The sequence below is a fragment of the Pteronotus mesoamericanus genome, unplaced genomic scaffold (genome assembly GCF_021234165.1).
Source record: "Pteronotus mesoamericanus isolate MK-2021 breed Mesoamerican mustached bat unplaced genomic scaffold, CSHL_Meso_final contig_66, whole genome shotgun sequence".
In the NCBI taxonomy this organism is placed as follows: Eukaryota; Metazoa; Chordata; class Mammalia; order Chiroptera; family Mormoopidae; genus Pteronotus; species Pteronotus mesoamericanus.
Window position 1 is genome coordinate 188,092 of NW_026555230.1, and position 71,617 is coordinate 259,708.

At 44.3% G+C, this 71,617-nt stretch overlaps 2 protein-coding genes and 1 non-coding gene across 5 annotated transcripts; 1 reads left to right on the forward strand and 2 right to left on the reverse strand.

Annotated features, from left to right (window-relative positions):
- Nucleotides 1-364: 364 nt before the first annotated feature.
- On the reverse strand, nt 365-491 carry LOC129077437 (small nucleolar RNA SNORA27). Its single transcript, XR_008529861.1, has one exon. It is a non-coding gene; the product is annotated as a small nucleolar RNA SNORA27 (small nucleolar RNA).
- Nucleotides 492-14,424: 13,933 nt separating this feature from the next.
- NSDHL (NAD(P) dependent steroid dehydrogenase-like) lies at nt 14,425-41,427 on the reverse strand. 3 transcript variants are annotated; one of them, XM_054581794.1, is made up of 9 exons: nt 41,282-41,427; nt 39,795-39,905; nt 32,986-33,099; nt 29,348-29,506; nt 26,500-26,646; nt 23,067-23,195; nt 20,215-20,357; nt 16,878-16,980; nt 14,425-15,705 (listed from the first exon to the last, which is right to left on the reverse strand). In XM_054581794.1, exons 3-9 carry the CDS (start codon nt 33,055-33,057, stop codon nt 15,373-15,375), a joined length of 1,086 nt encoding a protein of 361 aa, XP_054437769.1. In that variant the 5' UTR covers nt 33,058-33,099; nt 39,795-39,905; nt 41,282-41,427; the 3' UTR covers nt 14,425-15,372. The 3 variants fall into 3 exon arrangements, with proteins under 3 accessions (XP_054437769.1, XP_054437770.1, XP_054437768.1); XM_054581795.1 differs by having other exon boundaries at nt 32,986-33,094; nt 39,795-39,908; XM_054581793.1 differs by having other exon boundaries at nt 39,795-39,908.
- Nucleotides 39,854-45,496, forward strand: CETN2 (centrin 2). The gene is made up of 6 exons (XM_054581796.1): nt 39,854-39,965; nt 41,555-41,701; nt 42,621-42,779; nt 43,103-43,231; nt 44,355-44,492; nt 44,927-45,496. Exons 1-6 carry the CDS (start codon nt 39,963-39,965, stop codon nt 45,014-45,016), a joined length of 666 nt encoding a protein of 221 aa, XP_054437771.1. The 5' UTR covers nt 39,854-39,962; the 3' UTR covers nt 45,017-45,496.
- The last annotated feature ends 26,121 nt before the right edge of the window (nt 45,497-71,617 follow it).

A 71,617-nucleotide genomic window follows, 5' to 3' on the forward strand; every position in this document is an offset into this window, starting at 1 on the left:
GGGCTCATACTGCTTGCTGGGTTTTAGTCCAAGACAGCATCTATGGACAAGTGGGTCCCTCCCCAAAGAGTAACTTGGAGGTGACAATCTCTTGAATACACACACACACACACACACACACACACACACACATATATACTTCCTTTTAATAAAACAACCACACAAAACAAAAACTGAAACCTGGTGGTGGGACTTCATAGCACAACCCCTGCCCCCCATCATACCGTGGATGGCAGGGGAGCCAGCCTTTATCTGTCCTTGCACGATTACTGCATTTGGCCGCTCAACGTTCATGTGAAAATAATACTTATTCACAAGCAGAAGCCCAGTAAATACATGGTGTTTTCTTTCTTTTTTTTTTTCAATTTATTTTCTCTGGCAGGATACAAGACAAACACCCAGTTTCCTTGAGTTTTAAAAAGATATTTCCTTTGCCCCACTTGAATGACCAATTAAGACATAAGTCCAATTGGCAAAGTGAAAAGGGGGTGAAGAGCTGTGTTTTAAAAACAGGTTAAATGGTGCTTTTTAAATTTACATTTTAAAAGTCAAAATTATCACAATACCAAAATTATACAAAATTTCATGAAGTCACAACAGAAGGTATTCCCTGAACCTCAGACCCTTCCCTTCTTCTTGTGATATAGGACACAAGGAAATGACACTTGGAGGCCGGCTTGGGGGAGCTCCTGTACATGGCCCAGGTGCCTGTCTTGTGCCAGGCCCAGGTCCCAGGGGGCTCTGTCTGGTAGGGGAGACAAAAGTGCCCAAGAGACTTAATAGGTCACTGAGTCCTGAGGGAAGAACCAGTGTCAGAGGGAGGAGGAGCCACTGGGCTGGGGTGGGAGCCAATGGGGATAGGGCAGAGGGAAATTGGGGGAAGATTGAAAGAGATGGTCTGGGAAGAATAGACTAGGGGGGAGCCTGGATATGGCAGAGACTGTATCCATTTAGAGGGGATTTCCATTCTTCCTTGAGCTTCAGGTCTGAAGGAAGGAGGAGGCAGAAGTGGAAGGCAAATTGCGTTGTCCTGGGGTAGCTGAGAGCTCCTTCAGGTCACAGGTCTTGGCCCTTGGTTGTGGCCACAGGGGACATGAACTGCTCTGTCAATGACTGCAAAAAGGAGGGAGAGAAGAAGAGAGGGGAGGAAGGAGGAAATCTGCTGTCATTGAAAAACCACCATCAGAGCAAGGTTTTTTGTAGCTTATCCCTACATATAAAAGTTGGTCTCACAGTTTTTTTCCCAAGATGAATGTGTTTATTCCTTTATTGTATTTCCCAGAGGGAAAGGTGGGTGTAGAGGAGGGGAGAGGGTCAGCATGTGCTTTAAAGTATGCTTTAAAATAGAGATAAGAATCTCAAATGCCATAAACCAACTGTAAAAGAGGGGGCCTCCTGCTCCATGGGCTTGGGAAGGAGGGGAAGAGGTCAGGAAAACGGCATGGGCGGGGCCCCTCCCTGTGAAGTCAACACTCCACATCAAGCTAAGTAAACATGGAGTCACATTCGTCCGTCTTCTATTAGCTCATTTTGTGGCCACTTTGATGCAGGTTGGGCTATACTTTCATCTCCCTTTTCCCTGGCCTCCATTCCCAGCTTCGACAAGGGAGGCCCCCACCAGCCCTCTTCTTCCTCAGTTTGAACGGGTTAAAATACTTGGCCCATCCATAGAGAGAAGGTGGCAATACAGCCTCAAAGCAACCCTGTGAGGTAAATACTATGATGATTCCCATTTTACAGATTAGGAGACTGAAGTCCACCATAACACAGCCAGCAAGTGGTACATGTGACTCTGGTTGTCTCACTCTAGAATCTGGACTCCTAATTTCCATGTCTATTACCTCCCTGGCTTCAGAATACTCAATTAGCCATTTACAAATAGAATCAGGAACCAGGGGGCATTTATGGGAGTCATCCTAATAGTAAGGCTAATATTTATTGAAGGGGTACTATGTGCCAGGCACAATGCTAAGTGCCTCAGTTAGTGGATATCTTAGGAAACCCTCTTGGGTGCTTGGTCCCTTTTTTCTTCTCTCACTTTGTAAGGAGGCTTTCTTCTTTTGGTCAAAGTTAAATTATTGGAATCCCACAGGCTTTAAATATAAGAGAGACCGATGTAACCTGTCATTTACACCAGAGTTTAAACATCTGTGCAAGATGCCACCTTTGAAAAAGGCACATGCGGTTGGCTTTTATCAGCATATTTCTAAACAGATCAGGGGACAACTTACATTTGGGCAGCCTGACCTTGAATACCTGACTAATTACAAAGAGAGTGAAGACTACACCTCACCAGACCCTCCAGGAAATTTCCCACGGCTGTCTGTTTTTGGTGAGGGGGCAGGGGGAAATGGTGGTTCAGCTCTTGCTGAGCCCCTGTGGCAGAAGTGTCGCTTCTTCCGGGAACGTGCAAGGCACAGCTGGTCCCCTGGACCCCAGACTGCCCAAAGAAATCCACCCTTGTTTCCCACAGGTCACCAACACATTTGGGGTCCTACCTGGAAGGCATAAAAGCAGTGACCCTCTCTTCCCCTGTAGGCCAGAATGCTACAGTGGTCAAGATGATGACATTGAATCTCAAAGTCATGAGGTCACTTGCCCAAGGCAATGCAGCTGAGGAGTGGCTGAGCTGGGACAGTCATCCAAGGCAGCCAGAGCCTTTCAGGAAAGTAGCTAACTTGTACCCAGGAGACACAGCTACTTGGCTCTCAAAGCCCTAGAAGGTATGAGAGACTGGGATAACCTTTGAAACATACATGTGCTCAGGCTCCTCCTGCAGAACTCCTAATTCCTAGCTTAGCAGTGAGATCTAACAATTCACATCTTTAACAAATGTCCCCAGAGACTGAGGTATGCTGCAGACTGAGGACTGTGGTTCCTGAGTGAGGTGGCGATATTCAGGGGAGTGATGCAGGGGTGGAGTTGAAGCAGTTGTGAGGCCAAAAATCTTCCTCAACTCAGATTCTCAGCCTTGGGTCCTGTTGCATGAAAGTATCAAAGATGCCAAGGATATGAAGGTAACTGAAGGATGTGCACACTGATTTAAAATGCATTTCAGTCTTAAAGACCTGCTTTATAGTCGCGAATGTCCCTTCACAGCTACAGGTAATTCATACAAACCTTTCAACACTCATCTTTCCCATCCTTCCCTGTAACTCAGGCTGGGTGAACGGCACCTTCTAGGGCCCCATGGCCCATGTTCCCACCATTTTGAGGTGTTCAAGGCGCCTATTATACAGCATTGCCATTAAAAAAAGAGAAAAGAAAAACATAGGAGGATATCTTTGTAAACTTGGAGTAGTCGAAGATTTCTTAAACATGACATAAGAAGTGATAAGTATAAAATAAGAATATGATATATTGAACTATGTGAAAATAAAGAGCTGTGTTCATCCAAACACAATGCTAAGAAAATGAAAGACTACCCCAAATGTGGGAGGCAATCTTCACAATACAGAATTTCAACAAAACGCCCATCCAGAATATAGCAAACAAGCAAAGAAAGAAACAGCTACTATAAATCAATAAGAAAGATAGATAATGGACAACCCAACAGGAGAGTGGATAAAAGGTATGAACAGGTACTTCACCAGAGAGTATAACTAAATGGTCCAACATATGAAAAGTTGCTCAGTCTCATTAATTCTCAGAAAAATGAAAATTAAAACCATGAGCTCTAAAATTAAAAAGACAGAGAATACCAACTGCTGGCAAGGATGTGGGGGCAACTACAACCCTCATATATTGCTGGAAGGAGAGTGAATTGGTATAACCACTTTGGAAAACACTTGGACCTTCTCTATTGAAATGGAATATTACGTGTTTTGTCACCCAGCAATCCCACTTTCATGTACTGTTAAGAGTTGAATTGTGTCCCCTCCAAAACTCATATACTGAAGTATTCAGCCATCCGGTACCTCAGAACCTGTACCTTGGGCTATGGTTCTGTTTTGTGGAATGGTTGTGAAAGGCACAACATGTTACTACAAGATGAGGGAGTATTCAGCCATCCTGTACCTCAGTACATGTACCTTGGAGATAGTGTCTTTACAGAGGTAATTAAGATAAAGTGAAGTCACAGGAGTGGGCCCTAATTCAACATGCTTTTTTACAAGAAGAGAGCAGGACACAGACACACAAAGAGGGAAGACCATGTGAGAACACGGGGAAGAGATGACTATCAACAATGCAAGCAGAGAGGCCTTGGAGGAAATCGAACCTGCCAACACCTTGATCTCGGACTTCCAGCCTCTTGGACTAGGAGATGATACACTTTTGTTGTATAAGCCACCCAAACTGTGGTAGTTTGTCATGGCAGCCCCAGCAAACTCAAGGCAATTGCATATACATGTTCAACAAAGGCATATACAGAAACAGCCAGGGCAGCACTATTTATAATAGTCCAAAGTAGCCCCAATGCCTGTCAGAATAGAAAGAACAAGTAAGTTGTGGTGTCTCCATGTACTGTAATGCTCCACAGCAGGGAGAATGAACTATAACTACAAGAATTTCAATGAGGCCTCAACATTAATGTTGACAGAGAGAAGCCAGATGTGTAAGAACACAGACTGCACGGTTCCATTTATGTAAAATATAAAGATGGGCAAACCTAATCTCCACTGCTAGATATCAGGATAGTGTTTACTCTTGGGGAGGTAGTGACTGGGAGGGGACCTGGCCAGAAGGTTTCTGGGGTGCTTTTACACAGATATGTTCTCTTTGTGAGCTGTCATCAAGCTGCATACTTATATATGAGATGGATATTCTTTTGAGTGTCTATTTTGCTTCAATACAAAGTTAAACACACACAAGAGCACCAAATTCAGTTTTGTTTTTTATAATATGAAAGATTGGAAGAGAATTAAGCAGGGATGGCTTTCCTTTCTTTGCTATTGGACAACCATGGCCTTTGCGCCACTGATGGTGTTCCAGCCCACCTACTGGGGCACACAGGTGAAGGCAAAAGTAGGCCTGCCTGGTGCTCAGAGCCTTGGCTGTTGGGTAAAGGATGAAGAGGAGCTTGAATGGAGTCAGGGAGATCTGGGACAGGGCTGTTGCTGTCATCCAGGTTCATCTATGGCAGAGTCAAAGGCAGGACTGCAACCCCAGTCCCCTGACTTCATGCACCACAGCCTGTACACTATCTACTGGGCACCCCAGTGCAGTCAGGATAGCCCCAGCCTTGCCCTTCCCTGCCCTGACCTGCAATCCTCGGTCCGAATTTCTCCCCACTCTGACTTGGGACAGACTCCTGCCTCCAGGCCTGTAAGCAGCTACTTTTCCACTTTAAGTCCTGCTCACCTGCTGGGGTCCTGAACATGAAGGGTAGAGGAATTCTTCTTATGGGTTTTACAAAACAGGAGGTGCATAGGCCCTGACGGTCACAGAACCCCAGAGGGGCAGTGTGTGGAATATTTGAAGGCATATCTCAGTTTCTGTAGGCTTTTTGTTTAGAGCTGCCTGTAAGACCATTTCGGTGATGTAGGACAGTGCAGAGGTATGTGGTGCGCGCACACACACACGCTTAGTCACAGAAACCATTTGGGTCATGTGTGCTTGATTAGCTAGGAGTCCCCCACAGCTGACCATTCTGAAGCCTGTGGAGCTGAGAGGGGCAGGGGTCCCTCCCTGACCAGTGTTTTGTGGAATGGTTGTGAAAGGCACAACATGTTACCACAAGATGAGGCTCATAGCCCAGCAGTCACCAGACTTCGCTTGTGGCTAGATCTGGGCACAGAATGGAGATGATGTCACTAGAGTTTCATGTTATTTCATCCAATTAACCAAGAGTTAATTAGTATGTCCAACGTGCTTTGAAGCCAAGGAGTTCTGTTTATTCATGACTGGGTGGAAGCAGAAGGTCAGGAATGGCAACACAGGGGCACTGACATTGGAATGGGAAGCTGGCCAGGCCTCTGCCTCTTACTTGCTGTGAGCCTACTAGGAGATGCTTGTGAAAACGTCTGTCAGAGTGTCCTAGGGCTGCCACAATAAAGCACCATACACTGAGGGGATTAAAACAACAAACATTTCCCAGTTCTGGAGGACAGAAGTCTGAAATCAAGGTGTCAGCAGGACCATTCCTTCACAAGCCTCTAAGTGAAACTCCTTCCTGCCTCTTCCAGCTTCTGGTGGCCACAGACATTCCTTGGTTCGTGACCACATCACTCCAATCTGTGCCTCCATGTCCACATGGCTTTCTCATGTATCTGTGTCTCTGTTTTCTGTCCTCACAAGGGCACCATCATATTGAATTAGGGTCTACCTGAATTACCTAATCTTAACTTGATTACATCTATGAAGACCCCATTTCCAAACTGGATTACATTCACAAGTACTCCAGGTTAGGATATGAATATATCTTTTTTGGGGACAGAATGCAACCCAACCCATAACAGTGCACATTTCGTCTCCAGTGACTGCTTCATTCCTGTCAGTGTCCTTTCCTCACTCCTTTCCTCAACACAGGAACCTGGAAGTGGCTGAGAGGGCCAAAGTCTTCTAGAAGGAGATGGACAGAAAACTACAGGGGGGGGATTGTCATTGTAATAGCTCTTCTTTCATGAAAGGGCTTTTCTTTTTGAATGAATATCAGTCCTTTCTGAGCCTTGGCCCCCTTATCTGAACTATGAGAGGGCTGGCCTGTGTGCCTTCACTCAGTTCAAATACTAGAGGAGGAAGATTAGGATAAGAGGGTGCTACAGTTTGGCCCCACAAAGCTGCTGGGTGGGGCCTGACTATTCCCAGACCATGAACTTGGATCCTGGAGGATTCCTTCAGCCCTGGGTCATTACAATTGTCTCATTGCTGGGTTCTCATGCCAGTGGCCTACCACAGTGGAGGACTCCTCTGGTTAACCCCCAAGGCAGCTTCTGCCTTCCCTTCAATTCCCTTCAGCTCAGCTCTGTGAAGCACTCCTGCTGAATGGGGACAGGTAGGATCCAGAGGGCCTGTGCTGGCACTGCAGGGGTCACAGGGAGGTTCTGAGCAGGCTCTACCTTGGAGGACTCCTCAGTCTCAAGGGAGGCAGATACAAAAGCCAGGCATCTTGGGCTAGTGTCACCAGTGGAGGAATCCCTGAGCAGGTACAGTGAGAGCCTGGGGGAGGGCACAGTGGGAGCTTCACCTGGCCGGGCTGCCAGTCCAGTAGAACTTGTCAGAGTCAGACAGGCAGAGGACAGGAGGCATTCCAGGGAGAGCCCCCAACACACTGCCACTAGCAATAGGCCTCCCAGTGTAGTAGGTGTCCCTCTAAAGGTTCTGAGCAGACTGTCCATGGATCCCCCAGTCCAGAGAGGCTATATATAGATGGCAAAGTTTATCTTGGCCCTTCCACACTTAAAGCAGCCTCTCAGTACCCAGAGGGCTGAGCCAGAGCTGGCTTTGGAAACCCCTGAAGCCCTTAGTTCTGCAGTGGCATGGGGTGCTCTCTGCTGAACTGCCAGCAGGGACTTGGAGCCTTGGGTCTTGTCCCTGCCTCTCTTGCAGGGGCCAGTTTCTTCAGGCTTGGTCTTGGTTGCACCTGGGCCCATATTGGGAGCCCCTCTGGTTGGCTATGAGTAGATGGCCTTCAGCTGGGCAGCCTTCACTCAGCCTCTGAGCTTCACTCTCCCAAATGCTAATTCCAGCCCCAAACAAGGCACAAAGAGGCATGTCCAAATCCCAGCGTCTCCTCTACCAGGACCAAAGGCCCATTTCCAGGATCACAAGTCCCAGTCCTGGGCCTATTGAAAATGCTGGGACAGACATTGGCTTACTTGGTTAGCCCACAGGCTTCTCAGGCCTTTCTGAACCCACCCTGCAGACTTACCTACATTTCTCAGCACCTTCTAAGCCAGCACCATTCTATTAGTGACCTCTGTACAAGTTTTACAATCATCAGTTGGTGCAAAACTAGCCCAGAGAATGATTAGAACAGTATTTGGCAGACAGCTGCAGGGATCCAGCACAGTTTGCTCGAAGCACTTGGCCTTCCAGGGGTGGGTGGAGCACTGGCTCAGCAGCCCTTTGCCACTCTACCCAGGCACTTGCCTCCCCCAGCCAGCTTGGCAGGGGCTACCACATCCTGGACTCATGGCTGTGGGGCCTGTTGGGACTTGCCTGGTGTTTGGTCTCTCTTTCAGCTGGAGGTCTGCCTCGTACCTGAGCCCTGGTACCTTCCTTCCATGCCTCAGCAGCTTGCTCAGCACCCTCTTATGGTGCATCTGCCTGTATTGACCAGGCTTCAGATGTGACTCTACCTGGCTACCTCCTAAGCCAGTTGCCTCACTGCCTTGTACTCAGGTTCAGATAGAACTTCATGTTTGACTGGTTTTGCCAGGATACTCATGTCCTGCTGACTACTGGCCAGAGGGGTCCCTTATCATGCACGTCATTAGCCATTGTGGTAAGTTGAATAATGGCCCCTAGAGATGTCCACATCTTGAGGAAAAGGAGATGTGACAATGAAAGCAGAGATTGGACTGATGCACTGTGAAGATGGAGGAAGGGGCCACAAGTCAAGGCTCACAGGCAGCCACTTGAAGCTGAAAAAGGCAAGAAAATGGGTTTTCCCATCAGTTTCCAAAAGCAACCATCCCTGTTAACACTTTGACTTTATCTCGGTGAAACTGATTTTGGACTTCTGACCTTTAGAACTAACTGTAAGAGAATACATTTACATTGTTTTAAGCTTTTAAGTTGGTAGTAATTTTTTATAGCCACCACAGGAAACTCATACATCCAGTGTTCGCACCCAGTGCAGGCATTAAAAAGGGGCTTAGGCCACTCAGGATTATCTTGGAAGAGCAAACCATTGGGGAAAACAATGTTGGGCCAGAGGGCCGCCAGCCTGGGGTTGAGGCCCAGCTCTGCCCCAACCAGCTGTATGTCTTGAGAAAGCCCTACCTCTACAGACTTTGGGTTTCCCTGTACAAAGTGGAGATCATAATAAACAAGCTTGTTGTGAGGATCAAAGGAGAGAACACTGGTCCATGTGTCTATCTGTATATTTGGGAATGTGCTGACTGAGGTTGTACTGAACAAAAGCCAACCATCTGCCAGCCTACCCATAACACTGCTCCTGTCATCTTGCTCAGCTTTCATCTTTCGTTTTTTCTCTAATCCCCTCCTACCAAAACCATTCAATAAACCTGGAGTGTCCACAGTGTGAATAGCATCATCTGGGGCAGGAGCTGGAGGGGTCCCCAAAGTTTAGGAAAATCTGCCCTTGAGAAGGCCACCATCAAAGAAAAACATGGAGGGGAAGATGAAGAAAGGATACAAGTTTTATGGCTAAATCATGGGAATCTGCCTTGACAACAAGTGTACCACCAACTGGGATGGCACTCACTGCCTCAAGCTGCAGCCTCCCCGTGACCACGTAGCCCAGTTGTAATGAACTGTGATTTTTCTATTAATAACTATTTCCCCTTTCCTTGCTGGACCATGAGCTCCACGAGGGCTCTTATCTAGACTGTTCACTGTGGATCCCCTGCCCTTAGCACAAGGCCAGTTACACAGAAGATGCTCAGACCATATCTGTGACTGTTAGACCTCAGGGACACTTCCCTATTCACTGCCGGGGCATCTACTATTGGTCTTCAGCCTCCTCAGCTTCTCTGCACTGGCTGACACTGCTGACCACTCTCCCAATTCTTCATGCTTTCCTCCCTAGCTTTCCTTGATGCCTTAGTTTTCAGTTGACCTTTTAATCCTCAAGGTCCTTTCCTTCAAGTTCCTGTGTTCCTATGACTTCAAGTAGCAACAATATTCCAAGTCCCTTCAAATATTGATCTCTTGCCTTCTAGAATTCTGAGGTTCCTCAGACTTACCATGGCCAGAATGCAAGCTTCCTAGTTATCTTTAATCCCTCCTAGTCCCTTAGCTCCACATCTCATCAATTGCCAAGTATTGTCCATTCTAGCCCAGAACCATCTCCAGACTATCTCTTCTCTGTATCCCCATAACCAGTTCCCTGAGACAGACACACTCTCACCCTGTCTCTCCTGGACTGCAGAAGTAGCTTGCCAATGGTACCTGCTTCTGGTCCCTCACCCTGCACTCTCCCCTCACCATTCAAGTACAATGTCACCATGTCACTCTCTAGGAGGTGATCAAGTCCAAGCTCCTTGACCCCTGCAATTTCATCTCCTACCATTTGTAGTCACAGTCCATGGTGGTTCCCTCAGTCTGAAAGCTAGAATGCCATTCCTCCTCTTCTTAGGCTGGCCAAATTGGTCTCATCCTGTTTTATTTTTTATTTTTCAGTTTTGTTTCATTTTTTGTTAGTAGGCATCCTAATGGGTATGACGTGGTATCTCACTGTGGTTTTGATCTGCATTTCTCTAATGACTAGTGATGTTGATCATCTGTTCATTTGCCTGTTGGTCTATCAGTCACTCTTAAGCAGAAGCTGGGAAACTTTCTCTGTAAAGGGGAAGATAGTATATTAGGCTTTGTGGGTCACACAATAACTGGTCAACTCTCTCATTGTAGCATGAATGCAACCATAGACAACATGAATAGGCAAATTAATGGATGAGGCTAAGTGCCAATAAAACTTTATTGACTGAAGTGGACAGCAAGTGGTATTTGACCCTGAGTTCACAGCTTGTAGATCTCTGCTTTTAAGACAAGGAGAACCTGAGTTATTACTTTCTCTGTGGGAGTCTGAGGGTAAGTGCTCTATCTTGGTCACTTCTGCATCCTTTTGCACTCAGCAAGTGCTCAGTTAATATTTCCTGAATTGATGGTCTCTACCCACCCCCTTACCCAGTAGAGAACAAAGTCAGTGGTGTGTATGTCTCCCAGACCTTGATAGAAAAGGCATCTTGCAAGAGTTGCTGGGAGACAGGATGCAGTGCGGGACAAAGGCTGATAGGCCTTCACATTCTTCTCTCTCCTTTTATCCCCTACCCAGGTCACTCTAGGAAGTCCTCTAGGCCAAAGGAGCAAATGGGGTCGAGTGGGTGAGAGGCAGATCTGACAAAAGGAAGGCTCTAATTTGGGCCCACCATCATTTGGAGCCTCCCATGATCAATAATTAGTCAGTGACGGCGAGGGAAAGTTGCAGTGTCTCCCAACATGCCTCTTTTCTCTTTCTCCATTCCTATTTATTTGTGCTCTTTAAGACTTTCATGTCGGAGAGCCTCATATCAGAATCCATGTCCCTTCCTCCCCACATGGGCACCTTTGCTGCATTAGACTGCCTGAATCAAATTAGTAACACAAGGTACACTGGCCTGGGGAGTCAGGAGCCCACGGCCTATACCTAGCTCTGCTAACTGCCTGAGTGCCCTTGGTTTCTTCTCTCTGGGGCTCCCCCAGCTGGTCAATGTGGGTGCTGGTGGCTTTTCCCTCTAAATGTCCTTCCAGTCTGGTTATACTTATTGGACATCTTTCCAGGAGCAGGCATTGCACATGACTTCAGGGACAGAAAAATGAATTAAAAGCCCCTGGCCCTTGAGAACTGTAGTGGCTCACGGGAGATCTAGGAAGCTAAGCTGATGATTACCTTATAATTGAGGAAGTGCTTTGACAGTGACCAGGCTTTGTAGGAAGCCAGAAAAGAGAGAGCTTTTGGAGAGAAAGCTGGGAGGGTGAAATGCTGTTGGAGATAAGGTTTGAATGAAGAGGAGGCTGAAAGCCTAGCAGGACAATAGGAAGAGCTTATAAACTAGCTTGCTGGGATTGGATAGAGGGAGGGAAGGCAAAGGGAATCACATCAAGCGGTATTGCAGTTCAGCAGAAGAGAGAACTTTCTACCAGCAAGGGCTAGCTCACACACCAAGGAGAAAGGCAGACAAAGCTACTTGTCAATGGACAGAAATGCACACCAGAGCTTGGAGGGTTGTGACCAGAGGCCTCAACACTTCCTGTCCTGTCTGCTGAGCCAGCCTCCACCTTGGACCCAGTCCTCCCCTGTTTTAGAGTCACAGACTCCACAGCTGGCCACAGGCACCCCCTGGTCCAGGAACACATGCAAATAGAGATGCAGATAAGGCCTGGAGGCTCCACTCTGGCCTCTGCCCCTCAGCTCGTCTCTCCTGTGCCCTCTCTCCAAAGTGGCTTTCTCTACAGCTGCAGGCCCCCATCCCACTGACTCGAATTTTGATTGGGCCACAATCATATTTGAAAAGCAGATGACAACTATGCACCCTCTCCTGCCAAAAGACACAGATTCACAGGTGACTCAAAGGCTGTGTCCAATTTATGTGGTTCACAGACCTCCCGAACCACGCGCGAATGCCAGGCCCAGAGTCTGCTCCAACTAGTCCCACAGGCCACTCAATTCCCCAGTGCTTGGATTGTTTCCCTTTGTTGCTGTTGTTAAGCAAGGATTCCAGGCCAGGCAAGTGGTTACCCATGTTTCCTGGGTGCCCACTGTGCTGAGGGGGACACTGGTTGGCTCTGCCCTGAGAGCTCCTGGCCTGGTGGGGGTGGGAGAAAGCACATAGAGGGAATACACTAAATGAGGCAAAAGAGTGAGAGCCACAAGCTGGGAGCCTCAAGAACGGACAGTTTTCAATTGGGAGGACGAGTAGGGAGCTGGCCTCTCTGGACCTGAGGATGTATGTGGGAGAGGACATTGCAGGAAGCCAGGATAACCTGAGCAAGGGGGTGTATGACAGGGCATGCGCGGTTTGGCTAGAGCAGAGCAAGTGTGAAGCCCAGTGGAGGAACCTGGAAGGGTGGGCTGAGCACAGGCCATGATGGACAGGCCATGGAATGTGTTCTGGAGAAAATCTGGACCCATTTAAGTGTTTTCATTGGAGGAGGGGGAGGATCTAAATCTGCTTTAGAAAGGACTCCCTGGATGTGCATAGAGGCTGGATCAGAGGAAGCAGACAAATCAGCTCGGCTGTCCCAGTACACCTGACCGAGGTGCAGACGGAGCCAGGTGCTGAATGAATTAGGTCGGCGTCAATGGGGAGGGAAGACAACTGAAATAAGAGATCTCCCCAATGAACATGCAGAACTGGGCATGGACTTTCAGCTGTCCCCTTTCCCTTGGCCCTGATTCTACAGACGGAGGTGCCACGGGAGGGACACAGGCACTGGTAGGTTCTCCAGGAAGTCATTTTAGGGAGGTGCGCTACAAGACTATCGGCCTTCAGAAAAGGAACAGGTTGGGGTGGTCCAGGGACTTGGGCTTGTGAGGGGGCAAGTTCCGTCTTACAGTGGCTGAGGCAAGACTCTAGATAGACTCAGTGACCTGGTGGGAGGCCACCTGTTGGCATGGCTTGTGAACAGTGTGCCAGGCCCACCCCCAGAGTCTCAGTTCAGTAGGTGTGGGGTGGGGCCCCAGAGTTTCTAATGCTCTCGAGGGAGGGGTTGGAGGTTATGGTTTCCTGGCAGTCAGACTTTTTTCAAACCGATGGCCAGAGATGGTTTACAGAGATCTAGGTCAGGACTGTAGGACAGAGTAAGGAAGAGTAGCAAAAGCCCTCCCCACGCAGGGCTCAGGGTCTGTCTGGGGGGCTCCCCCAGCCACTTACTGATCTGTCTCACCTTTCTGGTTTGCACAGATGTTGCATCCTTGGGAAGCCTTCAATGGCTGTTCTGCCCCATTTTCAACTGGGCCAGCTTCACTTTCAGCCCAATGTCACTCCCACACTTTTCCTTTTTGGAACTTCTAAGTTTCCAATTGTGTATTGATTTCCATGGCCCCACTGGAATACCAGCTAAAGGCTATGCCTGTTTTATTCACCACTGAAGCCCTCACATTGCCCGACTAACGTGTAAACATGTACAGTCATTTGATGAGGGGCATCTTTGGTCACGACAGCTGCTAGTATTTTCCCGGGGAAGTTGGGAGGACAAGGCTGAAGGCAATTTGGCCCTTGAGGCTTCTCAGCAAGGTCTGCCAGCCTCAGTCTTCCAAGCAGAGACCTTCCTCCAGGCAGCTCAGGAGTCTTCCCATTCTATGCCTTGGCCTCCTCCCTCCCTCTCATTTCCCCGAGGAAATCAGGCAGTGAGCTGTGACTCTTCTAGGCGCTCCACCTTTTCAGCCTGACTGACCTCCCACTGCGCCATGCCTCCCAACCCAGGCCGGCTGGTCAGTTCCATGCTTCACCAAATCTGAAAAAGGCAACGCACTACTAATTAAACTATGACAAGCCACTGACTGGGAACCTGACCTTTTTGTCTGAAATGCCACCTAGGGGCCTTCAAGGTCCAACTCAGGGCTGTCACTTCCTTCATGAAGGTCTTTTTGATAGTGCTGGCTACAAACCATGTCTCTCTCCTTCCTCTGAATTTACACTCTCATCTCAAGTGTGTGCAAGATTTCCTGCCTAGTGAACATATCTTAACTCCCACTATTCTAAGTGCCTTCAGGGCAAAGACCTTGTCTTGTTTCTCTTTACTTCCTCCCAACCCATCAGTTTAGCAGTCTCCCCACAGCTGAGGCGTCCTGCTCATATTACACAAATCAAATGGTGTATACAATGTCTTTATTCCTGCCTCCCCAACTCTGGACAAAGGCAGAGAAGAAAACAGAAGTCTTTAAGGTTACATGTCAATTAGTCTAAGAAGAAACCAGGTTCTGTAAGCAGAACATCACCAGAAAATAGAGAACACGAAATCATTATATGCACTAGGCCTCCTGGAAATTGGCCAGAAGGGTTCTGAGTGTGAAGGGCTCTATGACGGAAGTTGCCCTTTTTGCACCAGTTAATGGAGTTTCTGCCCAAACTCCAAGCAGATAAAGCAGGCTCTGTTCTGTCCGATTTTTCTGTCAAGTGGCCAGATGTCCTACATCAGGAGAGGAGCCAAACAGCTGAAATAGCACGCCACAGGGACAGACCACCACTGTGCCACTAAGGACAACAGGACTCTGTTGATAAAGAGAAATGTGCCCACAACAGAATGTTGTAAGCTTTTACGTGTGTTTTCTCTAAACTCTGTGTCTATTTAAAATGTACACGTGATGTCTCACCACGTGTTTCTAACTTTTTCTTCTAGGATATTTGTAGTATGTGGCTCCTTGAACAGTAGTGGCTTCTACTCTTGTATTGGTTTGCATGGTAATAATTCTAGTTCTCTCTCCATCTTCAATTAGCAAAGGCACTGTTTCTTCCTTATAGCTTCCTTGATTATGTATAAGGACAGTGGAATGATAAGGAATCCAGGAGCGGGGGGATGGAAGAGAACACAAAACAACAGAATACAAAGGTGCCTGCTAAAAGAAGACCAAATCTGATCCTACAAAGGGAGAAGTGTCTGCTGTTTTTTGCCCCGCTTGTCATGGAAAGGATGAGTGTGCTCCCACCTAACTGGCAGGAGGGACCCAAGCTCAGAATAAACTTACTTGGAGGAGGTTAGTTTATTGATCCACAGGGAAGAACTATTGGTGAGGGAATGTGACGAGAGGACCCAGCCTTGGGGGCCTCATTTGACCTTTCGCAGGTGGTGGAAGCTCTGCACAGTTCTTTCCACGGCGTCATCCATGGTGACCAGTGGCTGGTAGCCCAGGACCTTTTTGGCTTTCTCACAGCTGTAATAGTGGAATGTGCCAGCCAGTGCAACCCGCATCGGTGTGAAAGTGGGCTGGAGCTGGATGACAGGGCTGACCACCATCACCAGGAGGGACAGCAGGATAGCCAGACAGTAGGCCACCCAGTAGGGGATGTGGTACTTGGGGGCTTCATAATTGAGGCCTGTCAGGATGCGGGACAGGAATGTCCAGAAAGGGATGGGTTCATCATTGGTGATGTGAAATGCCTGAAGAGAGAACAAGAAGTCAGAGACTACTCCCCAGCTGGAGGGATAAGAAGGCCACATTCAGAACTTGGAGCTCAGCCACGGCTGCTGGCTCAGCCCAGGACCGATGTTTTTGGGAAACCAGTGGCCACTCCCTGCCCACCCACCTGCCCTAGCTCCTTTGCAGGGCATTTCCAAAGTGAGGCAGACATTAAGCCCATGCAGATTGCATGCAGCATGTCCATGGTCCTCTAATCTGCAAGTGTCAGCTTCTGGCAGAGACAACCTTCTGACTTGCAACTAGGGCAGCTTTAGGTGTAGAGAGGGAAGGCAATGAAAATTTCATCTATATGCCAGGATTTTAAGTGAAGCTTAGATTGCACTTGGGAAGGCACATCTGTTAATTTAATTTAGTAATTGTGTTAATCATGGTAAAACTCATCTTCTTATCTTCAGATGCAATGAACAAGTCATTGCCTTTCTCAGATGTGCTGTGTTTGGTCTAAAGCCACACCTGCCCTAAGAGTTCTATGAGTGGGAAAATGGCAGAGGTCCAGGAGAGAAAAATGAGGCCCAAATGGGGTGGGGGAGTCCAAAGGCAGGAGTGTAAAACAAGGAAAAGTGGGCCCTTGAATGAGAGGAAAGGGCAGGGGGCCCACATGTGCTCTCCCATTTCTGGGTGAGCGCTCACCTCCACCACATGGCCACCCTGCCCACTGGGTGTCAAATGCTATGAGATTCAGCTACATCTGCTCCTCAGGAAGGGTGAAAGGCATGAGCATGGTGGGGTAAAGAGGAAAAAATGGAGACATCTGGAATGAGTGGGAGAAAGGGTAAATTGCAAACACTCTGTCTGATGTTCACAGGACCCTGTCTAGTGTAGCCATGTCCATGGCAGGCAGCTGGATTATGTTCACAGAAAACCAGGTCCTGAATCTCTGTTCAATCCCAGCTCGCTCCTCTGGGTTTTGGCTGCTCTGTGTGATGTGGTACTGCATGATACCATACTTCTAACCACAGGGGCTCAACTTTGACCGGATAGGATCCTAAAGAAGGTCTACCAGGGTGCAGAATCATGGAGGGAATATGCCCGTGAATCCAGTCACACAGAAGAAATCTGTAGATGAGCAAACATGCAGGGGGAGGATGTGGTGGGTCAGCCACTGCCAAGCTGGGAGAAGCAGGAGCCTTACCTTCCCACCCAAGGCTGTGTCTCGGGAGAGGTGTTCTGCAGCCAGAATGTGTCCGTGGACCACGTTCTCCACAAAGGTGAAGTCCACCAAGTTCTCCCCATTTCTGTGGGCATACAGATATGGTTCCACTGGGCTGGGAGCACTCAGCTGCACGTGGAGACCTGGCACGTGGACCCAGGGTTGCTCCCAAGTCTGTGTTTAAAAGACTGCTACCTGCACAACGGCTGCTACCTGCCTTGGCAATGCCAGCCCCTAGCATATCTGGATATCTGTAATAGTTAAAGATGTACAGGGGTCTGGGGCTCCCGGGGCTCACAGGGACAATGGGATATTTAAGGACCAACTAAGGACTCTGAAAGACTGGTGCCCTGCCTGCACCATCTGGCATAGCCAACACTAGTGTTATCTGCTCTGAGGTCCAATTTGGGCAGCAGCTCTTAACTCCTTCTAGAACACTCTGGGCTAATGCCTTGCTCTGGCCTCACATGTTTCTACCATCTCCTTCAAAGCAATGGGACAGGGCAGCAGGGAGGCTGAGTGAGAGGCAGGGAGGCAAGGTAGAAAGACTAGGGGAAAAAAGGAGGAAATGGAACAAAGGAAGGAAAGAAAGAAGGCAGGAAGGAAGGAAGGGAAGGAGGAAGGGAGCAAGGAATGAAGGAAGGAAGGAAGGGTAAATAAATGTATTGGGGAGACAGCCACACTGTCACCACCTACAGAGGCCCCTTAACCAGCACTTCCCTCAAGAAGGAATGTTAACGCCTCCACCTATTTTCATTGACGCAAGGAGAACTGAGGGCCTGCCCCTTGACCCAGGGTCAGTCTTCCCCCTCTGAGCCTGTTCCCTCAATTTCCACACCAGGACACAAATATTTTCCCAGCTTGCCTGAGAGGTTACTATACTAGGTTGAATAGTGCCCTCCTCAAATTCACGTCCCCTTGGAACTTGTATATGTGCCCTTATTTGGAAATAGGAGGATCTGGCCAAGATGGAGGCGTAGGTAGATACACTTTGCCTCCTCGCACAACCAAAAGAAGGACAACAACAAATTTAAAAACAAAAAATAACCAGAACTGCCAGAAAATCAAACTGTATGGAAGTCTGACAACCAAGGAACTAAAGAAGAAACATTCACCCAGGCTGGTAGGAGGGGCGGAAAGGACGCACAGCAAGGTGGAGGCTGGCGGACCAGGCGGTCCCACATTTGCATGCGGATAAACCTGGAGGAACAGCTGGGGGACGAGACAGACCATGCAATCCAGGGTTCCAGTGCAAGAAAAGATAGCCTCAAAACCTCTGGAGGTAAAAACCTGTGGGGGTTGCGGTGGCAGGAGAAACTTCCAGCCTCATAGGAGTGTCCTTTGGAGAGACCCACGGGGTCCTAGAATGTACACAAACCCACACACCTGGGAATCGGCACCAAAAGGGTCCAATTTGCTTGTAGGTAGTGGGGGAAGTGACTGAAAGCTGGCGAGAGCCGAGCAAGTGGCTTTGTTCCCTCTCGGACCCCTCTCCCACACACAGTGTCACAGCACAGGGACCTGGGTTGCTCTGCCCTGGTAAATACCTAAGGCCCCGCCCCTTCCAATGTAATAGGGGCGCTGAGGCAAAGAAATATGGCCCAAATGAAAGAACAGATCAAAGCTCCAAAAACAGAACTAAGTGATAAACAGAGCCAACCTATCAGATGCATAGTTCAAAACACCGGTACTCTGGATACTCACTGAATTGGTTGAGTATGGTCCCAAAATGGAGGAAAAGGTGAAGGCAATGTAAAGTGAAATAAATAAAAATATACAGGGAACCAACAGTAAAGGGAAGAAAACCGGGACTCAGATTAATGATTTTGAGCAGAGGAAGAAATAAACATTCAACCAGAACAGAATGAAGAAACAAGAACTGAAAAATATGAGGAGAGGCTTAGGAACCTCTGGGAAAACTTTAAACATTTTAACATCTGAATCATAGGGGTGCCAGAAGGAGAAGAGGAAGAGCAAGAAATAGAAAACTCATTTGAGAAAATAATGGAGAACTTCCCCCATCTGGCCAAGGAAATAGACTTCCAGGAGATCCAGGGAGCTCAGAGAGTCCCAAAGAAGTTAGACCCAAGGAAGCACGCATGAAGACACATCATAATTACATTACCCAAGATTAAAGATGAGGAGAGAATGTTAAAAACAACAAGGGAAAAGGAGAGAGTTACCTACAAAGGAGTTCCCATAAGACTATCAGCTGATTTCTCCAAAGAAACCTTGCAGGCAAGACGGGGCTGGGCAAGTTTTCAAAGTCATGAAAGGCAAGAACCTACAACCAAGACGACTCTATGCAGCAAAGCTATCATTTAGAATGGAAGGGCAGATAAAGTGCTTCCCAGACAAGGTCAAGTTACAGGAGTTCATCATCATCAAGCCCTTATTGCAGGAAATGTTAAAGGGACTTATCTAAGAAAAAGATCAAAACTATGAACAGTAAAATGACAACAAACTCACAACCATCAACAACTGAACCTGAAAACAAAAACAAAAACAAACTAAGCAAACAATTATAACAGGAACAGAATCATAGAAATGGAGATCAGAGGCGAGGGGGAAGAATGGGGGAAAAGGTACATGGAATAAGCAGCATAAATAGTAGGTATAAAATAGGCAGGGGGAGGTTAAGAATAGTATAGGAAATGGAGAAGCCAAAGAATTTAAATGTATGACCCCATGGACATGAACTAAAGGTGGGGGGGAGATGCTGGGGGGAGGGACGGTGCAGCGTGGAGGGGAATAAAGAGGAGAAAAGAATGGGACAACTGTAATAGCATAATCAATAAAATATGTATTAAAAATTAAATTAAATTTTAAAAAAAGGAAATAGGGCCATTGCAGACGTAATCAAGGTTAAGTGAGCCCATACTGGAGTCAAACGGGCCCTAAATCCAATGGTTGCCAACCTTACAAAACAAGAAAAATTTGAACAGACACACACAGAGAAAAGAAGGTCATGTGAAGATGGAGTCAGAGACTCGAGTGATGCATCTATAAGCCTAGAAATTCCAAGGGGTGCTGACCATCACCACAAGCTGGGAGAGACGACTAGAAGAGATTCTCCCTCAGAATCTTCTGAAGGAACCAACCCTTGTACATTAGGATTTCAGACTCTGGCCTCCAGAACTGGGAGAAAATTTATTTGTTGTTTTAAGCACCACTCCCCAGTATGGGTCATTTGCTGTGGCAGCCCTAGGAAACGAATACAGAGGGCAGTAGAGAAGGCCACGGAAGAAGAGAGCTGAATGTCACTGACTTGTCACAGCGGGTTTAGGGGGTCTTGGAGAGCAAGCATGGGCTGACTTACCCAATCACGAACTTCATCTTGCCTTTTCTGGCTGCCTCGATAAGGATGGGGACCAGCTGGGGGTCCCTTGGGCCAAAAATGCCATGGGGGCGGATGGCTGTGGTTAAGAAATTCCTCTCAGGATCATTGGCACCCAGGACTTCCTGTAGGAGAGCAGAAGGAGCGTGTTCATGGTGGACATGCCATTCTGGCTAAGTAGTACCTGCCACAGGGGACACAGCTGCTATCTACTGCCCTGGGCTAAAGACCAGCATCATTGATGGTATAATTCTGCCTACTTCTCTATCCATCCACCCCTACCACCCACACCAGAAAATGCAGGAGAGACAGCTGGGTCAAAATCAGTAAGATCAAACAGCAAGGCTTCGGTTTAGATTCAAAAGTAAAATGTTGAAATGAAGTCAGGGGAAGCTGAGCCTGGGCAGCAGTCTGTGGAAAAGATCTGGGGGTCCTGGTGAGCTAGTTAGCTGTGAGCTTCCCACGAGGCTGCCACCAACATAGGGGGTCTTGCCTTAAGCTTTATGTGCCAGCTGCATGTTTCCACCAGTCTTGGGCTGTTCTGATCAATTCTGAGTACCACCTCTCAGTAAGGGACTCTGATGAACCCAAGTGGGCCAGGAAGAAGGGACTGAGAAGGTGAAGGGTCTGGGAGAAACAAGGCAGCCAATGCCGGAAAAGTCCTCAGAGCAGTGCCTAGTACCTACGAAGCACTCAAGGAGAGGCAGCCACTGTTCCCATCATACACTGTCAGGAAGAGAGAAAAGCTGTGTTCTGTGTGGCTTAATCGACAAACTAGGACTTAAGGGCTTCGAGTACAGAGAAACAGGTTTGTCTCAAAAGTAACAAAACTTCCTGAATGATTTGTTATGTTACAGGTAAAAATGGGGACCATGAGAGTGCCTACTCTGACCGGGCTGTGTGCTGATTAAATGAGATGGCCCCTGCCAACTGTTTCAGTAAGCATGTCCTTAATGAGGATAGTTACCACCTCACCTAGGATTTCTACCCTATGGTGGAAAAATTTTTGTGCATATTTGGGTCCCAGAGAGTTTAAGTTACTTGTTGACTGAGTTTATAACAACTGTAGCTACCCAACAGTGGAGAAGTGATCTCGCAACAGATTCCCAGAGCTGTCTCTCCTCTTCCAACCAGGCCTCTGGTCCCCATGGCAATGAGGGAGATGACTAAATAAGCCTTTTGATGCCTTCTACCAAGGTTCACCTCTGTTACTAAAAAGAAGAGGTAATGGGGTCCTAGATCAACACCACATTTCATTTTTTTATGTTGGGAGGTCCGAGAGCCGACAGTGAATTACTGTGCGTCAACAGTGGCTGACAGCAGGCTCCTAGGGGTTACTGCTGGAGGCATTTACAAGCTTTACTTTTTTCCAGTTGGGTGCTAAAAGTTGATGCAAGTGACTCACTGATGGTCTGAGCCACAGCTGCCAATTGCAGCTCCTAAACACAAAGGGTGGGAGTCCCAGGCACCTTGCATAAGAGTGCGCAGGGCCCAGCAGAAGCTTCAGTGCTCTGTGGGTCAAATCCAAGAAGGTGGGAGCTCAGTGGGGCTGTCTGCGCTCCCAGGAGCGGGGTGGCAGAGACAGGACACCAGCTTGCAAAAGGCTAGGCCTCCACCCCCTGGATTGGGGAGGCCCTCATGTGTCTCTGAAGGTTTGTTCTTCTGCGACTTTCTGAGCTGGAGTAATAGCAAACAGGCCGCAGGAGGCTCTCAGGTAGTGTGAGGGGACCCATGGCAATTCGGCATCACACTCTGGTTCCATATGTCCTGGCTGTGAAAGAACACTCTGCAGCTGTGATGGTGCTACGAACACCTGGGAGAGGTAAACTCACAGCTACCCAGCTAAGGCAAGCTGTCTGTGGCCTAAGAGCATTCGTGGCCTTCAGCTGAGGCTGTCCTCAGGGTAGTGTCCTCTGTGGACATTCATGGAGGTAGCTGCTCTCAGGGTTCTCAGAGTCTAGGAGTCTGAAGGGTTGGTACCTGTGATTCAACTCAAGACTGCTGCTAAAACCAGATGCTCCCAGGAGAAGCCAGATTACCAAGTAGAAAGGTAATTTTCCTTAAAATAAAACAAGATCCTCCTACTGTTTAATTTTAAAAAGGGAAGGAAACAAGAATGCCACTAGGAAGGTATTTCTACTGAAAACACATTCTTTGTGTGTTAGGCCCAAGTTCTGCCTGCACACTTTCAATCATCACAAATTGCCTGATTTCTGATTTCTACAGCAACTGAGGAACCCTGCATAGCATGAGTTCGAGTGCAGTCTCTGGAGCTACTTTGGTTCAGCCACATAGTAGCTGTGTGGCCTCAGGAAGGCTTTGAATCTCTGGGAATCAACTGTCCTCATCTGTAATCTGGTGGAGACAGCACTACCTACTTTAGGGGGGTCATTGTCAAGTTTAAATGAAGCAGTTTCTGTAAAAGACTCAGAGCAGTGTCTGGCCACATTAAGCTATTTTGTGATGAGGGTTTTTTTTCTTTTTAAGAGAGAGACAAGGAAGAGAGAGAGAGGAGAAACATCAATCGGTTGCCTCATATATGCACCCCAACTGGGGATAGAACCCACAACCTAGGTATGCACCTTGACTGGGAATCAAACCCGCAGCTTTTTGGTGCATGGGATGATGCTCCAACAAACTGAGCCACCCAGCCAGGGCTTGTTATGATTTTGTAAAACTGAATTTCATCCACAAATTTTTACTTCCCAAGTTAGGTAGTTAGGCTTCAGAATACTAACTTCATATGTTCGCAAATATTTTTCTTAAGAACCTAAGTCCTTCAGATGTTCATGGAACCCACTTGTCACTCACTCAACCAGTTCTCAGGTACGTACTCTCTCCTGTAAGATCTTTGTCTCTGTGTAGTAGTCAATGGGTTTCGTGGCATAAGGGAGGTCCTCGGTTCCATTCTTGATGTCAGCACCCTCAAAGATGACGCTGGCACTGCTAGTTAAAATGAGTTTCTGGCAGAGGAGAAAGGAGGATTTTTAAAAAATACAAGTCAGGAACGATCACTGTTTAAGCACTATGATGGTCATTTATGAAAGCGAATCAAATGGTAACTGTTTATGACCTTCGTGTGTAAGGTACCGCATAGATTATTTACTGCAATGCTTTTGCTTTTCAGGCCTTCTTAAAATAATCCGGAGATCACCATCTTTTGCAGCTATGTGGATTCTACACACATTACGGCACTCCATTCTAAAACAGTAGGTTTTACATTTTTTTTCTCCTATCACAACTGAGGGATAGGACAGACTTCCATTACTCATGGTATCTCACTATGGGACTGATTCTCTGTGGGCGAGGAATAGCTCACAAACTTTGAGGGAGATGTCTGTCTGTAAAAGACCTCTGGTGATTCTGACACCAACCGTGGCATGTCAGCGCATGCAGGCACACACCCATGCCCGCTTGAGAAATACTACTCAAAAGGAAGATGCTCTCTTACAAGGGCCCCCAGCTTCCACCCTCTGGTTAAAGGTACCTCATCCAACACTGAAAAGCATTAGCTCAAATCGTTTCTTAACCACTTTTATTCAACATTGCCCTGGAGTCCTAGCCAGCCTGGTAGGATAAGACAAACGACGAAGTATAATGATTGAAAAGAAGAAATAAAACTATCACCATTCACAGATACGGGATATGGGTACACAGAAAGCACTATGAATATACAGAAAATATTAAAGTTAGAGTTCAGCAAAGTTGCTGAGTACAAAATCCGTATACAAAAATTAACTGTGTTCCTATGCTCTAGCAATTGAAAATGGGATATGAGAGACATTTCAATAACCATAAATGAGGTACAGAGCAATAAACTTGACAAAAGATGTGTAAAACCATTATGAAGTAGAAAACTCTGCCGAAGGGACTCAAAGAGAGAAATAGAGATCTTATGTATTTATGGATAAGGAAGACTTAGTATTGAAAAGATGTCAATTCTCTGCCAAACGACCTTGAAATTTGATGCAATTACAACAGTAATTCCAGCCGGCTTTATCAACTAAACAAGCTGATCCTAAAAAGTATATGGATGAGCAGAGGCCTAAGGATAGCCAAGTGAATTCTGAAGAACATGGTTGGGGGTGACGTGTCCTACCAGACTCTGAGATTCATGCTTAGGCTCACTGAATTAAGGCAGAGCACAGCGGCCTGGGTGTAGACAGAGGCCAATGCAGCGGAAGGGAGAGCCAGGCACAGACCCATGCACAGCACCAACATGTGAGGTGCGCCAGGTGGGGTGCTGAAAGCGGGGAGAGGGTGGATCACTCAAGAAATGGTGCCGAACAACAAAGCATGTGGTCTCTACCTCGGACCCTAAATAAACATAAATTCCTGGTAGACTAAAAATTTAAATGTGGGAAGTAACACTTGAACCTTTGAAGGGAAAAAAGTCATATTAAACAATCTTTTGATATCAGCGTTGTGAAACGTTCCCTAAATACAACACAAAAAATCCTTTCCTGCACTGTTACCCACTAAGCTATTTCTGCCACTTTAGTGAATATACCAGAGCTACATGTATCAAGACGGATAAATCTCAAGAATGTAATGTTAAGGGGGAAAAGAGCAAGTTATAGGACAACCTAGTCAATACATCCTTTTAAAATGTTTTATAACACGCAGTCAATACCTTATATTGGCTGTACGTGGAGCAAATAGATAATAAATCCCAACTTAACAACAGTGGTTCCCCATAGCTAGGGGAAGAACAGCAATGGCATTGAGGATGGGTACACACATGGCTTTGACTCTACCAGTAATAGTGTTTCTCAAATGCTATGATGGGTGCATGGCTGCTATATTATTCGAGAATCTTGTTCTGTATGCCTGAGCATGCCATTTAAAACCAGCAGCAGCATGCTTCATGCTGTGTTATACAGCACAGATGAGTAAGGTGTGTGGGCTTTGGCAATGGAGGGTTTGATTCGAATCCCACTCTTTTCACTTACTAGCAGAGACAGCACTCAGTCCTCAAAATCTGCTTCTCTACCTTGTAAGTGACATTAGTAGCCCCTGGCTGTCTAATGGAGGAGCAAATTAGGTGACAACTGCAGGGCAAAGTTTCTTGTCATTTGCCAAGTATGAGGGGGTCACTATTATTATAATGGATCTTTCCCAGGGTCAGAAGACTCCCTGTTCTTGCTGGCGCCAGGGTCTGGCAGACAGCATGGGGACTGTTGGGGGAGAGCCCCCTCTGCCTCACTGCAGTCTTCTTTCTCATTTACGCAGCATCTAGGGCACATGACACTGTGAGGGTGGGTGCTGGGCTGACAGGGGGCTGCTTTCTCCAGTGGCTGGTACCCCATAAAGGGGATCCTGAGCACCAGGATTTACAACACTGCATCAAGCTATGACAGGGTAAAAATTCGTATCTCCTTGGGTCTGCATTTTAACAGGTTTCTACTGGATAAAAGTAAATAGTTTTTCTTTGACAATATAAGCAAGGTCTGGCAAAGAGTACGGCAGGTCCTTAAAAGGTAAACCAAGAATTTCTGTATGATACAGGAATTCCACTTCTGGGTATTTATCCAAAAGTATCAATAGCAGAGACAGGAGTAGGTATTTATATAACTGTATTCACGGCAGCATGATTCGCAATAATCAAACGGTGGAAGCAACCCAAGTGCCCACTGACGGGTGAATGGAGAAACAAAATGTAGTCTTGTTTATAATGGAATGTTATTCAGCCTTAGAAAAGAAGGAAATTCTGACACATGCTAAGTGAAGTAAGCCAGACACAAAAGGACAAATAGTATATGATTCCACTTGTATGAGGTCCCAAGAGTGATCACATTTAGAGATAGAGTGGAAAAGTGGGTGCCAGGGGCTGGGGGAGGGATAATAGGAAGCTGTTGTTTAATGGAGACAGATTCTAGTTTGGGAAGATAAAAAAAGTTCAGGAGATGGATGGTGGAGATAGTTGCACAAGAATGTGAATGTGCTTAATGCTGCTGGACTGTACACTTAAAAATGGTTAAAATGGTAATTTTTACATTATGTATGATCACAATATAAATATAAGCAATATCTACATTTTGTAGCTCTTTAACCCAAGACTAATAAGCCTTAGGGTCCTCAGATGGTCTATTCTGATGCAGTTAGAATATTACAGCTCAAATTGGCCCAGCTGCTCCAGGGCTTAATTTCTAGGATCTTCCCAATACTTTCGGAAGGAAGCCTGGCTAGGCCCAGCAGGAGAGCAAGCACCCTGGCCCCCACACATTTAGAAATGTGTGACAGCACTTACTTCAACCTTCCCCTTACCTGAACCCCAGCTTCTTTGCAAGTTTCAATGACATTCTTGGTGCCAATGTAATTCACTCTATAAAAGAGCTCCTTGTTGTTACTGGATGGTGGGGGTGATGCACAGTGGAAAACTGTGCTCACACCTTTCACTGCTGGGTACAGGTCCTGGAAATACAAACAAAGACAACACAAATCACTCCTGCCTTACACAAGTAAACAGCCTCCTCATGTTTCTACTCCCCAATCTGTCGCGCGTAAGTCTCTTGCCCTTTTATAATTCTGCAATCAACAAAGAAATATTCTCATTGTAAAAGATTCAGACAATATGGGAGTACCTGGGAAAGAAACAATGTTGTCCCTTTAACTGCCCCCTCCCCATTGATTTGCCCCTAATAAAAACTGGTTTGGGGCATCAGAAGCCTGTGGGATCCAGCAAGAGGTGACATCTGTGCCACTATGCCCCTATAGGGTGAGGCACAATTCAGGACACGTGCAGGTAAAAGTCCTGGGGAAGATGAGCTCACAGACACAAATTATGAATCATATGAAAAAGCCCCACACCATGAAACACAGTGTAAACAGCCAATGCACAGGAGTATTTTTGTCTGCGAAACTAGGCATAAAACAGCAACCTGAAAGGGACTGAATACAGGTATGTTTGATTTACTGCTAAGAGGAACCAGAGCTCCCCAGAGCAATAGTTGATTGCAGATCTGGGGCAGGAAATAGATGAGATGAGCCAGGAATACCTTGTCATACCAGAAAGCAAGAAAGCTAGCCAAGGCTCTTGGGATCCTGCTAAAAGGACTGAAGAGCCAACTTACAGAGGCTCCCATTAGCCAAAGAGGGAACAATCTGATCACCAGTAAGAATAACAATACATTCCTCAAACTGGTAAATAAAGAGAAGAGTCCAGCATTTAATCTGCATAAGGTACACAGATTTGAGGTAAAAAACAAAACAAAGAGAGAATAATGATAGCGTGTCACCATTTGGCAAAGCCTGATAAAAAGTAATAAGATGTAGGAATGACCATCAATAGATGCTAACATCACCAGAAGAAAGACAACCATGAACTATGGGCCTAGAATCACTCATTATTACTATTTTGTCATAATTCCCTCTATTTAGATATGCATAGACATATGATTTTTTTTTCTCTGAAACCATTAGAGACTAATTTGCAGACATCATGCCACTTTGCCTCTAAACTCTTCACCCAGCATTTCCTAAGAACAAAGCCATCCTCCTAAATAACCACAAAACAATGATCACACATGGCAATTAACACACAGGACACTCTTATCCAATAATTAGTCTATCTAAATTTCCCCAATGATCCCAATAATGTTCTTTATACTCGTTTTTATATTTGGATCTAGGATCCATTCATGGGTTGATCACACATCATATTTAGCCCTCATACCTCTTCTATTTCATTGAATCTGGAAGAATCTCCCTTTCTTTCTTTCTTTTTTTTTTTTTGGTCTTTTGGAACAATGCCACTTTTCAAGTCAGGTATTTTGGAGTGTCCCTCAATTTGGATTTCTCTGTTTCCTCATGATTAGATTCAGGCTTAATACTTTTGGCGCGTTGGCTTTGATCACTTGGTTAAGGTGATGGCTGCCAGATTCTGGCCATCAAAAAGATACCTTCCCCTTTCTGTCATTAAAAAGAAATCTTTGAGGGTGGGAGGTGGGAGCGGGGGACAGGGGAAGTGGTGGCGGGAAAATGGAGACAAATGTATTTGAACAATAAAAAAAATTAAAAAGACATTTGTGGGGTGATCATTTGAAACCGTATGAATAGCCTCCGCAGCAATGTTCTATCAATTGATTCCAGCCTTCAGTGATGATCTCATTTTTACTCCCAAACAGGGAGGACACATGACTCTAACCATTGCTGAACAGCAACGCCAAAAAAGTCTAACTATACCAAGTGCTGGCAAGAATGTGGAGCAATGGGGATACTACTGCACCACTGGTGGGGACAAAAACATGACACAGCAGCTTTGTCGAGCAATTTGGCAACATCTAATAAAATTCAAAATATTAATACTCTTATGACATGGGTAAGGCTTGAAAACATTATGTTTAGTGAAAGAAGCCAGTCACAAAAGGGTACTGTGTGATTACATATGTAGGTAATGTCCAGAATAGGCACATCCACAGAGACAGGAGATGAGTGGCTGGGAGAGTAAGAGAGGAAATGTAAAGCAACTACTAACAGGCCCAGGGTTTTCTTATGGGGTGATGAAAATGTTCTGGAATTAGGTAGTGGTGATGGCTGCACTACTTTGTAAATATACTAACAACTACTGAATTGTGCACTTTAAAAACGTGAAATTTAGCCTGGACTGGTGTGGCTCAGTTGGTTGGGTGTTGTCCCTCAAAGTGAAAGGTTGCTGGCTCGATTGCTCGTCAGGGCGCATGCCTGGGTTGCAGGTTCATTCCCCTGGGGTATGTGCAAAAGGCAGCCAACAGATGCTTCTCTCCCTCTTTCTTCCTCTCTTCTGCTCTAAAAATAAATAAAATCTTAAAAAATTAAAATGTGAAAGTTATGGAATGTGTATTATATTACAATAAAAATTAAAAGAAACCCAGCTATTTGACTTTTGGGTACATACTTTAGAGTAGCAGCTAGTATACTACAGTCCATGGACAACTTTATTTGTAAATAAAGTTTAACTGGCACACAGCTATGTCCATTCATTCATGTATTGACCAGGCTGCTTTTGCACTACTTTCATATTTTTCAAAATAAAATGCTTTTGAAACAACAATTTGGCTGACCTCTGAGCAGGGGAAGTCCGCTAGTTTCCATTGGGGGGCCTGCAAGAAATCAGTAAGGCTGGACGGCCCATTACCTGTTGGCTGCAGAGGTCACCCAGAAAGAACTGCACCAGGGGGTTGTCGAAACCCTGCCGCATGTCAAATACATTGACGGTGTAGCCTCTTGCCAGCAACTGCTCCACCATGTGCTGTCCAAGGAACCCAGAGCCTCCGATCACTGTGCACTTCTTGGCCTGCAGAGAGAGGGATGGCAGGGGTCAGTGGTGTGATGAGAAGCATAACCATTAAAGAGCCTGGACTCACGTGCCATGAGCCGCTATGATGGCAAGTCTATTTCTTTGTTTGAAACCCTTCTTGAGCCAAGTTGGAAGCTTTACACAATTCTGGTATTCTATCCCCAGTGGCAACCTCCGCCCCTGGGATCAGCAGGTGGGGGGGGGGGAGAGAGAGAGAGAGAGAGAGAGACAGAGATAGAGAGAGAGTGTGTGTACAAATGAGACTGAGAAAGACTTTCACTACACTGGATGACCCAATATCTGCTGGATGTTTAGTGAAAGGAAAAGAGGCATCTCAGAAAGAACTTAAACCACCTATGATCAAAACTGGACAATCTAAAACAAAACAAACCAAAACAAAAGTGGCGTGCGTCTTCTTGCTTCTGATAGCTGATCACTGGGCACTTATACGGCAAAACAAACCAAAAGAAACAAAAGACACCCCATACTCAACTACAGTGTGCACTTAAAACATCAGAAAGAAGAAAGCCCAGGCTCCATAACTGCAGGAGAAAGCCAGGCCCTTTTTCTTCCTGACCCTGTGAGGCTGAGCCAGGTGGCGCTGAACTCACTGCCTAACCCTTTCTCGCCTCAGTATATCCAAGACTGTTATAGTGCAGTGGAATCTGCTGGTGGGGCTGTGGTGAGGATGGGTGAGCTGTTAGCCAGGACTTTGCTTTTTCCTTCTCTGATCTCTGAGGCTGATGGATCTGGGCGAGCTCTAGCCTTTACATCTCAGCTTCTGCAACAAATGCATTTTCCTGGCTAATTTCCAACTCTGATAAACAACAGAAGGGCAGATCACCATGTGCAAACACTTAAGTATTCTCACTCCAAGGAGTCAGTGCAAAATTGTGGCTGTTGCATGCTGATTAAGCTGGCTGCAAGCGTCCCCAAAGGAGGACCTGTGATATCCCTACGCCTTCGTGTCTTTCTAAAACTATATCTGGACTTCCTTAAAAAGACAAACACCCATTTTTTTGTAAGTTCACCTACAGTCAACCAAAATTGGGAGGTCTAGAAACTAAATATGTTAAAGAAATTCTGTTTCTGATTAAAAACAAACTCACTCACTCCCTCCCTTCCCCGCTTACTCCTTACATACCTATATAACTGAGATATGCAGGAGACTCGAGGGGTGCCAGGGCCCCTTCTACAGATTTACTCCTGCCACCCTGGTGTCCCACCTGGAATGACATTTTTACTGGAGTCCACTGGACATCTGGATATGGCTCTGGAGCTTTAGCATCATTTATCCAGACCTCACTATGCCACTCCCACCAAATGATCTTTTCAACCCATTCTTGTCTACACTGTTTTCATTACTCCCATATACATGTAATCACATCATGCTCCATAATTTGTACCTTGACTGAAATTTCGAAGATATCTCCAGGATGTACGCAAATTAAACACACAAATCCCATTCAGTTCTGTTTACGGCCATCCCTTCTCATCCCCTCTCCCCAAGTTAGTTGTATAGGCAAATTCAGTGTTTTTTCCCAAGTAACTCCCAGCCTCCCTGCTTCCCAAACTGATTTTTCTGTTTCCACAAAGCCAGCCTGGGCCTAAAGAAGGGCTAATGTCTTTAATCCCAACAATAATGCTATGTGGTTACAGTTCATGTGAAATAACCAATTTTCAGGGTCATGAAAGACAATGCAGGGAAAGTGGACACAATGGGTAAGGAATATGTATTAGCAAGTAAGAATAAAACTCCAGACTGAAAACAGGTAATGAAACTCAAGAACGGGTTACTGAGGGGAGTTATAAAATCATCTGTCTTAGAAACTTTGTTTTCTGATTCACTGTCATTTATGTTCTCAAACATTCTTGAAAAACAAGCAAATCCAGGTATATATCTGTTAAATTTACAAAAAGACAGACTAAATGTAATAAGGCAAATCAAGAAATGACCAATTTTATACATGTACCACATCTTCTTCATCCATTCATCTATTGATGGACACTTAGTTTGCTTCCACATCTTGGCTATTATAGATAATGCTGGGCACAACAAAATGAATACATGCATAGTCAACAACATTGCAGTAACTACGCATGGTGCCCGATGGCCACTACCCTTACGGGGGCAACCACCCCACAATTCATATCGATGTCCAATCAGCATATTGTATAACCATAACCAAGAGAATATTGTATGTCAGCTGTAATTGGAAATAATTCTAAAAAAGTGACCAATTTTTACTGTATCTAGCTACCCATCTATATAGCTATATCCATCTATCTACTGCTCCCAACTATTTAAGTGTAAATTTCTTTCACATTTCAGAAGATATTCCTATCCTAAAGTTATGTTATCTTGTTCTGGATCACAAAAGTGACTTAGGCTTTCCAATTTCTTTTTCAAAAACCAAACTCTTGTTCCAGAGAGGGTTTTAAGTATAGGAAAGAAAGCCATCTAGATGACCTATTTTTTATAGCAGTGTGGTCTTGAGATAAGAGAGTGGTCTAGGCCACTGGGTTTCTTCCAAACACTTGTTTTCCTTTTTTTTTTTTTTTTGAGAGGTCTCACACAGAATGTATATATAAGATGAAAGTGTTCTTTTGATTTTAGTAGTTTAAATCTATAGCTTTTACATACTATAAAATTAATCAATGAGAAAGAACATTTGATACCACCACTGGAATCTAGACTTTTTTTTGGATGCTGGAAATCTTATCAGTAAAATCCAAATTTATACATATAAGGAACTGTAGCTGGCAAATGGCTCTAGTGGTCTGAACACTAGAATCTGAGATTCACCTTCAACTACAGGGGCACAAAGCAGGCTTTACTCTGAGCTCTACATCCAAACCAGGATGATGCAGTACCCCATGGGACCCTCCTGGGAAGTTCTCCTTTATTAAAATTTGATATAAACACCTTTTACCTTGCCATGATTACATTTCTGAAGCATTATCATTCATTAAAAGTGAATTGAAAAATCTCCAGGAGGCTTTGCTACTGCCCCTGTTGCCCCTGGGGAAGGCTTCAGCCATTCCACTCAGAAGCCCAGTCTAGCATGCTTGGGCCCTGTGGAGGCAAACTAAGGCACCCAGCTGACAGCCGGCAGTTACTGCCAGGTCTGTGAGGACACCTGGAACATACAACTCAGGGGGGTCCCCATGGCTGCAGCTTTGGGAGTGAGCCTAGTAGAGACTGACCATGGATTCCCCCAGCTGGGCCCCACCCGAACCACAGAAGCATGATCACAGAAATGGGCTATGTCCTGACATTGTTACCAAGTAGTAACTGATACCTTAAATAAAGATATCTATCTCATATAGAAAAACAATATTCAACGTTAATTATTTAATAAATGTACCAAATATAATGTTTAACCCACAGCTAACTATCAATAGCTTGCTGGTATGTATGTGCTCGACTTTCCCCTTCTCTGCTTTTGGCTTAACTTTTTTGTGTCAGTACTCACTTTTGGAATGCCTTCTGTCAAATGTGTCCCTGTGACCTGTTCTCTCATTGGCTCGCCAACTGCTTGCTCCATTTCAGCTCCAAATGTGGTCCTGTTTGCTTCAATCCTTCTTTTCTTAAAGACATATTTAAACATAAACATGTTTTAGCTGTTAGTATTTTGTGTGGATGCCATCCCCCGTCAAGTTCTCAGGAAGAGCTGAACTTTAACGTAGCTGTTGGCTGGGGCCCTCAGCTACCATTCCTGGGACGGAGGTCGCTCTCTTAGAGAAGGTCATAACTGGGCCCACAACTCACTGTGTACTCGGACTAGAGGCAGAATGGGAGGCCGGTTAAGTAACCTCATTCATCCATTACAACAAAAAGAACATCTTTGGCATTGTAGCCTTTCCCGTGGCACTCACGTACTTCAGTCACTATCTCTCTTGCGTTGATCAGTAGACTGTGGCAGTGCAGTGGGAAAACACACAGACCTAGGGAGCCCTGGCCTGCTCACAGACTGTAAATCTGCTCAAGTCATGCTTTTTTACTGCAGCTCAGTTTCCGCGTTAATAAAATGGACTAGGTGCTCATCGCTGAGATGCCAGGGCCTGGGATGCTGGAGAGGGAAGAGTGTAACAGGAGATGGACCTTTCCTTTTTGGTGAAATTAAAGCCATCCTGACTAAGTGTGGAAGAACTCAAGAGAGTCTGGGATCATCAGAAATCTTGGGAGAAAGTAGTGAAGCATACCAGCTGACAAAGTCCCACAGTGATACTAAACAGAATAGTTTATCATGGATCCCCGAACATCTAGAGACAGCGAAATCCATGACAAGGAAAACAGTAACTGCTCACAGAAGGCTAGATTCAGAGAACACTCTTTCGTGAGGAGGTGGCAGGCAGGCAGCCAGCACAGCATTGGGGTCTCAAATAGCATGATTGCTCTCATCCAACTACACACCTCGAGTTACATGCGCGCACGCGCGCACACACACACACACTCACACACAGAGTCATGGTCAAATGTCGCTGTAGGAACTGATTTTGTGGGTGGCTAAATGGCCTTGAAACAGATGTTGGGATCCTCAATGTCTGATGGGGTCAGCTTGGGGAAATATACAGGGTCCAGCACAAATAATGCCCCTTTTTATTATAAAATCTTCTATTACAAAATCATAAGCACGTAATTCTGTAACATAACAATATCGCACTCAAGCACACCATATGACATTTTAGGTGAAATGTTCAAATTAAAACTATAAATTATTATACCCTATATTATTACCCTACCAACCACACTCAAGCAGGTGAAACTTCAGCCGGACCCTTTATTTCTGAAAGTTATGAGGACAATATAGGAAAGTTATCAGGAAAATGTATTTCAAAACTTCACTTTAAAAAAAAAATCTTATTTATTTATTTTTAGACAGAGGGGAAGGGAGAAAGAGAGGGAGAGAAACATCAATGTGTGGTTGCCTCTCATGCGCCCCCTACTGGGGACCTGGCCCACAACCCCGGCATGGGTCCTGACTGGGAATTGAACCATAACTCTTTGGTTAGCAGGCTGGTGCTCAATCCACTAAGCCACACCAGCCAGGGCAAAACTTCACTTTTTATAGATCTTTTCAGAATGTGTAAGTTGACCTGTAGTTCCATGCCTATCCCATCTCTCTCTTTATCCCATAACCCTCTTTGCATTGGTAGGGGGCCCTGTCATCTGTCCACCCTAAACAGATGTGACTGGTGAGCTTTGACTCATTTGACTTAACGCATTATCAGCTGGAGAATGAGCATTTAGCCTCTTGCAGCAAGGCCTAGCAGCATGTGCTAGGAGTTCTGTCTTGCTCACTTCAGTGTCCCAGCACAAAGCCCAGTGCCTGGCACAAAGCAGGCATTTACATATCCATTGGACTCATGAGCACATGGAGTGTGTACACGCCCATAAAGACCCCCTTCAGCTTCCCACCACATACAAGCAGACACTTAACTAAGATGCAAGAGTTTCAAGGGGGCAAACAGGTTTGTCATGTTTCTGTTGGTGCTAAACTCACAAATACCCACTGTTGGCTTCTTACTGAATTTCTCCAGATACTCAGGGAAGCATCAGGAAGTGACATGATAGATAGCATTTGCAGTAATGCAGTCTAAGCCAAGGAATGCCTGGGGCCACCAGAAGCTGGAAGAGGCAGGAAGAGCCCTCCCCTAGAGCCTCCAGAGAGAGCCTGGCCCAGCTCACTCCTAAATGTCAGGCCTCCAGGACTGGGGGAGAGGACATGTCTGTTGTTTTTAAGCACCCCAGTGTGTGGTCATTTGTTGCAGCAGCCCCAGGAAGTCAACACAAATACTCTCCACAGTCCTGAAATTCAAATAGCACAGCTGCTAATTCCGTAGCGCACCTGCCCTACTAGAAAAGCAAGAAGCCTTAAGGCCTGTCCCCCCTCCATCTCTAAGGGAGGATCTGGGAGGTGAAAGAAGAAACTCATTCTGTATTCATACCATTCAAACAGGGCTCATACAATCCTCAGCAAACCAGCCTCTTGTGAAAACAAAAACAAAGCCAGATCTATGTTGTATCAAATTATATACAAATATTTTAAAGTCTGTAAATAGTATGAGCCAGGTAAGAATTTTGGTGATAATATAGTTGTCTCTAGGGGATGTGGTACCCATGACTATCCTGGGGAATGAGTCAGATTTCACTGGCAACCCACCCAACCTATCCCCCATGTGATAATACACTCAGGTTAAAATGAACACTGAGAACAGCTCCGATTGAACAGACGTTTCTCCAAAAAAGACAGACTTTACAGACTGCTGATAAGCACATGAGAAGATGCTCAACATCACTAATCATTAGGTAAATGCCAATCAAAACCACAGTGAGATACTACCTCACACCCATTGGGATGGCTATTATTTAAAAAAAAAAAACCAACAAAAAATAACAAGTGTTGGTGACAATGTGAAAAAACTGGAACCCTCGTGCACTGCTGGTGGGAATGTAAAATGGTGCAGCTGCTATGGAAAAGAGTATGGAGGTTCCTTAAAAAGTTAAAAATAGAATTATCATATGATCCAGCAATTTCACTTTTGTGTATATACTCAAAAGAACTAAAATCAGGATCTCAAAGAGATATGAGCACTTATTGCAGCATTATTCACAAGCCAAGATGGAAAGAACCTAAATATCATCAACAGATAAAGAGATGAAATGAAGAAAATGTGGTATACACATACAATGGTACACTATTCAGCCTTAAAGAAGGCAGTTCTACAATGTGACAGCATGGGTGAACTTTGGGGACATTACGCTAAGTGAAATAAGCCAGTCACATAAAGACAAGTACACAGAAAGATGATTAAAATCAAAATATGATTTTACTTATATGATGTATCTAAAATAGTCAAATTCATAGAATCAAAGAGTGGGACACTGGTTACCAGGAGCTGGGGGAGGAGGAAATAGGGAGTTCATTAAACAATGGGCAGAAAGTTTCAGTTAAGCAAGATGAATATACTCTAGAGATGTGCTGCACAACATTGTACCTATACCCAACAATATTGTATTGTATGCTTATGTATTTGTTAAGAGGGTAGACTTCATGTTCATTGTTCTTACCACAATAAAATAAAACAAAAATTTAAAAAAGGAGAAATTCTGCCCTGGCTGGGTGCCCCAGTTGCAGCATCATCCCATACACCAAAAGGTTGCGGGTTGGATTCTTGGTCAGGGCACATACCTAGGTTGCAGGTTTAATCCCTGCTTGGGGTGAATATTAGAGGCGACTGATCAATGTTTTGCTCTCTTACATTGATGTATGTATGCATTTATCGATCTACCTCTTCCTCTCTCCTCACCTTCTCTCTCTAAAATCATCAATAAACATATACTTGAGTGAGGATTTTTTTAAAAAGGAGAAATTCTGAAAATTCTGATGCATGTTACAACATGGGTGAATCTTGATGACATTATGTTAAGTGCAATGAGAACCTTGGGGCCATTAAGCTAAGTGAACAAGCCAGACACAAAAGGACAAATACTGTATGACTCTACTTCTATGAGGTCTCCAGAGTAGTCAAATTCATAGACACAGAAAGTAGAATGTTGGGTGCTGGGGCCTGGGGGAGAAGAGAATCTGGAAGTGACCCTTTAGTTGGTATAGTTTCAGTTCTACAAGTTGAAAAGAGTTTTGGGAGAGAGATGGTGTTGGTGGTTGCACAACAATTTGAATCTACTGGGTTGGCCAAAAAGTTAATTTCGTTTTTTCTATAAGATGGCTCCAGTTGCACTTAGTTGTCTTTAACTCCATTCAAAACAATTTTGTTAGATTGTATTGTGACAGCTGTCATATCAGCATGCATTAAGAAAACTTAATCAAAATTGGTGAGTTTCTGTGTAGCCATTTTAATATTGAAGATGGAAGAAAATAAGTCACATTTTCAGCATATTATGCTTTACTATTTCAAGGAAGGTAAAAACACAACTGAAACACACAAAGAAAGATTTGTGCAGTGTATGGAGGAGGTGCTGTGACTGAGTGAATGTGTCAAAAGTGGTTTGCAAAGTTTTGTGCTAGAGATTTCTCACTGGATGATGCTCCACAGTCAGGCAGCCCAGTTGAAGTTGACAGCAATCAAATCAAGACATTAACTGAGAACTCAACAGTAAACCACCTGGGAGATAGCTGATATACCCCAAATATCCAAATCAATAAAGTTATTGGTAAAAATGAAAAGTGTGTCTTTTATTTTATGGAAAAAACTAAACAGACTTTTTGGCCAACCCAATACTTAATGCCTCTGAACTGTACACTTGAAAATGGTTAAAACAGGAAATTTTCAATTCTTTTTAACCACACATTCACTCAGAAGAACAGCTCTGAATGGGAAAATAAGATCCCAAAGAGCAACATTCAAGGGGTTGTGACTGTTACGGTTCACTAATCAGACGCCTGAAGCTTTTCTCCTTTAAAATAGTATGTCTTTGAATCCACTAAAAACCAGTACATATGCCGTGTATGCACACTGGGACAAAGTCTTAGGCTGAAAAGAATCTAGGGGAAGAGAGCCACCTGCTACTGGTGAAATACAAGTGCCATGTTCAACTTCTGGACAAGAGGAGGAGGGCTGCTGATAGGACTCAATAAAGAGGCGGGGGTGGATGAACCTCGTTTTCTCCTTGCTGGGGAAAGTTCCACACTACTGAGTCCTGGAGAGAAAAGGAAGGGATAGTCTGTCCATGTCAAACCAGATAAAGATGAGTGCCTCCTTGTTCTTTCACAGACCTGAGGTATCTGTATGCTTCTGTCAGTCATTTGTCTCTCTGCTTATCTATTTACTTCTAGGACACAGAAAGGCCCTGGCTTTGAATCTGTGGTGGCCACTGAGAAACCCATCAGCATGCCTGTGAGCTTTAGTGTCTGCTGTTCCCTCTCTGCTCAATGGTGAGTTCCTCCTCATCCTTCAAGGCTGAGCTCAAATGTCAGCTCTGTGAAACCCCTTCTTCCTTCCCAAGAAAGGTTAGCTGCTTCCTTAGCACCTGTGTCTGCTTCCATTCTGTCCCTTTGCACACTGGTTTATACCCCGTCCCCATATCTATCTTGGCCCACTAGGCTGTGAGCCCCTGGAGGACCAGCAAAGACCCTGGAATGGAGTCCAGGTTGAACTGTGCTGCTGCAGCTGGTCTAAAAGACCTCGTCTGTAGGGCAGCAATCTCCCTGCTGACCTCAGAGCTGCTGCGGGGCCCAAATAAGCCCCAAGTGTAAAAGGGGCACTGCGGCTTGTAAAAGAGCACCCAGGGGTGTTGGCTCACTCATTCCTACATTCCCTCATTCACAAGGCACCACATGCTGGCTGCTGCCAAGCAGAACCTGTGCAGGACAAGGAGCCCACCACCTAGCGTGGACAGACTGAGGAGAGCATTGCAGAAGTGCCTTTGAGCTCTGCTGAGGGTAAACCCAGAGCAGGGAGCCTAGCCTAGAAGGCAATCCCTGAGCTGAGCTCTCAAGGCCCTGGAGGAGTGAGTCAAGTGGAGAGGGTGTGTGTCCTAAAAGACATTCCAGGGCTCAGGGTGACAATGATGAAGTAATGTTACAGAGCCAGTATGTTCTGGCAACTATGATAAGTTGTGTCACGGTGAATGTGAAGCAAGATTGGGAGCAAAGTTGAGAACATGCATAGCCTGTTTATCAAGCTAAAGAGTTACCCTAGGAGGAGATGGGGAGCCCCCAGATGTTGTAAGCAGGGGTGAATGATCAGATCAGAAAGAGCACTCTGGCTGCAGTGTGGAGAAGAGATTTTAGCCAAGTCTAAGGTTCTGGGCGTGCTAGGTAGGTGGAATGACAAGAGCAAATCAGAGAAAAAAACTAGTATCACCTAAAAACCTGCTAAATGTCAGACCCTTTTACATATGAGTATATTATACCAATAAGATCCAAAAAGCATCCAGTTAGGGAGACTGTACTGGTCTCATTCAACAGATGAGAAACTGAGGATCAGAGAGGTCAAGTGACTTGCCCCAAGTCACACAGCTGGTATGCGATCAAGGCAGAACTTGTAGCTGTTGCTTCTGCCCTGCCCTGTTGTCACCTACACACTGACTGGGAAGTCAGGTGTGGAGGGACATGAAGTAAAAAAGACTAGCAGGGGCAAAACTGGGCAGGAGGCTCAGATGCCAGGCTGAGTCTGGACTTTACTCTGTAGTCATGGGAACCACTGAATGTTTAAAAGCATGGGGGCGATGTGGCCAGAGCTGTTCACTGGGAGAATTAACCTGGTAGAATAGGGTGGACTAAATAGGTAAGGAGCAGGAAATAGGAGGATTACTCACCAGTCGTTCAACCACGATTTACTGAGCACCTCGTATATGTCCCTTACTGTTGCAGGTACTGGAGTGCGAGCAGTGAACAAAGCAGACTTCTACCCTCAGAGAACTAACCTTCTGCTGGATGGGCAATAAGAACAAAATAAACAAGTGAAATATACCATAGGTTAGAAAATGGTAAGTACTATGGGAAAAAAGTAGAGCGGGGTGTGGGGTTTGGGTGTGCTGGGAGCTGTAGTGCTAAACAGGGTACTTAGGGTGGCTCATTGAGAAGGTAAACAATAATGTAAAGATCGGGAGGCAGAAGTGGACCATGGAGGCAGGAAGAACAGCTGCAGCAAAGGTTCTAAGGTAGGAATGTGCCTGTGCTTTTGAGGCCCAGCAAGGAAGCCAGTGTCCCAGGGCTGGACGGGCCAGGGAGAAGAGAGGGCATGTCATGCCAGGCCTTGCAGACCAAGGTGAGAGCTTAGACTTGGACTATTTGGGAGGCTGATGATGAAGGCTCACATTGGGAGTGGAGCAGCTGAGGTGGAAAGGAATAAAGGAAATGGCACTTACGGGGGAGAACTGATAGAACTTGGAGGCTGGTTAATGCGGAGGAGACAGAAAAAAAAAATGTATGACCAAAAGGTCTGGACCTGGTTCATGCTCAAAGGGGAAGAGGGCGAAGGGCAGAAATTCGGGGAACACTTTCGTTTAAGGAATGCAAATAAACCTCAGGCCCTTCTCAGCCTGAGAAACTTCTGCTCCGACCCCTGTCTCCCTAAATACGGCTTTAATGTCCAGAGGGGAAGCAGGTATGGGCTGAGAGCCACGTAGAGCTCTTAACACGGGGCTGGTTGAGGAAGGCGGAAACTGGCCTTCTAGTGCCACTGCTGCAGCTCCGTTTCAGCCCAAACCTTTGCATACGCCCCCTTATCATTCTCGGAGCACGCCTGACACTTCCAAAACTCTTCTGCAGCTTTATTTATGAGGGTGTCTAGGCCTGGAATGCCCACCCTATCTGCCTTTGAGTGTTTGGGTGTCAAAAAGAGAGTATTGTGATGACCTCTCCCTCTCTTGCTAGCTCATATCTCTTTCATTCCCTTCAAAGTCCGTTCCCAGGCGCCCAACTAGCTTCCTGGGCTGCTTTGCGCCAGGGGAGAACTCAAGTGATTCTCTCTTGGAACTTGGTGGGGGGTGGGGGGAGGAATGCTCTCAGAGGGACACCTTCAAAGAAAGCCTCAGCTGGATTCAGCTTCTAAGTCCCAGCCGTCCGAACGTGTGCGACAATGCTCAGCATGCGGCTTCCCTTCTCTGGGTCTCAGTTTCCCCATGAGTAGTCTCCACTCCAACTCGTAAGGTTCTCTAATTCGTCTGAGGCCCTCAAACCCTAACTCAGTCTTAGGCCGGACGAAAGAGCCCCGACCCGGACCGCCACACCCAGCCCCTTGCATTCCTGCCCAGTCGCCAACACAAGACAGCCTCCAAGCGGGAGAGGCAGCGACCCTTACCGGTACGTAGAAGTCCCCCTTGCCGGTTTCAGCAAGTCTGCAGGCGGCACCCACTAAGCTCGGGTTGCTGGCCGCCACGTTTTTCTCGCAGCCAGCCTTGAACCCAGGATCTACGGAGGCTCCTACAACCCTCGGACTGGCTCGGCTTGATTCCGGCTCAGCCAATCTGCACTCGCGGCGTGATCCTGCCCAATGAGGCCAGGGTTCCGCCACCGGGGTGCCGCTCCCCGCCTTGGGCTGGGGCCTTTGTCGTGTTAGTTCCACCCATTCCAGCCCTGCGTCAATGGCGAGAGAGGCGGTGGTGGCGGCGAGCGGATCACCAATGGGGACGGGGCGGCGCGCGAGGGGCGATGGGAACTGCGCCGAATTAGTGTGTACGTCGGTTGCCGTAACAACGGGCAGCGGAGTCTTATGGCGATGGTGAGTGCCGGTCCTTCAGTAGAGCCCCTTGCCCAGAGGCTGAGTCCTTCACAGGCCTCGGCTTCCACTTTGTCTTTCCTGCGCGGTTCTAGGCTTTGGTACGCCCCTCCTTCCCCTGATATCTTTCTCCGAAGGGCAAAGAAGAGACACCCCCTACCCTGCTGGGCCTGTGATGCGCCGCTGGTTCCCCTTAACCCACAGCCCGCTCCCACCCGCCCCTCTGGCTCCCCAGGCCCTCTGGGCGACCTGTACCAGGGCAAAGAAGACTCGGGTTCCCCGAAGGCCCCGAACCTCCTCAGACCTTGGCCTCTTGGCCGCCACTCTCTATCAAAGTTTCCGCACAATGCTGGGGGAGGTTTATGACGTTTGTTAACGTGCATTTTAAAATTTAAATATAGGGCCATTCAAGAGACGCTTTGAAGCTTCTTGGGGAGGCACAGACAGAAATGCCGAGGGAATTGAGTTTTATTATTCGGTATTGACAGAATATACGTTTTAACAGCTGGTTAACATTTGGCCAAATCTGTAAGTGATCGGAAAGAGTACTTAGAGGGAAGCGGAGTACCGCGAGTGGGCGTTGTAAGGACATCTCTAGAATTAGGATCCTCAAATTCAGGGAGAGCTTATTATCTGCTCCTTAGCTAACTAGCTGTCTTGGGATGATTTTCAATACGAGATGCCCCAAAGGTCAAGGAATCTCCTTGCTTCCACAAACTAGTGAAAAAAGAGGGAGGGACAGAGGTGCATGGAAAGATTCATTGTCCTTCCCAGTAAACCCTAGTTATCTGTCCAGTTAAGCAAAGCTTTGGGATTGGTTGGTATAAAGTAGTTTAAAAACAGATATGGTTGTCTTTATTTTATGTAAAACATGGAATATATTACATAATATTGTGCTTATGTGTTTGTAAAACATCTAAAGGCCTCTAACTTTAAGAAGGCAAACATGGCATCAACTGCCCAGCGAAAAAGGATGAGTCCTAAGCCAGAGCTTACTGCGGAGCAGATACAGGAAATCCGCCAAGCCTTTGATCTCTTCGATACTGATGCAACTGGAACTATCGATGTTAAGGAACTTAAGGCAAGCCCTGTACATTCCTGCTCTGCTGCCTTCCCTTTCCTCTGCCTCCCTCTCTTCTTGCTCTGTCACCACCCTTTTGTCCTCTCCTCCCTGAAAAATGTCACAAGGGAGGAAGGCACTGTGCTGTTTTCCTAGCTTAACTTACCCCAAGTGTTATTAAATAAAGTGAGTGCAAAGATCAATGTGCTTAATGTTAGAGTGTTTCCCAATCATTTTAACATGATTGTTTCAGATGCTGGCTTAATGCTTTCAACGCTGTCGTTTTTTGCTCTTGCTCTACTTAGATGCACATATTGAGATGATTGAGACTGTTTTCATTGTAGGTGGCAATGAGGGCACTGGGCTTTGAACCCAAGAAAGAAGAGATTAAGAAAATGATAAGTGAAATTGATAAGGAAGGAACAGGAAAAATGAACTTCAATGACTTTTTGACTGTGATGACTCAGAAAATGGTAAGATAATCAGCATTTTTTTTTCTACCCATAATGGACAAATTTGAATCTAGATAGGAAAATGTCTTCATTGAAGAAACATCAATACAAACTGGGGAGTTCAGCAGATAAAGGATAGTGTTAGTGACTGGGAATTAGGATGCTTAAGTTTCACTTGGCTTTCGTCAAGGCCACAAAGTCACAGGAAGTCATTTTACCCCTTGTTAAGCAGTGAAAGTACTACTGTTGTCACTGTTTTGCTAGTCTCTTTCTCTAACTGATAGGTCAATATGATAACCATGAGCAATAAAACCTATAAACACCATATAAACACCGCTGATATTACAGTGTCTCGCATTTTGACGAGATGAATTCCTTATACTTCAAAGTTTAAAATTCTTCTTTCTCCAGTTACTATTCTGGGCAGCCTTAGCCTGAGGATCCGTTGCTTCAGCAGTTGTGGTTTGCACTGGGGATGGGCTTTTTAGCACTTCCAAGGTTTAATTCACCCATTTTCTAGTCTCTCAGGTGTCACTCTTTTAAAGGGTCCAGAGGGTCAAGAGAGAGCATAATATGTTATCCCATCTCACTCCCCTGAGTGTCATCCCCCTCAGGAACTATGTTTCCATCGGCCCATTGCTCTTTCTTTGGTGTCCCAGCTCCTCCTTAGTGCGGCTCATCTGTGCTCTGCTGGTCTCTGGGAAGGTATCTCCATTAGCGTCTCAGGTGTGTGTCCCAGGGTGTAGGTCTGTTCTTGCTCTAATAATTCTGTTGCTTTGAAACAGTCTAATCATGCCTATATTTTTCTTCATGGACTAACACCAGCTTAAGCAGTATATTTCCCCTAATTTTAACTCCCCCCCCTTCTATATTTTAAAAACAAGTCCAGTTTTTCTGGTTTGTACAGAAAAAATGTTTTAAGTGCAGCACTTTATCAAGTTCCTTTTTAGCCTTGGGGTTTGTATAACGGCATTGAGTTTGTCCTCTTTTTCTCCCTTGGATGATCGTTGATCCCCCGTGGCCTAGGACCTATATCACGAAGGCCAGCAGGGGCAGGGCAGAGGGGTTAGGCAGTAGTGGGGCTGCAGGACATGAGTAACTGCAGTGTTTCCCTGCTCATGTGTTTTGTGTTCTACTTGTTTAGTCTGAGAAAGATACCAAAGAAGAAATCCTGAAAGCTTTCAAGCTCTTTGATGATGATGAAACGGGGACAATATCGTTCAACAATCTAAAACGCGTAGCCAAGGAGTTGGGCGAGAACCTGACTGATGAGGAGCTGCAGGTTTGTAACGCATCACACTGGAACCCAGAATTCCTGCTTGGAGCCCTCGGTGACTTTTCTGAGTTACACTGTCTCTGATAGGCGCACCACTTTGAGGGAAAACTAGTGTTTTTTTTGTCCTTCTGCTGACCACTTAATTTGTCTTTCGATAATGTGATAAACCTATGTACCCTGCTCCCAGAAAATTACGTACATGGACAGTTTTACTTACAGTTTTAGGCTTTAGGAATCCCCCTTCAAGCTCCCTTGCAGGTGATATGTGTGACAAAGTATGACTTAGATTTCAGATTACTTTTCAGGAACCATGCAATTATAAAAAGCAGCACACTTGCTTTGGGTGGACTACAATTGTCTGTTCATCTAGCATATAAAAGCCTGCTGTTTGGTCACATTTTAGTTTCATTAATCTAACCTGACTCCTTACTGTCATGCAGGAAATGATTGATGAAGCTGATCGAGATGGAGACGGAGAAGTCAATGAGCAAGAGTTCCTACGCATCATGAAAAAGACCAGCCTTTATTAAGATCATTCTCTTCTAGTGCAAGCACACGTAACTAGATTTAGTGCCTGCCTTTGTGTGAAACCTGGTTTTTGAGAACACAAACTGTTTTTCCCCACTGACCTCCCTGTATAACTTTAGTAACGACCTCAAATCCATTTTAGACTTCTGCAAGTGTTCTTTGATGGTAGAGTTCTTTGTGAGGTGACCTGCTGCTTACTTTTATTCCCCAAAGCAGAACCAGAGCACATTAGAGTAAAGGATCTTAAAGCTTTCACCTACCTGCTGTTCTGTCTTGTATCGCTTCACTCTTGTCATGCGTTCCCACATTTATGCCACCATGGAAGGACTTCTTAGACAAGCACATGTTATACCTATGTTACCACAAGCAGTGGGCATCTCTTGGATGGTTCCAGTTTTAATTGACACACGAGTGCAGCTTTCTCTTTTAAAGAAATCCAGTGAACTTTCTCACTTGCATTTGGATGTGTTTTTGTTACTTGTTTGGTCTTAAAAATAAAACTTTTCTTATTTTGAGCTGCTTTTTCTCTAAGGATGAGTTCTTTAGAATTGACTATGAGTTAATCTTCTGAACCAGGGGTTCCCAGCCCCTGGGCTGCTTACAGGTCCGTGGCCTGTTAGGAACTGGGTCCACCCCCTGATCCACCTCCTGATCCCCGCCCCCCTCCTCCACCTCCAGTCTCCACTGCCACCCCCTCTCCACAGCAGGAGGTGAGAAGTCGGCAAGCAAGTAAAGCTCCCCTGAGCTCAGTCTCCTGACACAACTGGTCCCCATTGCCAAAAAGGTTGGGGACTGCTGTTCCCCACCATTGTGTTGAAGGCAGCCTGGTAGATCCCAAACTCCTTACCAGTCAGTGGGCAGAAAACAAAATAATCCTTTGTTATTGGCATGAATTTTATCTTTTTGTGTGTGTGTGTGTGTGTGTGTGTGCCTTGGGAACCTGTCGGTGTGCAAACTAGAAGGATCCATTTCACATAAGCCTAAATGGTGCCCTAAAAATAATATTGACAGTGTAAGGCCAAAAAAGTTTTGCTAATTTGTGCTTGGACAAGCAGGGGAAAGCCAGGTTATGATGACGGTTTAATTCGGCCAACCTCTGGTCAGTTTATTTGCTGGATGGTGTCTCAGAATATGGCATCAGATTGAGCTGGGTGACCTTGTTCAGCTCCTTCCTGGTCCTGCACAGGATGACCTATAACAGAAGTCCTGGCAGATGGCAGTAAGGCCTCTGCCCCAGGCTGAGGGTGGGAAACATGAATAGGCAGGGGGGATGGAAAATGAACAAAGCTGTAATGCTCCTTTATCCACACAGCGCGGGGGGAGAATGAGTTTCAAACTTATGTGGCCTCCTAGTCCTGAGGTAGGGTTGCCTGATTTAGCTTATGAAAAACAAACAAACAAACAAACAAAACACTAGGTCAATTTGAATTTCAGATCAACAAAACATTTTTAAAGTACAAGTATATCCCATTTGGACTTTGCTGCTTATTTACTCATTAGTGATCTGAAATTCCACTTTACCTGGGTGTCCTGTATTTCAACTAGCAACCCGAGGTGGGGAGTATGTAACAGAGGCATGACCCTGGGCCTCAGTCCCTGAACACTGGCATCCGGGAGGACGGCGCCCCTCCCAGCCACGAGTCTCCTGCAGAGGGACTGCTCCTTGAGAAACGCTGGGGCATGTGTGGAGGGGAGCCCAGAGTAGCCTCAGGCCTTGGTTTTCACACAGGATCTGCCATTTCCTGGCTGGGTAATTTGGGACAAGCCACGTGACTGGGTGTCTTGGGTTCCTTATTTGTACAATGGGGATAAGGGCTGCGCTTACCTTAGAATCGCTGGGGATCCAATGAAAATATACATAAAGGACCTGGCTTTGTGGTGTTTAAGACAGAGGCATTTCAGAATGTTTGTTTTGATGATCATTCCTTTGGTATGGTTGTCATATAAGCTTTGTTGTTTACGGTGGGTCCATGAAGCTTTTATGATTACTGGCCCCAAAGTTGAGTTGACAGCATTTCTTGGGAGGATTTGATCTTTGTCACGTTGCTATTTCTAATAAGAGGCATATGATCTAATAAAAGGCAATATTGGAAAGGAATGAAAAGACTGGGCCCTACTTCTCATTTTACTGTTGACTGTCACCCTGGTTAATGCTCGCATAACTGAAAGCCAGAAATCTTTTGAGAGAAGGGAGGGTGGCAAATAATCTCTTATCCCTGAGGATAAAAATTAGCAAAAGGTGATGGCCATACCTGTGCCCAGCAGCCATTCTAAGGTAGGTTGGCAGTTGCTCAGTGGAGGGGATGGGGACACAGAATAAGTATATGAGGGGCAGGAGCAGAGTCACAGTGGGTTCAGGAAGATGGAGGCAGGGAGGAAGCTGCGGCTTGTTTATGTGGAGGCAGAAAAGAGAGCTGCAAGGGGCTGGGAGGATGTGGATGGATAGAGGAGTGAGGTTAGTTTGTGTGGGACTGGACCACATAGATGGAGGGGATGAGAGGGATGGGGGGGAATGGGAGGAGATGTCAGTACAGGTGATGATGATGCAGAGAGTTGTAGAGTGAGTGGAGGGTGATGTGGGGAAGGGGAGCAAGAGGTTATCTCTCGTGGGGCTGGACCAAGAGATGTTGGGGAAATGAGGGGATGGGGGAATACTGGAGGTTAGCTTCTGTGGGGCTGGACCAGGAAGATGTATGTGGAGTGGTTGGGTAAAATCTGGGGTGCAGTGTGGGGCTGGTTAGGGAGAAAAAGGCAGGGCAGGTTAGCTCATGGGGATTGTTTACAGTGCTGGAAGGGGTGGATGAGATGGGCAGGGAGAGAGAGGGAACAGGGATAGAGCAGAGAGTAGGTAGGGGGTGTAGAGTGGGGAGGTAGAAGAGTTCAGTTCAATTGAGGATGGACCAGCAAGATATTGAGGAGTGAGATGGGACTGAGAAGTAGAGGGACTGAGGTCATCCATGTGGGCAGAAAAGAGTGACTGGGGCGAGGGGGATAAAAAGGGGGCAAAGGTTAGTTCCTGTGCAGGTTAACTAGAGCTGGAGGGGCTTGGGGGGTGATGGGGAGGAGGAAGGAGCAGGTGTTAGTTCATGTTCAATCTGAGCAGAGAGCTGTTGTGGGATGGGGGTGATGGGGAGGGAAAGGATACAGAAGTCAGTTTATGTTGGATGGGACCAGAGAGCTGTAGGGGAGTGGGGATGGGATTTTGACACAGAGAGCACAGACATCTGTTTATGACAGGATGAACCAGAGAGCTTCCTGGGGATTGGGGGTAAGGGGTAGGAAGAAGGAGGAAAGGTACCTTCATATGGAACTTGACCAGAGAGAAATATGCAGGTAAATTGAGAGGAAAGAGAGTACAGGTTAGCTCCTGAAGGTGGGGTAGAAGAGTATATGAGTGTGGGGAGATGGAGAGCAAAAGGGGGCACTCCATGTTGGCTGGGTGTAGGGAAGGAGAAGGAGCCATTTTTAGTTGATGTAAGATGGACCAGAAAGTCATAGGGAGGTGGCAGGAGTGCAGATGGAGAGGGAGCAGAAGTGCCTTCATATAAAACTCCAACAGAGAGGTGTAAGGGACAGAGGGGTGGGGATGGAGAGGGAGATGGAGTCAGTTCCTATGAGAATGTGGGGAGAGACAGGCAGATGGAGGGAATGGGAGCTTTAGGGGAGGGAAGGTAAGAGAGATGGGGAGGGAGAACTCAGTTCCCGGGGTGGGAGCCTTGTGGTCCTCCCTAGTAACTCAGGGACATTTCAAGCTTCCTTGAATGAAGTCTCTGGTGGATTAGTCTTCTTTGTTCTGAACTGTTTCAACTGCTAGGAACAACTGGATTCATTGATAGCCATACTCAGGCTTGAGGTAAATAGATTCTATCTAAGGAAGTCGTTTATAGAAGGGAGGTAGCTCAGATCCTGTCTTTTCAGACAAGGAAAAGCAACTGGACCCAGACTGCTGACTGAACACTGAAGGGTGGAAATAAATGCACACTGATTGCCTAGGGGGCCATCTTGAGGTCCTGTTACCCTTAGATTTTAAATTCTTGTTTTCGTCACACTTTCAAATACTAGGATTTTTGGCAGCACACTCAAAGGGAGTAATACACCCAAAACAATATTTTACAGATGATGACAGCTTGGTCTTTCCTCCACAGTAAACAGCCAGTAGTCATCCCACTACACACTTAGTCACTCTGGTTTGAATGGAACTGCTTGTTCCAGGATGGCGCTCCCACATGATGCCAAGTTCCCCACAGTCCCTCAACTACCCTTTTTGAGCCTTCCATGGCCATTGTGCTGCATCTTACAGCAAGTGGCTCTCTTCCATTCCATGTCTCATGGCCTGCTCAGCTCCACATCCTATATTCTAGAAGCTGCTGGAATATTGTGCATCTTCAGTTGTAGCAAAATTCATCAGCCTGCATTGATCACAGTTGTGGAGCAGTGACAGCATCCTGGTGATGACATCAGCAGTGCCTAAAACTCTCACAGGGACACCGGGCCCATTTCTAAAAATATCACCATGGAAAACCGATATACCTGTAAGCCAAATCATCTCTCTAACTTTTCCCTACTGACCCCCAGTCTTCTCTTCTGAGCCTCCCTTTAACCACTACCTTTCCCCTTTTTCTTTCTGGTTGCTACAGTTTTGAGGCATGTCATTTTCATTTCCTTTCTCCTCTTTGTGTCAAACATCTGGTATGTCACCGAATTTCCCTATAGTAGTTGTTCTGATCAATCCTTTCCCTTTTCATTTCTTAAGTCACCGCCTCAAGCCAAATTTGGATTGCTGCGATGTCTTCTTAGCTGCTTTTTCTGTCCTGTCTTTTCCCAAGATGATCTGTGGTGCTATCTTCCTTGTGCCACTGCCTTGCTCAGGAAGGCTCAGGAAGGCCTTCATATCTGGTTCAAATCCCAACTCTTCTATTCAGCAACTGTGACCTTGGGGGACATGACAGGCGCCTTGAGCCTCAGTTTCCTCATCTAGAAAACAGGAGTGCTTTGAGGTCAAAGGGAGCTACCAAGTGTGCTTAGTGTAGTGCCAGACACACCTGCTGGGCATGCAATGGGTGATGCTCCTGCCACAGTCCCATGCAGGGTCAATCTACCACTCTTGGTCACTAGTGACCACTGTCCATTTGCTTGTTTTTCTTTTTTCCTTAACTAGGACAGTTTTGTCCTTAGTAAGTGCCTATGTGTGTTGCCCTTGGTATAGAGGTCATTTCTATTCATGTACTTATGTCTCCAATATTGTCCCTCATACAATATTATGGCCATCTTTTCCCCAAATCTGTGTTCTTCTCTTGTTATGAAAGTCTACCCCCACCCAGAGCTCCCTCGTTCCAGAAAAATCTTCGGTTTGAGAGTAGAAAGGATTTGCGGCTGCTTCCCAGCTGGAATTCTGAGACCTTAGCCTTGCAAATATGTCTCTTGCCATTAGGTGGAGTGCCAGGATGCAGAGGCTCCAAAGCACCGGATCATCTGGAATCCAGCAGTGGATTCAAAAACTAGAGCTACTTGGTGCCTCGAGCGGACTGTAGTCCCAAACAGCCTTGGAATGTGATGGAAAGGATACCATTGTGGAGAGATTCCTGGAGGGGTTGTGGACCCCTTAGGAAAGCCACCAGTTACGGACAATGATTGAATGACAGCTTGTCTGCTTGGATGCTCAATTAGGTCTAATTAAAAGAGAATGAAATGACATGTTTGCATTTCTCAGTGTGTGCAGGCAAAATTGTTTACCTGCTAAATAGCCTTACTGAGAGTCTCCAACTACACTGAACATTGCTCAACGCAAGAGCACAGATGTGCCTTTGATTCCTTCATAGTCGTGCTTTGTGCCTTGCGTAATGCTCTGTTCACAATCAGGTTTTCTCATATACCAGCTTTGTTGATCCACTAGCAAGGATTTATTAACTCATTAAAATATTCTAGCATTCTGTGGCTCTTGTTTTTTCTGACCATTATCTCTTGTTATGTATGATTTGATGTATGCATGTATGTATGTATGAATTGTGTTCCCTTAAAAGATATGTTGAAATTTCAACCCCCAGTACCTCGGAATGTGACTGTATTTGGGGACAGGATCTTTATCAAGTTATTATGAGGTCATTTAAGTGGGCCTTGATCCAATATGACTGGTGTCCTTATTATAAAGGGACAATTTGGACACAGAGGCATGCATAGAGGGAAGACAATATGAGGACAGAGAGAAGACAGCCTTCTGCAAGCCAACGAAAGAGACATGGAACAGATTCTCCCTCACAGCCTCAGAAGGAACCTATCCTGCTGACACCTTGATCTTGGACTTCCAAGTCCAGAACAAAGACAGAACACATTTCTGTTGTTTTAAGTCACCAGTTGGGGTACTATGTTTTGGCAACACCAGAAAACTTGTTCATCCTACCCTCTTACTGAAAACTTTCTTTGCTCCTTCAAGTGTCCTGACCAGAAGTGTACATGGTGATGTTGAAGAGACAAAGCCTGGCCTCGGAATCTCCAACACAGAATTCATTTTCCATAGACATTGGATGTGGCCTCTTTTGTGACATCCAGGAGCACATGGGGGTGTGTGACATCACTGCCTGAAAGCTTGTACAGTACATGGATGTGAGGCCATCTCCTTGTGTGATGGTGAGTGTGGGAAAATATTTATGCAATTCCTCATACAAAGAGGTCCAACAGGTACACCAATGACTATAAACTGAGTTAGAAAAGCATGGCAATGATGAGTGAGTAGAGGCAGGTGACAGAGCTTCATGTGGGGTAGTGGTGGTATAGGGTAAACGGAGGCAATCTGGCTTCCTCACCCACATGATGTCTGGGGAACTAAGATAAGTACCACTCCCATAGCCTTGAGTGGGTTCACATGCGCAGAGTCTCAGCCTGTTTTGGCTCTCAGCTGGCTTTGTCTGTCTTCAGTATTTAAGGGGGTAGGGGCTCCCCACTGGGCCACAGGAGAGAGAGGGGACAGGTGACATGCAGTGTGACATGCAGGGACACGCAGCTTGCAGCGTGTGTGGATTGCCGACCCTTGAATAAAGGCACGTCAGACATCCCAAAGGCTCTGTGAATATTCTTCTGTCTGCCTGAATCCCATGACCCTGTCTGGACTTGAAAGGTCACAACACAGGTGGGATTGCTGTTTCTTCTCTATGCAGTTGAAAAGAAATGCTTTTGGGAGAAACCTGGCTATCTGACAGAACTGACACCAACCTTGTGAGGGGCACCATGAGTAGCATGAAATGTCTTTGGAGCTGGATTAGTGAAGTTTCTTTACCTGACCTCTGACAAGTTACCTAATTGGTTTTATCTGCCAGAGGGAGATTATTAACAGAACTAACCTTAAGGGTATCTGTGAGGATTAAATAAGCTAATATATCTGAAGAGTTTAGAACAGAACCTGACACATGGTAAGCATTCAATAAACATTTGTTGAATGAATAAATTCAGAATTTGGCTGCAATCTTCAACTGTAGGATTCAGGGGTTGCATCATTTGTTCCAGTGGTGCAATTTAGGGGTATACTGGTAGAACAGGGATTCCTCACCTGGGGCACTGACACTTCAGGGGAGATTCTTAAATCTCCTGAAACAACATGCACAATTTGTGGTTACAAGCAGGCAGGCAATTTTCACCAGATTTGTTCAGAGTCCACAAGACAAAACAAACAAACAAACAAACAAACGAACGAACAAACAAACAAAAAACCAATCAGACACTGCCCTGGAATTGGACATTGCCTTTTGGAACATGGAGAGAACTACACAAACCCACAGAATTCTGTTATCGTGTGTGTGTGTGGGGGGGGGGGGCACTGGTGTTGACATCCTCTGTCCTCATAGGCACTCCCTGAGGTCTGTCTGTTTCCTGGCCCTGCTTGTTGTGCCTGAGGTCTGAAACTGCCGCTTCCCTGCTGCTCTGGGGCCTGAAAAGCTCTACCAAGCTGTTTCTGCCCCTGTCTAGACCTCATGGCGATCATTTGCTCCTTGGAGTTTCCCGGATACAATAACGTCATGATTCACCTGGATTTCCTTCCATCTTCCCTCCCTTCCATCCAGCCTTTTTTTTAGCTGGAAAAATCAACCTTTTTGAAGGAAAAATCCAACAAAAGAGAATTTATTTTTTCTGAAAATTTGCTCTTTCCCCTCCTTATACTGCCTAAAATAACTTTTATTTCTCTGTTTTCAGAAGTTTGTTTTTTGAAAGCCTCAATCCATTTCAATTTTAGCCTCCCTGAAATTATTCTTTGGGATCTACACCATTGCTTTTTAAAAAATCCATCATTATATCTGTTCATTCATCCATCCATCCATTCATTCAGCAAATGCTTAATGAGCACCTATTATGACCCAGGCCTTGAAGAAAGATAACAGGGTGCAGAGCATAAGTCCCCAGAAAATAGGAGAACAACCCCCACAATCGATTGTGGGAAGGGGGAACTGGACAGTACAGAGTTTAAGATATATTGCATCACAATGGCAAGTTAATGGCTATACCTTCCTGAAGGGAAGAGGGCTGAGGGCTGCTGCCCAGGGCGAATTCTCTATGTGACTATGAGAATGCTCAGGGACCAGTGACATAGTGGCGGCAGTGCTGGGGTTATACAGCACCTGTGGGAGAGGCAGGGGGCAGATCTGCCCACCCTGGTTGTCCGTGTGTCACTGGGAAGTTTTGCCCTGACTAAAGATGGCAGCCAAAAGAAGGCAAAAGAAATGGGGGCAACTGGCAAAAATGGCTGACACTAATGCACCATAGGAAGGGCCGGGTATGAGGTCATGCAGGAAGTTCCAAGCTGAGCATTTAAATTAGGGTGGGCCAAAAGAGGAGAGGGTCTGCCATGAAGGGTGAAGTGAGAGAGTCTACCGTGAGGAGGCTGGCCTGGAAGCCTGCCTAGAGAAGACAGTAGCAGAGCTGATGGAGCTGCGGGGGAACTGCTTAGTGACCTCGATTTGTGAGAGATCCTTAAAGCTGAACTGTGACTGGAAAGCTGAGCCACAGACTTGTGCTCTTCTGAAAGGTGGTACCTCTGACTGGCATATTCTGAAATTGGCCTGGTTTGGCAAAGGGAGGCAGGACTACGTGTTTTTGGGTGTTTTTAAAGGGAGTGGGACTTAGTGGCAGAAACCTACCGGTTATTCTAAATCTGTATAACCTTTAGGTAAACACCCCCTTTCCTCTTTCACAAAACTGTTGCCTTGGGAGTCATGCTTCTTGGTATCAGGCAATTGAATCCCACAGCTGTTCCAGAACAACATTGGTGGGGCTCTGTAACAGAAATACATTCCCTGGCTTCATGGGACCTACATTTTATTGAAAGAGAGAAAAAAAAACTCAATAAAATAAAGCAGGGTAAGGAGATAGAAAAAGATAGAGGGGGTACTATTGTAGATAGGGTGATCAGGGGAAGCCTCTCTGTGGAGATGACATTCAAGCAAAGACCTGAAGCTATGCAGGCATCTGGGGAAAAATACCCAGGCAGAGGCGATATGAAGTGCAAAGGCCCTGAGACACCACTGGGCTTGTTGTGAGTGAGGAACAATGTGGAGGCCCATGAACAAAGTAAAAAATGACAAGTTGCAGAGTAGGCAGGGGTAAGGTAAGTCTTCATAAGCCCCCATAAGTAAGGGTTAATGTTTTGTGGGTGACGGGACACCATCACTGGGATCTGCGTAGGAAACAGGTCTTGCATTGGAAAGCTTTGTGCTGGCAGCTGTGTTGAGAATGTTGAGAAATGCCTATGGGAACAAGGATAGAAGCATATATCTTTTCACATGTGAGCTCATTTAGGGATTTCCCTGTATAGCCATATGGCTGACTTTTAAAAAAATTGCATTTGGATTACTTGAGATTGGGAAGTTTCTGGGGAAAATTTTGATCTGGAATTTAAAGTGATAGAGAAAGATTTCTCCCTTTTAGAATCATCTTTCAGTAACCACCTTACCTTCTAGAGTTTCTAGCAGTGGGACTACAGATTGTGTTGTATGTTACTGTGTTTTCTGAATTTTTTCCTCCTGGAGTCTTCCTTCTCAGGTCTTCTAGTCTAAGCTCATGGATGTCCATCCAAGCTTGTCTATTATTATTATAAACTTCAAAATGTCATTATTGCTTCTTCCCAAGTTCTAATCATTTTCTCATCCACAGCTAATTCTTTCTCTTGTTGGCCAGGTTTAATAGATAATTCCAGGGATGGTGGCCTGTAACTCCCAGACCCAGGATTTCCCAAACTCTTATGGTTTAGAAAGGGCTTGATCCTTGCATTCTCAGTGTCAGGCATGGGTTATTATTACCCCATTTTACAGACGAAGCTGCTGAGCCTCAAGGAGGTTAAGCATGGATGCTGAAGTTCAAGCTCAGAGTTTCTGACTCTACAGTTCATGTTCTTTCTACTCTATCACTATGCTCTCTAAGTAAGACAACGTGCTCCTTGTTTCAATTAGCTTGCCTGTATTTTGCCATGTATAATGTGCACTTTTTTTGCCCATATTTGTGAGGGAAAAGTAAGGACGCACATTATACATGGGTAGTATTAATTCCGTAGCTATATATATGTTTTTAATTCTTTTATTTATGCTTATGAGTTAAAAGTGTAATTCTAGAAAGCAATAATGATATCTATATGCAAAATAATACCCTGGAATATGATCATTGGTTTTGTTTCTAAATATAAATAAATAAAAAATTGAACTAAAAAATTAAAATGAAAGATTTTTTTCCTGAAAGTTTGGGCCAAAAATGTGGGTGTGCATGGGAGCGTGTTATACACAGCAAAATACAGTAAATACTTTTAAGTGAAAACTGGATGATTTATTCTATTCTCTTTCTCTCTGGTTTGTTTTGCATGATTTCTGTTATTAATTTCTTATTTAGAATTTTGATTGTCTACAACACCATCAGGACAATTACTTAAATGCATCACAGCTTCCTGCTATGGGTTTAAGCCCCCAAAGAGGCTTACATGACCAGTGCGATGGTTAATTTTACATGTCAACTTGACTGGGCCATGAGGTGTCAAACGTTATTCTGTATGTTTCTGTGAGGGGGTGTTTTCAGTTGAGATTAACATTTAAAGCCATAGACTGAGAAAAGCAAACTGTCCTCCTTCAAACTGGGACCTGGCTTTTTCTTGCCTTCAAAATCAAACTGAAACATGGGCTCTTTTCTGCGTCTTAAGCCTGCTAGCCTTCAGACTGGAACTACAACATCTGCTCTCCTGGGTCTCCAGCTTGCTGACTCACCCTGTAGATCTTGAAACTTGTCAGCCTCAGTAATCCTGTGAGTCAATTCCTTATAATACATCAATACCCCCTCCCCCTGCCCCACTCCTCTCATCTCCTATTGGTTGTTCCTTTGGAGAACCTGACTGGTAGAGCCAGCAGAGGGCCGTCTCCTATCACATGCTGCCTGTTTCCCATTTGGAACTGTTGCACAGTTGTTTTCTTCAAAAGGGAGAAAATCTTTCTAATTCTTTTTTTCCCCAAACAAAATATAGTAATTTCAGAGAGAGACAGGAGCATAGCTGTTGGTATATTTGATAGAAGATCATTCCAGAACAGGCTTGAGACATCCCAGGAAATGCATTCTGCATGAAATGAACACAGAAGTTCTGCTCGTGACAAAATTACCCAATACTGGAAATCCAAGACTGGATTATAACCAGTGGGATAGATTTCAGAGATGAGACTTCTCTAACAGAAAGAATGGTGGAATGAGTAGAAAGAAGGATGGAAACTGATATTACTAGCACAACGTATGCAAATATACTATGTATAATCTTACAATTATATCTATGTAAAAATATAAAGGCAGAGAACAAGGTCTGGAAGGATGCACACCAAGCTTTTCACAGTGGTTTTCTCTGGAGAAAGGAAGGTTCTTGGAGGGTGCTACACTGAAATGGACTTCCTTCTTTTATTCCAATCTGGGTTTGAATTTTTTAAAACAACACTGTATTCATGTATGATTTTGTATATTTTAAAAAATTATTAAATAACAATTCACACATAGTAAGATGTCTATAATTAAGAAAACAAAATAACAAATGTCATCAAGGATGTGGAGACATTGGAACCATGATATATTGCTGGTGGGAATATAAAATGGTGCAACCATTTTGGGAAACAGTTTGATCGTTTCTCAGAAGGTTAAGTGTTGAACTACCACCATATGACCCAACAATTCCATTTTTAGGTGTATTATCAAAGAAGTGAAAATAGGGACTTGAAAAGATATTTGTACACCCATGTTAGTAACAACATTATCCATAATAGACAAAAGATGAAAACTCAAGTGCCTATTGACAGGTGAATGGACTAAATATGGTATATGTACACAATGTAATATTATTCAGCTATAAAAAGGAATTACATTTTGATATATGCTATAGCCAAGGATAAATATTGTATGATTCTACCTATATGACATACCTAGAATAGGCAAATATACAGAACCAGAAAGTAGAATAGATGTTACCAGGGGCTGAGGAAAGAGGGAAAGGAGAGCTATTATTTAATGGGTGCAGAGCTTTTGCTGGGGATGATGGAGAAGTTTTGAGTTCAGATAATGGTGATGGTTATACAACATTGTGAAATATTTACTGTCACTGAATTGTACACTTATGAATCGTTAAAATGATAAATATGTATATTTTACTACAATTTTAAAAACATGAAAAAATCTTAAGAGAAAGAGGTGTTGTACTATTAGATCAGGTTGTACCCTTTTATAAATGGGAAAGGAATGGTTTCTAAGGACTATAGAGTGGCAGCTTCAGTTTTATGGATGGTGTGCTTGTTTGAAGCAGCAGTGCTGAGGAAGTTTCTGACAGCTGGAATATCATAAGGATATCTAAGGATCTACTATCATTCCAGTTCATGCTAAACTCTGTCAGACTGAGAAATGGATCTATCTTCTCTCATCATTGCAACCTTAGAGCCTAGAACAGAGTCTAGTGCACAGTAGGCACTCAAATATTTGTTGAACGAATTAATGAGTTTCTGCAACCTGCTAATAAAAAACATTCTCTAGCTTATCATTCTGGGAACTATTGTCAATTATTTAATGCACAATAAGTACCAGCCTGAAATTCATATATTTGATTGTCATTAGCATAAAGATAGTGTATTAGTTGGGACAGGCCAACTGCTGTCTCAAATAACCTGTTTCTCAGTGGGCTGACTCATTAATGGGTTATTTTTCACTTATGTTACAGTTCAAAGTCAGTGGGGATGATTTGAGTGGGGATTGAGCTTTGCTCCATTCTGGTTATTACAGACCCATCTTCTTTCTGTCCAGTAGGTCCCTGTGCACTTGGAGGTCTCCACTGGCTTCTTTGCACCTGACTGGCAGATGAATGAAGAGAAAGATCTTGGAGAACCATGTGTGACATTTGAGTTGCCAGGCTTGCAAGTGTCATTGTCTCTTTTATCCACACCCTACTGGTCATAACTCAGTTACATGACTACATTGAATCACAAGGGATTCTGATAAATGTGGTCAAGTGAAGGAAGAAAAGGAAATGGTGTTTGATGAACTTGCAGCATTGCCTATGTCACAGATAATATAGATGTGGGGTGCTCTAGGGTAACTGTGTAGTGGGTGTGCAAGAGAAGGTCATCTAGGACTGAAGCCCCAGGATCTTCAGTGTTCAAGAAAAAGGAAGAGGAGGAGAGACAGAGAAAAGAGTGAAAATAAGGAAAGGGACTTCAGGAAACCCAAAGAAATGTAATGTCACCGAATCAAGGAGAGAGTGTGTCAAGAGACAGACCTTAGAGAGAGCAATTTCTGCGGAAATCAGATTGTGTTTTATTTTATATCGCATATATGAGTGAAAGGGGGCCAAATATATGATGATGGAAAATGACTTGAATTTGGGTGGTGGGTACACAATGCAATACACAGATGATGTGACATAGTAACATACACTTGAAACCTATATGATACTATTAACTAATATCATCCTGATAAATTTAATAAAAAAAAAATCAAATTGTGGTGGTTAGGGGTGACATGTGAGTGAGGAAGTAGAGAGTTATATGTAGAACATTTTTGAGAAATTTAACTATAAAAGTGTAAGAAGAGAAAGACAGTAGCAAGCTATCATGTGGAAGTGGCATGGGGGAGAACTTTTATTTATGGGAGAAACTTGAGAATGTTTGAATGTTTAAAGGGGAGGAGTCACAGTAAATAAAAACAGTGTGGTATAGAACCAGAAATAAATGACTATTGGAATAGGAGAAATGGTCTTGAAACAAATTTAAGTGTATATTGCAATTTGGTTTATGTCAGGGATGGTGTGACACAAGGGACTGCTTCTGATGCATGTATGTATGTATCTATGTATGTAGTCATCTATATGTATACTTTTCTTGTTTTCAGAAAAGATTAAAGGCAATTTAAAAAGATACATTCTGGTGACAAAATGAAGCAAATATCTAAAGAGGGAGAAAATGACATGTTGCGACAATGAAGTGAAGCCTGCCTTTAGGTTTTATAACCCTAAACATCTCTTTGATACTCATTGCTTTAAACATCAGTGCTAAGCTGAACGTAGATACCTGGATCAATTTGTGCTGGGATTTGTTAGATCATTCCATTTATGTAACTTGCTTTGCAATGCGACTTTTCAGGCAGAGACTCTCATTTATTCTGGACGTTGCTATGAGAATCATGCTGTTCCTGTGCTTTGTTCCATGTATTGTGCAACAGCAACCTTTGAACACAAGCAGCAAAACCTGATATGACCATTAAACAGCCATGGACTGTTCTGGCCTCAGAGACAGCTTCTAACTCAGACAAAAAGCTCAGTTTCATTTCTCTGTAATCATATCTTGTTCCTGACCCCAATGACACACTGTGAACTCTTTTTCCTAGGCTGTATGATACCCCTAAGCCTTTATACATCTTTATGTCCAAAATGTCCCCTTATTTCTCCTCTCCCCTCAGCAGACTCATTCTTACTCTACAAGACTCAGCTTACCTGTCACATGGTCTAGGGGAATCTTTTGTGACTGGCCCTGGCTGGATCTATATGCCTCTCTGTGCTCCCCCAGACCCTATCCTCTCCATCATAGCTCTGGTACTGCTAGGTTAATAAGGCCATCTACTTCACTGACCCTGTGCCTCAACTCTGCATTCTCTGGCTCAATACCTGGCATGACCAGAGTTTGTACACTGTGCATGGAAACTTTCCAGCAGAGAGGTGGGGGTTTCTATTCAAAACCACAACTACCATTTTGACCTAGATGATTACATGGGAGTGTATATTTGTTAAATTTTGCATCAAGCTTTATATTTATGATCTGCACAGCTTACTGTATATGCATTATACCTCGCAAAAAAAGCCCTGTTGAATTTTTTTTAAAAAGAAACAAACTCCCCCTTAACTACCTGCAGTCGCTTTTGCTTTCCAGGGGAGTGACATGATTTTCTCTGAGTAAAGAGCTCTTTGCTTAAGGAGATACTTGACGGCTTCAGGGATAAAAGGAAAGAGTCAAAGAAAGAGCTAAATTATTCCTTTACATGAGAACAGTAGAATCTGGGATTTCCTAGAGCAGCCATTTTAACCTTAAAGGGAAGTGTCTCCCTAGTGCTGAAGGGTTTAGGGACCCCATGCAGCTGCCATTTTGCTTTGTGACATTTTTCAGTTTTTTCATATCCATTCTTTTGTTTCATCTAGGACAGTAAATGTCAATATAGCCTGAGAATCCTTCCATGAAAGAATCCAGCCAGGGCAATGATCTCAGCTGGGTCATAGGTGCTAACCACCAGGGAACTTTGAGAAACTGGAATTCCAGACAGAAATATGCTGGTCATGGGTCCTGGAGGCATGTGAACTGTGCTAAAAGTACCTGAGCCCACAGGGCAACAGAGGTACAGTCATACCCAGGAAAGGGCTCCAGTTGTTCTGAGGTGGGTGAGCTGGGGTGCAACCCACCCAGGCTGGCTGAGTTGAAAACACAAGCTTGGATGTCAAACTGACCTGAGTCTGTGTCCTGGCATGGCTGTGTGGTAGCTTGTATGACCCTCAGCAAGATACTTAACCCCTCATAGTCTCAGGTCTCTCCTCTGTGAGATATTCATATTCTTTTTTAAAAGACTTTATTTATTTATTTATTTTAGAGAGAGGGGAAGGGAGGGAGAAAGAGAGGGAGAGAAACATCAATGTGTGGTTACCTCTCACCGCCCCCCGCCACTGGGGACCTGGCTCACAACTCAGGCATGTGCCCCAACTGGGAAATCGAACCAGTGACCCTTTGGTTTGTAGGCCAGCACTCAGTTCACTGAGCCACACCAGCCAGGGTGAGATATTCATATTCTAGCACATAGGAGTGGAAGCAGTAAAGGATATTATATTAATCTCCTGGGGCTGCCATAACCAAAGTACTACAGAGTTGGGGGCCTAAACAACAGAAATGTATCATTTCCCTGTTTTGGAGGCTGAGAAGTCAGAGATCGAGGTGTTGGCAAGGTGGGTTTCTCCTGAGGCCTCTCTCCTTGACTTATAGATGGCTGTCTTCTCCCTGCATCCTCACATGGTCTTCCCTCTGTGTGTGTCTGTGCTTCCTAATCTTTACTTCTTATAAGGACACCAGACAGATTGGATTAGAGTCTACACTCAGAACCCCATTTAAATTTAGTTACCTCTTTAAAGACCCTATCTGCAAATACAGTCACATTCTGACATACTGGTGTTTGTTATTCAACATATGAATTTGGGAGGAGGAGCACAATTCAGCCCAGAACAGATATCATCCTAGGTTCACATGCAAAAAGTCTCATGAAATATGTGTATAATGCTACATAGGGCTTTTTCTGTTGCCATAAATTTAGTGCTTAGGGACAAAGAGATGGGAAACATCCACTTTCTAAAGGACCCAGGGCAGTAAGAAGCAGACATCCTCTTCAGGACTTTCTAAAACATGGGGAGAACCAGTGCTGCTACCACTTGCCGTGGACTCTCTGCTGCCTCTGCTCTTATTCCAATTGCATCTACTTAATGCTGGCAGTTTCTTTGACTAGACTGGGAGTTCCCTAAAGCCTTGTTTTCTTCAGTTCTCTGTTTAACCCCTAGAACAAGTGAGGGGACCATGACTCTGGCCATCCCTATCTTCCTGCCATGAGGATCCAAGGAGTACCTTCCCAAGCTGAAGGCTTGTTTGGGTCAAGCCCCTCCAGTTGCTGGTGTCTGAGAGCAGCTAAGGTCAACATACAGTGGCCCATAAAGTGTGCTTTGCGACATGTGAACTTGGGCTAATTACATCTGCTCCCTATGGGTCAGGTTTCTCCTCCGTAAAATGGGGTTTATAACTAAGGCTGGCTACATAATCTGAAGAGCCCAATGCAAAATAAACACTTAGAGCTTCTTTTTTAAAAATTGAGTTTCAAGGTGATGACAGCAGAGCACTATATCAAGCATGCAGAGCCCTACTAATAATGTGGGACTGCCTAGGTTCCACAACCAGCTGGTTGGCCTTGGTTCTAACCTTCAGCCTGCTCTTGAAACCAAATAGGTGTGTGCTATGTGAAATCTTGTAAAAACAGCCAAGTGCTGGACTGGAAGATTAAAGAGCTTCTTGAAATCCACTGTCTTCTGCTTCCTGGTGTCTGTTGGGCTTATTTGAACTTTTCTAATTAGTTTGCTCACTCCATGGCACTCCATTCTCATCCCTCTCTCAAGTCTTCTCACCCATTGTGCAGCCCGCCTTCACTTATCCATGGGCCAGGATGCCCTGAGAGGATCAGGGTCCAAAGGGGACAGACCATTCATTCCTTCGGGCTCGGGCACACAACTGTGCTCATGCCTCTTCCCAAGGGCTTGAGCAGTCCTGTTTCTTCAGTGGCCTGGGAAACCCCAGCATTCCCTAGCAACAAGGCTGAACCAGAGCTGTTGCTAGGGAAACCCTGGGATTTCCATAGCAACCAGAGTGCAGTGAGCATCTCTGAACTACACCTAAATATATCTGGTGTCAGCAGAAGAGGAGAAAGGAGAGCTGATGTTCTGCTGCCAAGTGGGCATGTCTGCATTTTCTGAATCTCATTACCTGCACAAAGAGGGGCAGGTCACCAGGGCAGGATGGCTCCTCAAAGCTGACTAGTGGATGATCTCTCCTCATACATAGACCTCCAAGAAAAGACTGGTCAACTCGGAGTTGCATAGTCTGCTGGATTCCCACGGTGCCTGGCACGGAAACCACCATGCTATATTGTCTGTATACATCTGTATTCCTTCCCACTACTGGTAGTTGGGGGTCTACCAAGGCTGTGTCCTCAGCAACCAATGTAGGGCAGAGCTTCTTAACCTTTTCCTTGGTCATCTGGGGAAGCCTGCAGGGTTCTTTGTAGAATAATATTTTTCAGTGTGTGAAAAAAAATAGATAGAATTACAAAGGAAAGCTTTTTAATTGAAATACAGTGATCAAAATCTTTTAAAAATCACAATTGTGATATTGTAAAATGTATGTGTATCTTCACTGATAAGTTAAATAATAAGATAGAGTGGCAGTTCTAATAATTACTATAATTTGTAAGTAATGACAAGCATAAAGAATATTTGGAGAAAGCTGCTGCCATGATAACACAATATGAAAATATCAGGGATTTTTCTCTTGGTGAAAAACTCAGGTACTGCTAATCTTCCTGTAGTTGGTTGCCTGCATTCATTACCCATAATGCTAAGTTTCAGTTAGAGGTTAGTGAATGTAAAGAATATTATTCCCCCATCCAATATCACAGGCCCTCTAAATTCTATGTAAGTTGTGAGCTCTGGGTTTGGACATTGCATGCTGTATGAATGAGTGAATGAATGAATGGATGGCAAATTAAGAATGAAAAAATGATGAAAAAGTTAGAGCTGAGTAACCTGAGTAACAAGTACTTAGGTTTGTTGAGCAAGTGAGTGGCTCAGGCAGAGGAAGGGCCTTGTTCACAGTCATCCAGTTACCTACAGCTACCTTGTTTCTCGTCACTTCTTCCTTTAAGAGCTGATGAATTTCTACAAATGGTCTTGGAATAATTTGGAATCTATATTTAAAAAAATGAAGTTGTACCCTCATCTAATACCATATATAAAAATTAAGTCAAAACGAATCAAAGACCTAAACTTAAGTGTTAAAACTATAAAACTCTTAGAAGAAAACATGGTGGGGGGAACTTCATGATGTTTGATGTAGCAATGATATCTTGGATATGACACCAAAAGCACAGGCAAAAAAATGACAAATAGATAAATTGGATGACATCAAAATTAAAAACTTCTGTGTATCAAAGGAAACAACTAACAGACTGAAAAGACAACCTAAGGAATGGGAGAAAGTACTTGCAAATAATACATCTGAAAAGGAGGTAATATCCAGAATATATAAAGAATTTTTATATCTGAACACCACTAAAACAAATAATCTGATTAAAAAATGGGCAAAGTGTTTAAATAGACATTTCTCTGAAAAAGATATAGAAATTACCAACACATGAATAGATGGACGACATCACTAATTATTAGGGAAATGCAAATCAAAAGCACAATGAGATACCATCTCATACTCATTATGATAGTACAATAGTAGTACATACTATAATAAAAAAGATATAAAGAAACAGAAAATAACAAGTGTTGGCAAGAATGTGGAGAACTATCATATTGATCCAGCATATTCCATTTCTGGGTATATACCCAAAAGAATTGAAAAGGTTTTGAACAGATATCTGTTCACCCATGTTCATAGCAACATTATTCATAATAACCAAAAGGTTGAAACAATCCAAATGACCATTAACTGGTAAATTGATAAGCAAAATACAGTATGTCCATATTATGGAGTATTTTTCAGTCTTAAAGAGGAAGGAAATTCTGACAGGTTATGACATGGATGAACCTTTAAGGGCTTTATACTAATTTAAAGAAGCCAAACACAGAAAGACAGCTACTGTATGATTCCACTTGTTTGAGGTCCCTAGAGGAGTCAGAGTCATAGGGAAAGAAAGTAGAATGGTGTTTACCAGGGACTGGGAGGGAGAAGGGGAGATAGTATTTAATGGGGACAAACTTTCAGTTTTGCAAGATGAAAAGAGTTCTAGAGACAAGTGGTGGTGATGGTTGGACAACAATGTAAAGGTGCCTAATACCACTGAACTGTACACTGAAAATGATTCAGAGTTTATGTTAGGTGTATTTTAGCCACAATTAAAAAGATCGGAGGGAAAGGAGGAGGCACGCTCTTAGCCTGAAAATGCTTTTTCAGGGAAATAGCTGCCCATGAATCCCGTAAGGGGACCAGCAGAGAATCAATAATCTCCCTGCATGGTCCTGCCACCTGAGGATGAGTGAGCTAGTATTTGGGACCAATGACCTGCATAACCAAATTGCCTCATTGGATATCATAGAAGAATGCCTACCACAAGGCATCCTGCTACAAGGAACTCTTTGGAGGGCCCTGAGGGACCTGACAACAGCTCCCAGGCTTTCCAGCCTTCTCACTTTCCAGCTTATGTTCTGCAGAAGGCTGATGTAGTTTCTTAGCCAAGCACCTGGGGAAATGAAGCCAGAGGAGGTGTTAACTCACAATCCCATGATTAGGTCATCAGAGGGATGGGGTCTGCTAAGTCTGAGCCTGTGCAATGGTTGGCACTCACAAGCCATAGAAGCTCAAGTGCACAAAGGCAGTGTTCATGGGGCTCCCAGCTCCACTTAAAGGATGAGTAAGTCTTGAGCCTCAGATTGTGGAGAGAATGGCAGGAGGCAAAGCTGGATAGGGGTCCAACATCCTCGCTGTGAAGGCCATGGGAAGGGGTTTGAGAAAAACCCCTACTTTGAGAAAAAGTAGAGAGCCACTGGAAGATTTAAGCAGGGGAAAAATGTGATGCAATTAATTAATTTATGTTTAGTTAAAATCCATCTTATGACTGTGTAGACAGCCAAAAGATGCAGGTTGCAGGTGTGGGACTCTCACAAAGTCCTCCCCAAAAGTGACCTTTCCTGGCACCTGCTGAGGCACAGTGGTCAGAGGCTGGGGCCTGTCGCCCCCTTCACATATTGGCTTGGACTTCTGAATCTGGAAGTCAGGGCTCTGGGTTCAGGCATCAACTGCAAAGTCGTCAAATTAGTGAGGGCAGGTAGACCCCAGTGGGCTCAAGGAAGCAGGACCAACTGAAAGGACCAGTGGGAAAGCAGTCGTCAGGGGCTCCTTCTCAGAACGCCCTCCACCACCTGACTGCTCTAGGGCAGAGTGCTGGCGGGCAGTGTGCAGTTAGGTTCTCTGAAACAGGCAACCAGGCAACTAAAAGTACAGAAGCAGCAGAGGAAGATACAAACATTGTCACTCCTCTCTGCTAACCTGGTCTCACCCTCAAGAAGAGGTACCCTCTTCCAAGGACTTTTGCTTCATGTGTCTTCTCAGGCTCCACTACCAGAAACTCTGCTTCGAACCTCTAGCAGTGTGGGTTCAAATCACCGTGAAAATCATGCGTTTCTAGTGACACCATCTGCCATAATCATCACATTCTGCAGAGTTATCCAATGAAGAAAGGACTGCAAACTGTCCGATGTAATTAGCAACAAAGACAGTGGAGATGAGGATACAGTCATTCATTTAACTAAAATGTATCGAACATCTGTTATGTGACAAGCTCAGTGTTAAGGAAAATAGAAAATAAAGAACAATAAGAACAAGGAAGGAGCCAGGTTTCAAAGAAAGGAAGTCCAGTGCCAACTTTATGTCTCTTTTGTTCCTTCAATTCCTGAAAGAGGCTCTGAGAGCCCTGAGCCCTACCAATGGGTCCTTATAACCCAATGTACCCTCCTTTTCACAGGTAGGCTTGGCCAAGTTGCAGAGCCCTGGAAGATGATTGGCCAAGCAAGCTGAACCCAGAGGTGGGGAGAGAACTGTTCTCCTATGGCTTCCTGTTGGTAGGAGTGGCTTGGGCTTTGCCCAGGGAGAACCCGCTATTCTCTGCCTTTTTTTTCTATTCTCATTTATTGTAATTATTGGTATATTTGGACTTATTTCTACCATCTTATTTTGTGTGTTCTGTTTTTATGCTTCTGTTTTACTCCTTTTCTGCTATCTACAAGATCAACAAAGTTTTAAAAAAAGTTTAATTCTTTCTTTTTCCCTCTACTTGTTTGGAAGTTGTATATTCTATTTTTTAGTGGTTTACCCTGGAGTATTCAACATGCACAATTGACTAAACAACATTAAAATTAATCACCATCACTATACTCCTCTCAAGCTGCACTGCATTTTAGAACATTTTAATTCTTGCTGCCTTTTGACATCTTATATGTTTTTGTTGTTCAGTTATTTTGCCCTGTTTCTATTTTCCTCAAATTAAGTATTTTCTTCATCATGATCATTACTGTCACTGTCATCATTGTTCTTGTTGTTTTACATATATGAACATAAAAGATATTATATTATAAAGATAATATTTTATGTACTTTATAATAGCATAAGTATGACACATACATTTATACATATAATTTATAATGTTAAAGTGTAATTCATATAGATATGAATTTATAAATACATAAACACCTTTGGTGAACCCATTATCACTGCTGGGAAAGGAACTGCAGGCAGTAGAGATAGGAGCTTCCCTCATCTGGCTTCCCTGGACATAAAAGTGCATAATGAGGGCAGGAATGGCAAAGGAAGGACATACCTTGTGTTCCAGACTGAGTGTAGATGACAGAATTGCCTGCAAACCTCTGTACACACTCTTTGGAAATCCCAGAGATCCCTAGGTGAAGGTGATGTTACTCACATGTTTGTACTACCAGCTGGAGGCTGATTAAGGGGTATGCAATGTAACATACCTGTGTGGTCAGATTCTCTATGTCCTGAAATATTTACCAAAATTTGTATGTCAAAAACCAAGAAATTAGACAGCAAAATCTCATCATGTCACAAAAGAAGAGCAGGCCCAGAAGTCAACAGTGGCTTGATCAGAGTCGTGTGGAAAAGTCAAGTCTATAACCCAGTTTTTTTGCTTTCCATCTACATGCTCTAGTAACTATATTCTCTTCCAGTCTCTTGGAGCCTTCAATCCTGTTCTGCTGCCAATGTTCTATATCACTGTTATTGACATCACCAACCACTGAATGGGCCAAACTAGAAATCTGGGAGTCATCCATGACATCTCCCTCTCCTTCAGTCTCTACACTCCATCTATCTCCAGGTCTTAGAAATTTTGCAAATCAATTCACTTCTCTTTACTTCCACCCTAGTCAATTAACAAATATTTATTGAGGACCAACTATTGTGTGGCACCAGTCTAGATATTAGGACACAACAAGTTAATAAGACAAAGTCCCTGCCCTCAAGGGCCTTACATTCTGGTGAGTATGTAAATGTGTGTGTGTGTTGGGGGAGAGGTGATGGATAACTAACAAGTAAATAAATACATGACTGAAAACATTGAATTATAAAGTTTAAGTGAATGAATTATGTGATATGTGAATTGTATCCCAAGAAAGCTGTTTAAAAGTGCCAATGGACCATTGTGCTTCTTGCTATGTGAAACTCCTATTTATTTTGCCCATTTTTATAGTACGTTGGTTTTTTTTTTTTTGTTAGTTTACAGAAGTTCTTTACATGGTTACCAATCCTTTGTTAAATATGTTTGTTTTAAATATATTTTATAAGTTTGCAATATACATACAGAAAACTGCATATATAGTTTAGCAGTGATTATGTAGCTAATACCCATATAACCACCACACAAGTCTAGATACAAAATATTACCAGCAATGAACAAGTCCTCCATGTAAAACATAATCAACTTTCTCCACACGAAAAGGGAGGTTTATGATAACCATTTCCTTTTTTTTCCACTTTTACTAACTTCCAATATATTTATTAACAATATTGTTTAATTTCACCGGAGTCTTAAACTGTTTATTCAAGTTTATTTAAACAATAACATGCATGGATTTTAAGTGCACAGTTATATGAGTTTGGGCACGTGCACATTTTCTGTGTCCACCACCAAAATCAAGTAATATAACTTTTTAGTGACCCCAGACCATTCTTCCATTCCAATATTCCTCAAAAATTAAAAATAGAATTACCTTATGACTTAGGAATTCCACTCATATATCTGAAGAAACTCAAAACACTAATTTGAAAGAATATATGCACCCCTATGTTCATTGCAGCATTATTTACAATACTCAAGATATGGGCCCTGGCTGGTGTGTCTCAGTTGTTTGAGAACTAAAGAGTTGCAGTTCCATTCCCAGTCAGGGCACATGCCTGGGTTGTGGGCCAGGTCCCCAGTAAGGGGCGCACGAGAGGCAACAACACATTGATATTTCCCTCCTTCTCTTTCACCCTTCCTTTCTGATCTGTCTAAAAATAAATAAATAAAATATTAAATAAAGATATGGGAACATCCCAAGTGCCCATTAATAGAGGAGTGGATAAAGAAGATATGGCACATATATGCAATGGACTATTACTCCGTCATAAAAAAGAATTAAATCTTACCATTTGTGACAGCATGGATGCATCTAGAGGATATTGTGCTCAGTGAAATAAGTCATACAGAAAAAGACAAATGCCACATGATTTCACTTATATGTGGAATCTAATGAACAAAATAAAAAAAAACAGAAACAAACTCATAGATATAGAGAACAGACTGATGGTTGCCAAAGGGGAGGTTGAAGGGGACAGGTGAAAAAGGTGAATGGGTTAAGAAGTACAAATTGGTAGCTACAAAATAGCCACAGGGATATAAAGTACAGCATGGGGAATATAATCAATAATATTGTAATAACTATGTATGGTATCAGGTGGGTACTTGAAATATTGGGGGGAACCCTCTGTAAAGTATGTAATTGTCTAACTACTATGCTGTACACCTGAAACTAATACAAAATAATACTGAATATAAACTGTAATTGAAAAATGAAATAAAAAGAAAGTTCCCTCATTCCATTTTTCATTCAATCTTTTCTCATCCAAGACAGCTACTATTCTGATTTCCATCACTGTAAATTAGTTTTGCATGTGCTCAAACTTTATATAATTGGAATCATATATTAAGCATGCTTCTGTGTCAGAATTTTTCCCCTCAACGTAATGTTTTTGGGATTTACTTATTGCGTTGCATGCATCAGTATTACATTCATTTTTATTGCAGAAATCCATTGTAAGGCTATAACAAAATTTGTTTAAATATTTGCCTATTAAAAGACATTAGTTTGTTTACATTTTGGGCTGTTATAATTCTCCTATGAACATTCTTATACAAATATTTCTTTAGACATATGACTGCATTTATTTTGGAGAAAATACCCAGATGTAGAATTTCTGGGAGAGAGGATTGGTGTGTGTTTAACTCTATTTAAAAATTGCATGTGTTCGGTCAATTCTTCAAGAGAATTGTATGCAGGACTCTTATGAGAAACACTTTTGTTCCATTCATGCTGTCGTGAGGGGTGAGTTCCTTATTTCTTAATCAACAAAACAAGCAACTGAGCAAAGTAGAACTGGAGATGTTGAGCATCTTTTCATATGTCTCTGGGCCCTCTGTATGTCCTCCTTGGAGAAGTGTCTGTTCAGGTCCTTTGACCATTTTTTAGTTGGATTGTTTTTCTTCCTGCAGTGGAGTAGTATGAGTTCTTTATGTATTTTGGAGATCAAACCTCTATCTGATGTATCATTGGCTAATATATTTTCCCATATGATTGGTTCCATTTTCATTTTCCTGATGTTTTCTTTAGCCATGCAGAAGATTCTTACTTTGATGAAGTCCCATTTGTTTATCCTTTCCTTTATGTTCCTTGTTCTAGGGGACATATCGGTGAAAATAGTACTGTGAGGAATATCTGAGATTTTCCTGCCTATGTTCTCCTCTAGGACTTTGATGGTGTTGCGACTTATATTTAAGTCTTTTATCCATCTTGAGTTTATTTTTGTGTATGGTGTAAGTATGTGGTCAAGTTTGCATTTTTTGCATGGAGATCTGGGAGCTAGATCTCCCAATACCATTTGTTGAAGAGGATATTTTTACTCAAAAATTAGCAAACTCTAGTTACATGAAACAATTTGTATGATCTAAACAACATTATTCTGAGTGAAAACATCCAATTTCTAAAGGTCTCATACCATATGATTTTCATGCCATAACTTTCTTGACATAACAAAGTTATGGAGATGAGACAATTGGTTTCCAGGGGTTAGAAATTGTGAGGGGTGAAGGATAAGTATGATTATAGAGGGGAGCACAAAAGAAGTTTTTGTGATGATGGAATAGTTCTGTATCTTGACTGTAGTGATAGTTGCACAAATATACACTTGTGATAAATTGATAGAGCTATACAGACATATTGTATTAGTGACAGTGTCCTGATTTTGATATGGCATTATGGTAACCCCTGGTGAAACTAGAGGTACACAGGACCTCTCTGTACTATCTTTGCAGCTTTTTTGAATCCATAATTATTTCACAACTTTTAAAAAAGTGAATGCACGCTTCCATTTTTCACAACATATTTATGAAGATACATGAAACACCCTTCTTATGAAAACAACTATTGTGCTGAGTAAGTAAGTCAAATCTTCTTAAATGCATCAGTCCTTGGCACTCAAGTATGAAATTCTCAGAAACCT

Coding starts and splice junctions, on each gene's coding strand:
- NSDHL (XM_054581794.1), bottom strand. CDS start 33,057: ATGGAGCAAGCAGTTGGCGAGCCAATGAGAGAACAGGTCACAGGGACA. Junction 29,507..32,985: donor TGACAGAAGGCATTCCAAAA/GTGAGTACTGAC, acceptor CTCTCTCTGCAG/GCCAAGAAGTGCACAGTGAT. Junction 26,647..29,347: donor GTGACCTCTGCAGCCAACAG/GTAATGGGCCGT, acceptor TTGTATTTCCAG/GACCTGTACCCAGCAGTGAA.
- CETN2 (XM_054581796.1), top strand. Junction 41,702..42,620: donor AGCGGAGTCTTATGGCGATG/GTGAGTGCCGGT, acceptor AAACATCTAAAG/GCCTCTAACTTTAAGAAGGC. Junction 43,232..44,354: donor CTGTGATGACTCAGAAAATG/GTAAGATAATCA, acceptor CTACTTGTTTAG/TCTGAGAAAGATACCAAAGA.